The sequence below is a fragment of the Stylophora pistillata genome, chromosome 14 (genome assembly GCF_964205215.1).
Source record: "Stylophora pistillata chromosome 14, jaStyPist1.2, whole genome shotgun sequence".
NCBI classification, from domain to species: domain Eukaryota; kingdom Metazoa; phylum Cnidaria; class Anthozoa; order Scleractinia; family Pocilloporidae; genus Stylophora; species Stylophora pistillata.
Window position 1 is genome coordinate 11147379 of NC_142532.1, and position 65000 is coordinate 11212378.

Sequence of the window (65000 nt, forward strand, 5' to 3'; positions counted from 1 at the left end):
GAATTCCTCAAAAAATCGATTGAAAGAGGAATTATCAGGTGGACGATAGATGACTAAGATCCTGACACTATATAGGCTCCGAAGACGAACATCCATGATTTCAAATGTATCATAATCAACTGTTAATGAAGTGTTGATGTTCAGCACATCCTTAAATAAGATACCGACACCGCCTCCTCTTCCTTGTTTCCTGGGAACATGTAGGAATCTATAACCTGTTGGACACAGTGTTCCAATCTCAACATCATCCATATTGTGTGGTCTCAGCCAGGTCTCAGTGAAAGCTAGTATATCTACATCAAAATCCACCACAAAATCTTTAACCTCCATTGTCTTATTACGCACGGAGCGTGTGTTCAGTAGAGAAAAATTTAAGCAATGCGATAAACCATTTTCACTGTATGGAATTTGCGCAGAATTTTGTGAATGATTTTGTGGTTGTTCCTTCTTTCCCGAGTTGTCACTGTTTCAAGTGTTTGAAGTACTGAATTGTCAACAAGAATAATTTCTCTGGCTATAGTTTTTCTATAGTTATGATATCTGACATTTTAGTTTTGTTTGAAGCTGCTTTGTGATTTGACATAATTGTAGCCTAGACTTGGGTTCACTGTGCATGCATTTTTCTCCCAGTGTGCAAAGAAAATCACAAGCAATTTTCCTCCAATAGTACAAATAATTCTCCCAAAGGAGTAAACATCACCAGAAAATGAAGGGGGACTAGCTCCAGGTATGATCTCTGGAGCAATATGGCCATGTCTCCTTTTATAATGCTCTTGTTCTGCTAGAGAGAGATGTTTTGTGAGATAACTAGTTGCTGCTATAGCTGTACAGTTGCCAAAATCAATCAAGATTGTGCGATACTCGTGGTTAATATATGAAACTAGGACATTATCAGTCTTTATATCTCTGTGAGTAAAGCCTTTACTATGGAGATAGGAAATTGCATTGGCAAGCTGAAGGACTAGGGTCGCCAAATATCCAACGATAGGCCCCAATTGGTATTTTTCAGCAAGGAATGCATTATGTATGACCTATCAGAAACATTGTAAAAAGAAGACACTAGAAGATATGGATTTGAAACAGTACATATTCTAAGGAGAAGAGGGAAATTGAAATGTTTTAGGTGTGACAACTTTTGCCTCCTTTTTTACTTCTCCTACTGTTGCAGAATAAAATGTCTTTACTGCAACAGGAATTCCCTTATAGAACATTTCTTACAGCTTCCAAAGACACCAGAGTGAAGATGAATTGCAACTTGATTGCCACATTCATCTTTTGGGTGCTCCAAAAGGTTACGGTCAATTTCCAGTAAGGAATCACAAGATGGGTTTAAAATCACCTACAATTTAACAGAAAAACTCAAGTAAATTTACTATTAATATCTTAACTTTGACTGACTGTTGTGTATCATGTCAGTAATTTTCTATACATGTAATCACCAAATTACAAAATTGTATACGTATCTTTCTTTGTGCCTTCAAGTGCCTAGAAATTGACCTATCAGTTGTCACAGATGCCTGTTGCTGCCTCATGAGACGATCCTTTTCTTTTTGTAATTCCAGCGCAAGTGTTCTCCCCTTCTGGAGGCTTCTTTGCTGTCGTTTTTGTTTTTTCCTCTCCCCATGCATGTTTCATTTTTCTTCAGTTGTGTTTTCACGATTTTTTTTTCTCATCATGACGATTACACAGATTCCCGCGCTCAATCTAAATATTGGTGGGAGGAAATATTTTATCGAGATCAATATCGTTCCCAGTGCCCGAGTGGCAGACAATCCAGAAAAGGAAACAAGTTATTTAGCCCACACTATCATTTTTGCTTTCTTCAGCGGTATTTCCGAGAAAAGGTTGAACGAGATAAGCATGGATCATTACAGTAATATCTTATTTTAAGACCAGAAACAAGCTTCTTTCAAGGCCAAGAGAAAAGATATTGCTCAAAGTATAAATTTATTACTAATGGCTTGATAAAGCTGCCATAAACCTTGAAAATAATGTTTGTTATTGTTTATTGATGATGCAACCTTAATGACATGAATTATTACTTATCAGACGGTTCAAAACAAGACTTGTGTACATTTCTCAATAATTATTTACAACCCAGGGCATCCATTTTCCATTCATTTAACAGTCCATCCACATAGACAATTTTTTTCTTTAGCTCCTTTGCTGTTGCATCGTTGTTTATATCTTCAGGTAATACCAGCAAACAATTGTGAGTCACAAAGAACTCTTTCTCCCATTCCTCGAATTTTTTCTTGAGTTTGCATTGCTCAGCCAAGACTTTTGATTGCACTAAAGCAAGTTTCGTCTGGTAGTCATTTGCTAGCACTATGTTGTTTGGTTTGCTCTTGTGAAGTCTCCTTGCTTGATCTAGGTTTTGAACCTCGGGTGTGGTGCCAACTACAACTGATACCGCTTTACAAAGCTTGGTCTGAAGTAAGCTGATATCTTTCTCTTTTTCCTGTGTTACAAAGAGGGATAGACAAGAAACAGTAATTTGCAACAGACCACTTATATTAGTTGTTATTACTACTTGATTATCTAAACAGGATTAGTGAAACAGACACGATTTAGAACTTATTATTATTATTGTTATTATAATTACTATTACTGTTCTCTTTTACTACTATTATGATAACCAGTCTTTATTTGTCTATACTGTTACAGTAACATGTATAATGTACCTTTTGATTTCCAGTTAAATCTGTCCTTTTCTTTTGACTGTCAGAACTATCACTTGATATGGCATTTAAGTCCACTCTCTGAAGAGCCCTAATTCTGTTCCCTACAAATAACAAAATGATACATTGTACATGATAAGTGGAACATGGAAAATATTGAGTTGGCACTACTTTACTTGAACATGGTCAACAAAATAGTGATCAATTCTTCAAGTCAGCCAAGTTGTGTTTCATTGTAGTTTCTTTCTTGTAAGTGAGTTATTATGATTATCATTGTGCCTCATAGTCATCCCCTCAGTTTTAAAATCAGTGTAGCAGACTTTTCACATATTATCTACCTGGTACTCTTGTGTCACCGTATATTGTAAAGTTCATTGTTTTTAAATATCCTGATAGTAATAATCCATATTGTCACAATACGTGTAAATGAATATCTTTTATCAGCCTGAGGGTAACAATAGACAATGAATCATCACCTACCTGAGGTTTTGATGACTTCATCATTTGTGACACACTCTCCTTCCAAGAGGGTGTCATCTTCCAAGTCTAGACCTTCCTCTCCTCCGATAAGCCTCAGACATACTGCTTGTCCTTGGTCGCAGTTTGCTTCTTGATGGTCATCATGGTATCATATAGAACTGAGCTTGCATTTTCAGTTGTTGATGAGCTGTCATTAGCTTGCAGGGGCATTTCTTTTTGTTCTGATTGATTCCGTGGTCTTAAAGATGTAAATTCTGTGAACAGAGGGCCATTCAATTAATCAGTGTAAATTCGCTCTAATTTGAATATATCAACAAAGTTGAAATGGTAAATTGGCCACCGTCACGATTATAAAAGCTGATTCAAACAGTTTCTTTAGAAACTATCAGCCTTTATAAATTTGCTCTACATTGCCATCTTGATCTTCAGTGCAAATTAAGTGTGCTGGAATGATTACTTCTGTTTCTACACATTCATGCCAACACTTCCTCTAATATTCTTTTTCATTCTTGAAGTTGGTAGACCTGAAGTGGTGCATCTTGGGACCCTCCTCTTGGAACTCAGGTTCACTGCAGGCATCAAAAAACTCAACAAACTCATCATCTTGACACCACCACACACCTTCTCCTGGCAACAGAAAATCACTAATTCTATCTAAGTGTGCCTGGCATGATTGTGAACGTTTCTTAATGAGTTGCTTTGGAATTCTTGTGTTGCTTTGCAGTGGAAGTGAATGTGCCAGATGAGAAACTTGTGATTCTTGTTTTAATTTCAACACAGTTTTCTGATCTTCCTAATTTTTCTTCAGCCTGTAAGCGAATGAATATGTTGCTGATGATGTGGCCAGGGTGATAGCATGATGTGCTGTTTGTAATTGATTTGACTGAGTTGAATGTTCTCTCTTCTTCTTCAGCATTTGAAGAGCGTCCTGAAATGATTCTTAGTTGCATTGGGGCAGGGGATGTTAGCTCATGTAGGTAAGTGCCATAAAACTTTCGTTTAGTCATTTTCTGAGTGTTAAAGCCGACTATTTCTTGACAAAGAGTGTGGTGGTACCAGCTGGAGTTATGGAAACAGAGAATTAAACGTGGGGATCTGTATTTGTCTTGCTTGTAAAGGATGTCCTGGATGTCAACCATTGTGTCGAGAAGATGTTGCTCTCTAGGGCTGGCTGTTCCTCTCACATAGGAAGTGGTTGTTATTAAAGAACATCGGTAATCCACAGCCCGCTTTGTTTCTTTCTTCCCTGTAGTTAATCCAACTGCTTCTTGTAATTTTTTTTCTACATGACTCATCCTCTATTTGCACTGGTAGCTCTGTCAATTAATTTTCAATGTGACGTGAAATGTCATGCATGGGTTCGCATAGAAGTACCTCATAACTTTCAAGGTTCAAGGATTCGAGGGTGGTATTGGGGTTGTTATAAAGAAGTGCTAGCACTCTGCGCACACCATGGAGACTCTCATCCAAGAGAAGTTGTAACTCCTCAGTCTTCCCCTCATGAATTCCTCTCCCTCCTAGTTCCAATTCCAGTTCTGATTTCTGCAGACTACTAAATGGCTTTGGCTTCAGAGGGAGAGAGTTCCTCTTTCCTATGGGCGCTTTCCTTACAATCTTCTGTCTATCATGCAGTGAGATGGTTTGGCATCTGAAGCTGTGGTCTAACTCATTCACTCTATCTGCACTAACTCCGGAACCAGAGCAGTATTAATGCCCTCCCTTCTGCTGCCCACTTTCAAACTCCCGAGATGGAGAATCACCATGAAAGAATCTTATGATATCTTTTATTTCAATCCCATCTGTGGTCAACAGATTTCTTTGAAGATGTTTTAGACAGCAAAGACATGTCTCTACATAGGCCAGTTGCTCTACATCACAGCTTCTACATCTTGTTACAACATAGACATGAGGTTTCTCAACTTCTTTCTAGACATTGGCAACTTTTCCTGATGCTTTCTTGTATTCTTCATCGTTCATGTAGATGGCAGGATCATAAAAGCAGTTCACTGTGAAAATGATGTGGCAGTGTTTGCAAGTGTGGAGTGGTCATGCCATATCTGAAGGTGTCATGTGGTGGACAATTCTTGTAGTTGTTCCTCATTTTGATGAGTTCATCATCCTGGTTATATTCATTCAATTGCTTTAGCTGTTTGATGACCTCTTTCTTCTCTGGGCATTTCTGAGTAGTGCTGGTTTTGTTTGACTTTCATGTATTTCTCATGCATCTTAAGTGTTTTCCTTCTAATTTCCTCTAAAGGTTGCTTCCTTCCTTGCACAGTGAATTTGATGGTCTGAATGTTGCCTTCTGCTTTGATGATCATTTTTTCATACTAGGAACAACAAAGCAGTTTTATTAATAGAAAAGTTTAATTATAAAATAGCATAATTTTAATGGTATATGTAGCAAATGTGTTGCATTTACTTCATTGGATTTCTCACTGTTTTTATTTACATACATGTTATAAAGGGAGTAAGTGAAAGAATTGTTTTATTTTTAGAAAACTTTCAAAAGACATCTCAAGTAGGCATGGAACATAGACTCAGAAAGTAATTCCTGTTTTCACTGACCATTGACAGTAATTAAATAGTACACAATCTTAATTCCTGGGTTGTGATCCTTTTGTTTGGCACCAGAAATCAAAAGCTCTGGTCAAAACTGTTATGTTGCAGCTTGTAAAAGCTGTTTGATTTCTTCCAGACCCTATATGTTCATAGTGCTGAAAAAAAAAGGATAGCAGCTCTAGGATCAATTATTTCAATATTTGGTTCAACTTGTTTTACCTTTCTAGGAACTATAAGCTCGCCAACTATACATTCTCCCTCCTGAATTTGAAGTTTCAGTTTCTCTTTTAAAGCATCATTTGTTTCTGGTGTGGGGATGGAAATTTCATCACCAAATCCTTTTAATTTCTTTCTTCTGGGCTCTCGTTCAACTTCAGCAGCACATTTAAATCTGTGTAGGTTAACACCTGGGGAAATAAATATTTCTGAGCTATCTGGCCTCCATTTTTTGCAATTTCTCCCTTCCAGTTTGTTATTTTGTACCTTCTGCCAATCTCTGACCAATTAACCTTCACACCATCTGCATACCGTCTGCATACCCTCCTACTTCAAATTTTAGACCATTCTTGTCCCATGTCATAGCGTCAAAATTGCCAGCAGGACGTTTTCTTTTGACAATTGAATCTTCTTCATGTTCTGAACTGGTCTCTTTTCTTTTAGTGTTGGCTTCTCTAGTGTCAAAGGAAGTATCAAGCCGATCCCGTTGCCTTGCAGCATATGATTGCCGCTCCCCAAGACATTTGAAAATTTTTGACAAATTAGAGGCATTTTTAGGACATTTGCAATCTTCTTAGCTTAATAAATATTTAATTGAGCATTTTTGGGCTGTATGAAGTCTTGGTCTTTTCTACCCCATTTTTTATAGGTTGTTGAACTGTTGGTAATGAGAGTTAATGGCAGATTCTTTTGGGTGATGATGCTCTGACTAAGTTAGATGGTTATTTGATATAAACTGCCCACTTGACAGATATATTCCCTACAAACTGCAGACAGTCAGTCACCAACTTCCAAAAAATAGTTACCTCAAAGTTACCTATATGTGGCACTATTTTCTCTCTTGGCTTCAGCTGGGGATTTTCTTTTTTGAAGTTGGAGCTCTGGGAGGTTAGTCAAGGCCTCGCCAAAAGATATACTGCATACTTTTTGAAAGGTGACATCAATTTTATTTTACAAAGATCTTGCAATAGTTTTGACCTCCCCTGCCTTGCATGGCTTGATCTTCAATTCTTTTCCAGTGGTGAAAAATGGATTCTCTTTTGCTATTCCCTTAAACTGATAGGACTTGACTTGGAAGTAAAGCTTGAATTTCGGCATAGCGATGATAGCATCCTTCGCAGTTTGCAAAAGAATGTTCACTCTTTTCCGTGAACACCATATTCTCCCAGTTATTTACACTAAATTTGTTCAAGTATTTTTCTTCTTCATCCTTTTTCCTTGGATTCCAGCTGCTTCCAGCTAGTTGAATGCATCATCTTGTGCTTGTGCCCACATAAAGGGGGTATCTGACTTGGTGAGTTGAGTGAGGGGCCGGATAACGGTGCTGAGGTTGGGGCAATAGGGCGAGAGGTAGTTGGGCATTCCCATGAATCTTTGTACACCTGCTTTATTTCGTGGTGGGCCATTTCCGAGATTGCTGCTATCTTGTCTGGGTCTGCCTGCATTCCTCGATCAGTGATAAGATTACCCATGAACTCGACTTGTAGTTTGAACTGTAGTTTGGTTTGGTTTAGTTTTATGTTCTTTTTGGAGCAGCGCTCCATGAGGGCAACAAAATGGCGGTCATGGTCTTTCTTCTCAGCTTCTTGGTAGGACTTTCCTTTGCCAGAGACAAGTATATCATCTGCTATGCATAGTACTCCGTCGAGGCCCTTTACAGCCGACATGAGGCGCTTTTGAAATTCCTCAGGGGTGCTCGATATAGCAAGTGGGAGGCGGAGCCATCGGTATCTTCCGTAAGACGTGTGCATGGTCGTCATGAAGGATGATTCTTCATCAAGAGGTACGTGTAGGAACCCTTCTCTGACATCAATGAGTGAGAAGCATTTGGCATGGCAGAGTTTGTGGAGTTGTTCGGGCAGTGGTGGCATTTGGTATATTGGTCTGAGAATACCTTTATTGACTGTTTGACTGGGGTCAATGCAGATTCTTGTCTTTTTGGGTCTCTTTGATGACTTCATTGGAGCACCACAAGGTGGCTTGCTCTACTTTTATTATGATACCGGCTGCGGCATATCGGTCAAGGGCTTCCTTTTCTTTGATGCGTTTAGCTATCGGGACTTGATGAATTGGGATCTGTATGGGTGAGATGTCAGCTTTTACTTCGAAGTGAACGGGGGGTCCCAGGCAGCCAAGGCCTTCGAAGTTTTCAGGATACCGTGTCAGTATATCTTACTTTGTGAGTTTCCCAGGTGGGGCCAGCTGTCGTTTCCATGGGATCAGTATGGGTTTGGAGGGTGAGGGTGAGGACATTCCTGGGTCACCGTACGGCCTGTCTTTGTGGGGTTGGTTAGGATGGCAGCCTTCTACTTCCTTGGGAGTGCTGTGGGTTGCAGCTGTTTGGTTGCCTAGGTCGGGGTTGGGTTGTGACAAGCTGGTTTGGTGAGCAGGGGCTCTTTTGCCTGAGAAGTCTTTTACTGCTGGTGTAACGGAGAATATTCCATGGGCCTTGATGATAATAAGCCCCAGGCCCTCACAGCCAGAGCCAGAGAGAAGGGCTCGTTTGTTGATCATGAGATTTCTGGGAAGTATCTGGAATGTGAGTGGTTCATATCTATTGTTTCTTTCGCATAGAAGGTCAATCTGTCCCAGTGGTTTCAGTGGCGGGGAGTCGCCGTAAGGGTGGAGTTGGTAGGGTGACGTTGTGAGCTTCATATTTGGCGTCTGCTTGAGAAGGACATCTTCGGACAAGGTATTGCAGGTGGCGGCGGTGTCTATCAGGAATGTCACTGGGATGAATTTGTTCCCAGTTGTGGACATGGGCAGGGTAACAAAGTTTTTTTTCTTCATGTGGTCTGTATGGACATAAGCTGTTGTTGAGGCTACTCACGCTCCAGTTTCCATAAAAATCCTGAACCATGTAACCAACGCTGCCCTCTAATCAGAGTAAGTCCATTCAGACTCCTGGGTGCATCATCTGCCAGGCTCTCTTTTATTTCTATATATTTCCATAATAATAAGCTGTACCCGATTTGCAACAAACACATGAAAGCGTTGCTGTTCGTTAGCTATATAGCGCAGCACATTGGTGGAGTCCGTATGGTAAGCTAAATCGGGATTGCTGTTTACTTGTCTCCTTAACAATTCTCTGAGTTGGGTGGAGACGGTGGCAGCTGTTAACTCTAGACGTGGCATCGTGACAGGCTTGATTGGAGCAAGTCGTGCTTTGCCCATAAGGAATGAACAGTGAATGCGATTGCTGTCATCACATAGTCATAAGTAAGCAACAGAGCCAGATACAATAGAACTAGCATTGGAGAAAAAGTGTATCTGCTGAGACACCACAGATCCAAACTCTACTGGCTTGACACACCTATTTACCTTGAACTGCTCTTAATGAGGTAGCTCACTTAACCATTTGGCCCATCTAACTTTGTGTTGCTCAGGAATGGTGTCATCCCAACCCATCTCTTCGTGACAGAGATCCTAGAGTATCTTTTTTGCAGGAAGCGTAAATGGGGCAGCAAAGCCTAATGGGTCGTAAATTGAGGAGACTACTGACAATATTCCTCTTCTTGTTGGTGGCTGGTCATTAACAACTATGCGAAACTCAAAAACATCAGACTTCCCACACCATTGTATGTTCAACAGGGCATGTTCAACAGGCAAATGATCACTACCAAGATCAAGGTCTCTGGCTTCTTTAGAATGTTTCTCTGGCGAAACAGTTTCCAAGACAGTGCAGCTGTTGCTTATAAACTTGTTTAAGTTAAACCCTTCGTGTGTGCATGCCTCACCAAGACCTCATATCAATTCAATGGCAGTTTGTTCATCTTCGATGGAATGTCCACGTAGAAATTACGTCGGATAGTTTCGGCTATGAGTGATCCACTTTGGGAATTGGTGTCTTCGGCCATTTGCTTTAGAGCAAAGTTACAACAGCTTGGGGAAGAGAATACCCCAAAAAGGTGTACCCTCATCTGATACTCTTGGATAGACGATTCCAGATTTCCATGTGGCCACGAGAGGAATCTGAGGAAATCACATTGCTTATCAGGGACCTGTACCTGGTGAAACATAGCCTCTATATTGGCTATAAAGGCAACACGATCTTGCGGGAAACGTGTGAGAACCCTGACCTCAGAATTAGTGAGGTCCGGGCCTTGCATCAATTGACTGTTCAAGGATACCTTTGTACTCAGAAATAGCTAATGCACTGAATTATCATTTCGCATCTGTCGGACCTAAACTTGCAAATAGCATACCATTATCCACCAGGGACTTTAAGGATTACCTAGGGAATTCAAATTACACCAATTCTTTCTTCTTTGACGCTGTCACTTCTACTGAAATTGAAATGGAAATTTTGAGTACTCAATCAAAAAAAGCCTACGGACTTTATTCATGTCCAGTTCGTCTTTTGTAGTCCGCACGTCAAGCTTTATCTCATACCCTAGCTGAACTAATGAACATGTCCATTTCAACTGGTATCTATCCCCACAAATTAAAGCATGCTGTAGTAATTCCAATTTATAAAGCGGATGATGAAACTGACCCAAACAATTATCGCCCAATATCGTTACTGTCCGTGTTTAATCGAATATTCGAAAAACTAATGTACAAACGCCTAAAATCTTTTATAAATAAAAATGATATATTTTTCACATCGCAATATGGATTTAGAGAGAACTGCTCAACTCAACATGCAATTCTGGATATTCTAAATACAATTCAAAACAACATTGATAAAAAATTATATTCCTGTGGCATTTTCATTGACTTGAAAAAGGCCTTCGACACAGTTGATCATTCGATTTTGTTGCATAAATTACACCATTATGGAATTAGAGGATTGATTAATGACTGGTTCTCATCATACTTGTCTGTCAGGATGCAATCAACCCAAATCGGTTCTATTGTCTCTAGCAAAGAGAGAATAGTGTGTGGAGTCCCTCAAGGTTCTATACTTGGTCCGCTTCTTTTCTTAATTTATGTCAATGACATGCATCGTTCCTCCAAAAAGTTTGACTTTTACCTATTTGCTGATGATACCAATTTACTATATGCAGAAAAAGATCTAAAGAAACTTGAAGTTGTCGTCAATGAAGAGATATTAAAGTTGTGTGAATGGCTGAATTCAAATAAATTATCTCTTAACGTATCCAAATCTAATTTCGTTATTTTTCATCCTTATCAACACAAACTATACCGAGAAGTAAACCTTAAAATACTTGATAATAACTCGGAGCAATTGGTATCTCTTGAACGTAAGACATATGTTAAATACCTAGGTGTTCTCATTGACGGTAATCTCTCCTGGAAGCATCATATTAACTACATTTCCACGAAAATAAGCAAAGGTATCGGTATTGTTGCAAGGCTAAGACACTTGGTACCGCTCACTACTCTTATAAACATTTACCGCTCGCTCATTGAACCGTATATTTCCTATGGCCTCGTTGCTTGGGGCCAAGCCGCCAATACTCATCTAAACAAAATCGTCATTTTACAAAAGCGGGTTCTTCGTCTATTGCACTTTTCCGATTATACATCTCACAGTGCTCCTCTTTTTAGTCGTTCGGGAATTCTACCGATAAAAATGCTTTACTTCAAATTGGTTGCCTCTCTGTTACATGACATCAAAAATTGCTGTGCTCCTCTCAATATTTCTGAACTTTTTACTCACTCTGAACAGGTTCATTCCTACTCTACTCGTTTCTCAGTAGCTGGAAGCTTTTATATAAAACAGGCGAGAACAAATCATCAGTTGTTTTCCTTTTCTAGAGTTGGTGCGAAAATATGGAATGGCATCCCCCCTGAAATTCGTAAGCTAAAGAAAGCACCTTTTAAACGTGAGCTAACTCACTTGCTTTTGAAAATTCTTGAAATTGAGGAGATGAATGTTGACTTGCGCTACCTTGACCTTTCTAGCTTATATTTGTATTTCAACTGATTAGCTTTCTCTTTGACCTGTTAAAAACTCCCTTGTGTGACTGGCTCAGTTAAAACCTTTAACATGATTTTACTACTATTATTTATTATTTATTTTTATTTGCTCATTTATTTATTTATTTCATTGTTGCGTGTGTGTGTGCGTGCGTGTGTGTGTGTGTGTGTGAGCCTATACAGTGTCTGTTTAGGTAGCCCGCCTAGAATAGCTTTGCTAACTGCGGGCTACAAAAGCCTTTATTTCTATTATTATTTATTTATTACTTTGCGCTACAGTCGAGGACTTGACATATTTTGCAGGCCTTCTTGGGATGGTAGATTCCATGGTGTGGTAGATACCACACCTTTCCATGTCCAGCTTCTAGACGGCCCTCTGGCACCTTTCTTGCATATTCCTTTGATACCATCTCGTTCACAAAATTCACATAATCATTCTTGTAATTCTCATCGCGCAACATCTTTCACTTCCACATCGTTCGTTTCAATGCTTGATCGCGATTGTGCGGCATCTTCGTTTGTGACTTTTTGAATGGCAATGGTATTACATAATGACCATCACGATGTTGGATTTTTTGCTCAATTCCAGTGATGAACCTTTTGTCCTGTCATGAGTAGCCATATTCATCTGGGCCAGACTTGCCGTCGTTAAAATCCAACTCAAACATTTGCTGAAGGGCTTGGGGGGACAACATCTCCTTAACGGACTCCACCTCTTGAACTGTGACTCTGTCATGTGACATTATGGGGGTTTGGAGTGTCTTTTATGTGTAAGGGTCCAGTCAGAGTCCAGCCATAACGCAATCGCATTGCGTAAGGCCCTTTGTCACTTCTTGGTACTACTTCTAAAGGTTCCAGCGCTGCAGGGCAATTGCTGCCAATCAGCAGACCGATCTCTAAGTTCGGTATAAACTTGTGCATCCTTTAAGGGATGCCTCCAAGGCTTTCCCACTGCTTGACCAATTCAGGGGTTGGGATTTGCTGTTCAGTTACAGGTATTTACATAATACAAGAAGATGATAGATGTTGTTCAGGATCATTGAAGGAGAGGTTGGATCTATAACAGGTCTTAGGTTGCAAGCACACTGGACAGGTGATATACTTTCGGCAAGGAAGCTGAGCATTGCAGGGGTAGATAAACAAGGGTCCAAATCTGTTACTAGAGAAGAAATAATGATAATAATAAGGATGATAATAATAGTAATAATGATAACTTCGAAATATCTCACAGTTTCATCACACCCATTTTCTCGTAACCAGAATAATGAAATCTACTCGTGCTTGAAAACCTGATTCCATCTGTTGTTAAACTGGGTATTGTAAGTAAATTAGGCAAGAGTAACATGCTTTGCCTCCCTTCTCTTCATTGTATTAATTCCCAAGCTCAAACGTAGTGTTTCCTGGAGTTGCTGGGCATGCACAGGCACTATGTGGCCAATTGTCCAGGAAGTAGGGATACTTTTAAGAAATAGGGCAGTAGCTCTGAAATAGTTGGAACAAACCTAATTGAAACTTTAAACTTGCTCACTTGACATTGAGACCCTACTAAAAAGAGAGGCTGAATCTCTTAGATTCAAACCTGTGTAGGAAAAAACATGTAACTTGAAAGTGTGAATATTCTGATCTTCATCAGTTTTCAGACTTTCAACAATATACATGAAATTGTGACAAAAAGGACCTGCCTCTTTACCTGTAAATCGATATTTCAAGGGTCTATTCTTTGTTCTGTCATCTGCAAACCCCTTCTGATCTTTTTTGCTAAACGTATTGCTCTCACATTGAATCTAATGGCATGACAATACTTACCAAAACAGCTGTTTGGAGAAACATCTAAAATAGAAGACAGGTGAATTCCCTTGCTCTTGCCTAGATTTTTTCTGTGAGATGAGGGATATTATTTTCTCACGCTTTGTGGCTGATTTCAGCGCTGTTTTACTTACCTCTTCCTTCTTCTTTTCCACAGCAGCTGCCACTCTAATTCTTTGATTATAGTTGCATGGACCCCATTTGTCTTTTTTTTTTTAACCAAAATTTCCTTGAGTATGGGCAATGTCACTTTTGTTGATGTCTGCAAATGGAGAAAAATAAGAGGCAGATATACTTAGTTCTCCTCCCAGAAAAGCCAAATATTTCTTGTCATTGGGTAGCAGTTCAAATTGAAAGGACACAAACTTCTCCTTACCATCAATTTCTACTGAAAACATATTCTCGTCAATTTCAGTCATTTTCCTTTCAAGCAGTGCCACATATCTGTGAACAGGCTCACAGTCTTCAGAGCAATTGGCCCCAAGTAAGAGAAAGTTCTCTGCAGAGCTACACACATGCTGACCACAGTTTAGGAAACTAACTAACCAGGCCAATGCTTGGTCATCCTTTCCACAGGGTGCACCATCACCCCCTATGGCAACTTTAAAAGTTCCGTCTTGCTTCCCAAACCAGTTAAGCTTATCCTTCCTGTAAAATTGTGCCATTTAAGATGAAATTGTGCCATTTTCAGCGTAAAATTGTGCCATTTAAGATGAAATTGTGCCATTTTCAGCGATAGCTTTCAAAGGTCCCTGTGTTTCCCATTAACTATATCCTCTTCCTTGAGCCCTTGGCAAAGTGCTTCCCTTACATCATGTAAATCACCTGTGTCTATTTGATTAATTTTCTAAGTACCTCATTATAAGAAAGAAATCTTGGTACTGGAATGTTGCTCATGAATTCAATATGCTTTCTTTTAACCCCAGCATCATCCAAGCATATTGTTAATGATGTCCTTATTGAATTATACTTCTGCTTGCTTGCAATGCCACCCCTGTACCAAAACATTTACACTTCTAATAAAATTTGTTCGACTTTTCTTAGAAATATTAATCTTCTTTTTTACAATTTTAGGAATAACTTTCTTTGTGAACTTAGCACATTTTATCATTGCATCACTCAATACTGACAATGGAGCACTTTCAATCAACACTGCCATGAGACCTGCATATGCTGGTGTCACATTCTCAGCAGTGGCTCCATGCAACATTTCTGTAGCATTTAATGTCTGCAACCTCCTTCTTCTTGCACTACGGCCAGGGCGAGAGATCTTCCCATCATCTCCCAAAATTGTTGGAGAGCGGGTCCTCCTGTCCACAAGGTTGTCTTTAACAGAGATCTGAAGAAGAGAAAATTTTTACCATGCAAATCTTCAGTTTCACTTCAGTGCATAACTTTGCAGCCAGAGTAAATCATACATCACTCTTTTGATACCTTGTTCGCATGGAATAAAAAAGCTTTCTCCAAGAATATAATTTTCAAAGGAGTAAATAATACATGAGTTGAAGGTACTGACGTTTTCTTTCACATTTTTTTTATCCTCATTCACCAATTTGGCCTAAAACACAATAACAATGTAGGTCGAGTTTAGCGAAAACCAAAGTAAAACAGGACATTTCATAAAAATTTTCGAAAGAATTGCTCATTTTGGCATATTTAGAGGTAAAAGGCACTTTAACTGCTTTCCGATTTATATTTTATTTCTCTTAACTACATTTGAAGATGTCTGCATGCAGGGTAAGGAGAATACAGTATTCAATATTCAGTGTTGTTTACCTTTAACTCGAGTCACTTTAATTTCCTTGCCTTTTTCTTAAACTCTTTATCACAGGCAAATCATCTGCAACTACAAATTTAAAAACGTGTGAGTGCTAGGATGCAGACAGGCAAAACAAAGAATCCCAATACACTCCCTGTTTATGCCGCTAAGAAAAATTAATGCCGCAAAATTATAGTGTTTCTGAACCAAAATAATTTGGAGACTTTATCTCGCACCATAAATCTCTTCTCCCCAACGCCCCTAAAGTTTTAAGAAGTGACCAGATACAAGTTGAATATTCACAGACTTATTATTTTTCCAGGATTCTACTTTCACTTATGAGACCCCCAGAAAATGAACTGTGCACAACTTTGCACAAGAACACCGACAAACTTCATTTGCTAGTTGGTTATGTTAATATTTCAATTTCTTTATGCAGTGGAAAAGTTTGGTTCACTATTTTAAAGGTACTTTTCGCTTTTGGAATCAAAATTAGTTCAAGCTATTTTTCGTAAATGCGGTAATTCATGACATTTCTAAACAAATTGAATAGCGCGTGCATATAGGTATAAAAATCCTTGCTCGCTGGCACTTAGCGTTAACTATAACTACAATAATTTAGAAATACGGCAAAACTTATTCGACATTACAGGCTTACCTCGTCACTCAAAGCTTTTTGTTTTTTCGACGTACTAGCACCCTTATCTTCGCTGGTTCTTTTCTTTCCAGGAGAAACCGGTTGCGGGTCGAAAAGCTCTGCGTTCGTCTCAATGAAAGCCCTTTCCTCTTTATTAAGGTTATCTTCATTATCTAAAAATTTAAAAAATGCTGCATGTAACACTAGAAATGCAACGAGACATCCGTTACATCCGTTATCAATGATCGGGAAAAAGATTGGAAAAGGCGACGCTACTTACCACCTGTCGCAATAACCATAGCTTCCAGCAGCTTGCCTCCACTTTTGACCATAACCAAGTCTCTCACATTTGGTGCAGTCTCCAAAAACAGCTTCCCTGTCTCTTTCGATTGCACCTTTTTTGTTTGAATTATGCACGTACTTTTGTCAACAGCAAAATACAAAAGACACAGTTTTGAAACTTTATTGAGGCTGCGTAAAGCCATTATGAACGTGTAGTTGGCACAAGGCTGTAGGTACGGTGCAACTTTTTTGCTCATGCGAGTCGTTTATGCATGAGAAGTAAATGATTTATATTCTGTCAGTAAGCCAAACAAGATTACTTTTATGGTCTATTGTTTTGTTTTAGCTACTGCAAACAAAAGGGGTAATTAGGGATAAAAAGAGAAAAAAATCTTGCTGGGAGTTTTAATAATAAAAATATGCAATTTGAGTCACTGAATAGTTATGGTAGTGTTATGTTTTACAAATGCATTTAAATATATATTGAATTTTTTCAAACTTAGCACACTACATGTACAATGTAAGGTCTGTTAATGAGCACACGATGTTTTTCAAGCAAAATTAATGAGATCCACATACTGTTTTTAATAATTTTTATTTTCAAAGGATAAAACAGTGGAAGCTGGTAAATATGGAAATGAAAGGGGCATGAAAGATTGTCTGTATTAGGCAGGATGATGTAAGAGAAAATTTGTGTCATCAGGACAAATGAAACTGTCCATAAAAGCAGGTGTCCATATCAAGACGTTTCCTGTAAAGCAGGATTCCACTATATACAAAACCTATAATGCATACTGTATATGACGAGGACAGTTTACACATCATGTACAGTATGTGGGTGAAAGAAGGCTGATCACTTACCTTTTGTGACTGTCTATTAATTAAAATCATGGGTTGTTTAACAACCCTGTGAAGAAATATAATAATATACAGAATTAAAACCTAACATGCATGCTGTTTGGATGGTGACTTTTTCATGATTAGCATCATGACGGCAATCAAGAGAATTATATATTTAAGTTAGAGTTACATGTACATGTATTGGTACATTCAAATCTAGTCTTACAGTCAATACAAAGAGCATGTTTTTATGCACAATTGTTTTGGTCCTTATGGAACATTTCATCTTAATTTAACTCTCTTGAAACAAGGACCTGTTAATATAGACAACAACTACTTTTATGTTTTCCACTAAGTAAATGATATTAAATTGCATCTAAACTGCATTTTCCAAGCTACGTTTACTGGGCAGGGAGACAAAGGAAACAAGCAGAAGTTGTAGTAAAATGGCTGCAGGCCTATACCTGCAGCCATGTTTAATCAAGATACAATAAATTGAATTACAAGAAATTGTTGCAAATTCTGACAAAGGGAACAGTGACTATTGCCCAGTGAAGGTGAGGGCAAATTAATTACCAAAGCAAAATGACAAATGAAATCATTCTGCAGCCCCACCCAAGGAAAATGCAGCAAAGTAAAAACAAATACACCTCCAATAATGATTGAATAAAACATGAGACTGTGGCCCCTGCTAACAGCACATGAACATTACTATTTACAATCACATTGAAATCATTTAAGAATCGTATGCACTCAAATGGAGATCAAATATTAAAATAACAAGGCTGTCACCTTTCCGAACAGCCCATATGCACTAGAACATTGCGGTGAATAATCACCTATAAAACACTCGATAATAATATGTACAAAATCAATAGTATATACGATATTCAATGAGACAAACACGAGACTGTTGCCCCTGCTAACAGCTCACTTATGTAACCAGAACATGTATAATCATCGGAAATTGTTTAAAATTTTTAACGAAATAACAGTAGATACTGATTGCAAAGTACTAAGAGACTAGATAGTAGTGATGTCCCCCCCAAATCAATCCTTAGCATCCTAGTAATTACATTGACGATATAGCTCCAGAGATAGGACTGATCACCTCTGTCGATCAGTCGATAAAGTCTCTAATGTTAATTAATATCATATAAAATGCATTTGAAATATTTAAGATCATGAAGTTAAGTGCTTGCATACCAGAGAGATAAGTGACTGATCACCCCTGTAAATCAGTCAGTTTCCCCTCTATTGATGTATGATTGCCAAATTAAATTAATGTTGATCAGCTAAGTTAGGTAGACAACGAAGGAATCCTGATATATTTACCAAATGCATTGGATTGCCATCGCTCCAGAGTACAAATTTGACAATCAGACAATCCCCTGTCTGCAGCATAAGAGGCGCACCGATTCAAAAACTGTGACCTTTATATCATGCCAAGTCAAGACCGCAAGATTTTACAGCCCACGAAAGCTGTTCAACAAATAAATTATGCGTGATGGGTTTTCCACAATCAATGAAAAGTGGACCCGGTGCAGGACCCCTGTGGTTCAAGTAAAGTAAGACTGACTCAACTGGGCAATGAGATGGCTGGCGGTTGATGACAGTGGAGAAAAGGGGCTTATTATAATTGTGTTTGTAATCATGAAAGTAAGTTTGAGTGACATGATCTTTCCCGTAGAATCGACAAGTGGAGTCAATTGACTTAATTGAACAGGGGGGCATGCTCCCTGAGTGGGTGCAGTCATCTCATCAACTCGCAGGAACGCATAAAAGGCTAATGAGCAGATAGCACGGAACTGAACTTTGGTATAATTTGGGCAAGAAAAACTCTCAGCCGAATCAATAAGTTTATGAAGAATAGGTAATGTAATTGGTAATCTTGTATCAACGCGTTGCCCCTTCTTCCTATATCCTTTCAGCATTTGCATAATGAAAAAACTCTTGGATGGGTCAGGAAAGTTAGAAAGCTTGTGAAAATAGACAAGGGCTGAAACATAGGTGTTCACTGTGGATGGTGCAGTGCATACCCTTTGTCATACAAATATGCTATAAAAATTGCTAACGCAGTGGGTGTGATGGGAAGAGAAAAAGAAGCATGCCCGAAAATGTTGTATGAAAATTGTTGAAATAAACGGCATGACCTTTTATAAGTTGGAAGAGATGACTTTTGCAGACTAGCCGACAATAACTCTAAGATTGGAGGTTAAAGTTCTGAGGCTGCAGACAGAGTGGGATTGGTGTGGGAGAACTGTCCATTTGAGGGGCCATTTGCTTGAAAGCCTGTACCTGTAATCGGGACAAAGCATCTGTTAAGATATTACTGATGCCCGCGATGTGTTTAGCCTTGAAAACAATGTTGTGGCGTAAGCAGGCCAGGACATGCTTTCGAACAAAGGACATTAAGTCCTTGTCCTTGCAAGACCGTGTGTTGATAACATGAACCAGAGCATTGTTAGTATGGGTAATCACATGATTTCGAGTGCAATTTGGAATAAATAAGCACGAGTAAATTTTTTCAAAGACTAACAAAATTGCGCGAGCCCGTAGGGCGAGTGCAATTTGTGGTCTTTGAAACAATTTACAAGTGCTTATTTATTCCAAATTGCGTGAGAAAAATCATGTGATTACGTATTAATAATATATATGAAAAAATTATCATAATTATGCAGAAGTAAAGCGCGCGCGTCACGTGCAAAAATGATTTATTCAAACCCTGCAAGTGACATTGTGTGTGCGGTCAAAACAACCGTGTACGATCAAAACAAAAGATAAAATATGAAATTTTCACATCTTTAAAGCGCAAAAACGTTCAAAGTACGGCCAAACAGTTCAAGGAATTGTTCAGTCTGTGTCCGAATCACTTTCGATGAAATGGAATTGTCGTTTGCAAAGTTTATCAGGCGAGGCCTTGTTGTTGAGGTTGAATGTCACAGTGCAGTTAGTGAAGGAATTCATCAGATTCTGCGCTTGAGAGCTCATCATGTGTAGAATTACTGCATTTGAAGCGGAAGGACCAGATGAACTACCCGCCACTGACGCGGATTTTGGTGTACTATTTCCCTTTGAGATAGCCCACGAAAGCTGTCGCTGTTCGTCTTCGTCGGCTTCATGGTAGTCATCTGAAGACTGGATATTTCTGTGGCCAGTGACTTTTGAATGGACGACCTCTCGATATTTGCTTTCTTCATCTTGCTAACGAGCGTTTTTCGGGCACTGTGATTGGTAAACCGCTTCACGGATGACTGAAGGCTGGTTTGGGAGATGATATTTTTCCTCATGGAGTTGATTTTATTTTCTCCCATGGGCTGGACTTTGTACTAAGTTTCATCGCCAGGTCTGCCGTTGTATTTTATTGAGAGATAAAACGGACCACTCACCCTGAGACTGCGAGGCCTACGGTTGATGGAACAACGCAAGTGGACATCTCTCTCCGCCGGTCTGAAACATTTTGGGCTGAAACTGTCTTGGCTTTGCGTTCAAACCTCCGGGTCTGGTTTTTTTTGGCCCTTCAGCAAACTCAACAAATTCAAGGCCGTTGTCTCCTTTCACGATTCTGAAATCCTCCAGTCTCATTCCATGGTGTTCCTGCCTTCCACAGAGACCAAATTGTTGAGTAAGTAGCCACCACATTCTATGAATTAAGGACTCTGGGGTTTTACCAAGAGTTTTTCGCTCTTCCAGAGAATTTCTTCTTTCTCTTCGGATAGTTGTCGAGCTTTGTTTGGGCGCTTGCCGCGGCCAGCTAAGCGAAGCTGTTTCGCTTTCCCGTCCAGTACTTGTTTGGGGGAACAGAATTCTCTGTCGTGAATAATGGACAGTTTATAGCCTTCGTTCTCGAAGTGTCTATCAAGCGATGTAATCATTACTTTCAGACTTTCTGGTTCATAATCTTCCCCATGTTTGTTTTCAATTTCGGCGTAGAATCGCTCAAGCAAACTGTTAAGCTGCGTCGGCTTGTAGTTTTCGATTTCTGCGGCAATTCCTTTCTTTAAACACCACTTCTTTCAAACCGACAACCAAAAAGCAGTGCTTTTTACTGTGTTTTCGTTGATAGAGCTGTTTTTCGGCTGCTGTATCGTTGTTGCGGTGACGGAAGAAAACCTACTTAAAACACCCGCCATTGTTTCGCTCGCAAATGTTGTGACGTCTAAGGCTCGCATTTGATTGGCTCTCTAAGAGTTTCATTGATTACTGACCAATCAGAATGTCTGGTTTGTTTCTTTGTTTGCACTGAATTAACCCTCTTCTGCACTGAATTAACTCTCTTCTGCACTAAATTAACTGAAAACTGCATTCATCTTAACCCGTTCACCACCAGTCGTTTTTTGCAGAAAACAGCCCTGAACACCAGATGTTTTTGGTACTGTTTGCCGAAATTACGTACATTACTTTAATTGCAATTTTCATGGAGAAGGAAGCATTCTTGCAAAAAAGAACCCCATATGATTTTATTTGTTATAAAATTCTCTTTCAGGTAATTCTATTTACATTTTTAAAGGATGAAAACTGACTGAACATGAACCTCTCAAAGTTGAGATAACCTACGATTTTGAAAAAAAACACATATGGTCCTTCTTGAAATGTGTACAAACCCACCAAAATTTGTCCAACAATATTCTAAAATGAAAAAATGCTTTTCATAGGACAACCTTAGATGAAAAAAGCAATTTATCTTACAACAAAAGTCATATTTTTACACTAAAACTCACCCGACTTCATTTGCAAAAAAGTCATGTTGTCATTGCGCAACATCTTTTGAGTAAAAAAACTTTAAATTTACCCATTGATTTGTGAGTTTTTACTAGCACTTAGAAATAGTTTTTGTCTCTGTAACAAATGAATTCTGAAATAAAACCTGTTCTTCTATTGAGTTACTGATGTAGTGCCTCTCATTTATTGTCCCTAGCTAGCAAAGTTTTCTTTAGTATGGTAGTCATAGAAGCAATTTGATCCTCCTTCTCCAATGCACAGGTAAACATTGCACTGGCTGCACTTGAAAGTTGTCTTGTGTCTTGGAGAAGGGTTGTCAGGATTTGCTTTCTTTGAAGAGAAGTGCTTTCTTTCACAGACCACACAACGATGATTCTTGCCCTCCCCTTTGAAGGGAAAATGGATTCCAACATTACTGAGACGTTCAGGCACTGGTGTGTCTGCACTCCTCTTTCTTTTGTTAGAGGCAGTTGATTTGTGTTGCTGTGGGAAGTTGCCAACCAACTGCACACAAAGGTCTTCCTTGAAAGACAATAGATCCCTTTTCCTTCTTCCTCTTGGAGTTTGTGGGCGCTCGAACCCCTCAAGAATGTAAGCATTGTAAATGCTTAGAAGGACCATCTTCAGGAAAATGCGAAGGTACCACCTCTTCTGTTTCTTTGACTTATTGACTGCTGTCATTTGGTCTGAGAGATCGACTCCTCCCATAAAGTTATTGTAGGACTTGACAATTCCTGGCCTGTAAATCTTCTTGGTAACCCAGCGTCCTCGTTGCTTGACCCTTCTACACACCAGGTCACTTTCATTTCTGACTTCTTCTGATTCAGCCCCAGAGTTGTCATCTTCGACCCAATCTGGTACCACTGGTGGGGAATGTATTGTAGTTAGAAAATAGACATCTTTTTTGTCTTTCCACCTCAAAGCTGTCATTCCTTGTTCCATTGCAGTAAGCCATGCCACTTCTCCTCGTTTCCTGAGAACAGCTCTTTTCAATTGTTCATGCGGGTAGCCCTTGCGAGGTCTTGCTGTCCCAGCAGCAAGAATTCCCCTTGTCCTCAACAAAAGGAAAAGAATTGGGCTGGTGTAAAAATTGTCAACATAAAGGTGATAGTTTGTATTGTGCAAATCTGCAACCAAATCCATGACAATCTTACCGGTCTTTCCGATGTTACCAGCCTCTCTGTCGTCCTTCCCAGCATAGATAGAGAAATTCTTGCAATAGCCAGTCTTGGAATCACAGAGTTGAAAGAATTTCACTCCAAATTTGATTGGCTTATCTGGCATTCTCACCTTTATGGCTAACCTCCCTTTGAAAGGAACCATAGCTTCATCAATGGAGATTTCACGGGAGCAGTTAAAAAGTTCCTTGAATTTCTGAACAATATCATGATAAATACCTCTCACTTTATATAAGGGGTCTTGCTTTTCTTCTTCTGTTTGTTCGTGGTCTGGGTCGCAGAAGAATATGTACGATTTTAACTGGAAGAAACGTTTTCGAGATCGCAAAATGTTTTTCACTCCTGGAATGTGAAATAGCCTTGCTTCTGCAGATGACAGGAAGTAGCGTTCGTCGCGTGGGACAACAATAATGTCATTCGAAATGATCAACATTGCAATAAATGCCTTTAACTCTTCGGATGTGACAGGTTGCCAATTTGGTACTTCTTTCTTCTGAGCATTCTTGTTTGTAAATTCCACAATTTTACCGATGATTTCCTCGGTGAAAAACGAGAAAAAGTCAAAAGCCTTACCAGTATCAGGTAAGTTTATTGTCGGACCAGGTGTTAACGTGAACGGTTGCATGTCTACATCGAAGCGCTGATTCTCCCACTTCATGTTTTCGGGCAAATCGAAATTAAAACCAGCGAAATCCTCTTCCTCTTCATCGCTATCGAACAGCTCTTCAAGGACATCGTCATCTTGCAAAGAATATTCGCTTGAAGATGATAAATCTGATCCAGAATTGTCGCTCTCGTCACCCGAAGACATTTAAAAATGGCGAAGTTCGAATTTTTATCTCGTTGAACTTTCAAAACAAAATATCTCGAAAACTTTGTATGAAACCGCGTGGTGATAAAAACACGATTGCATTACTCAAACCCTCCCTAGGAAAATGGCAATATCTGGGCCCCCCAATTGCTAAAAAAAGCCTGGTTACAGAGCGGTAATGTTTGTAAATTTATTTGGCCGCTAAAGGGGCCACGAGTGTTGCAGTACCTTTTTGTCAGTGGCCTCTAAAGAGGCCACCGGTGGTGAAAGGGTTAACCAATCAGAACTGAGAAATTTTTTCATGTATATTATCAGTGAAAAGCAGCATATGCTTATTACACATAGCATGGCCCCACAGGTAAAGACTTAAAACGATTGGATAGAATTCTAAGATGACAATGTTACTATAAGCCCAATCACTGGGCCACTTCCCATAACACCAGTGACTACTGAATACTGCACCAAAACCATGAGCTCCCGAACTATCTGCGTACAAATTAAGTTTGCTAGAGGAAAGCCAATTGTCATCTAAAAAGAAAGATTTGCCATTGAAATCTTTCAAGAAGCTCAGCCAAAGAACAAGTTCTTTTTTAACCTCTTGATGGAGTCATATTTTGAGAGAAGGCCATTTGATGCCAATGGTCAAATCAATAAGGCAACGCAAAAAGGCTCGACCTGGCTGTACAACTGATCATGCAAAGTTTAAAAGCCCAATAAGTGATTGCAACTCGTGCTGAAATTCTAAGATATCGTAACTTCCAGCCGTTTACCCATGGGTAATCTGTTTATTTGGCCTTAAACACGCGCCACTGTGGGTAATAGGAAGGTGCGGGTTATATGACAATTTTGAAGTCTACTGGCAGTTGAATTTAAGAAAATTCTCACCCACCTGCGTTTCCACCTCTCAGATGAATTTTATTGTCTTAAGAGTGCCACAAAGTGACACAAAAATATGATGCTGACTCGAGTTTATTTCACGGTCAATTAGTTGTGCGACAAACAAATTACTGTTGGCACACATGTAAACAAAACCTTGATAGAGACAAAAATAAACCGAGGATAACTGGCACATCAGTAACAAATTTCCAGTTCACACCAGCTTCAGCTGGAGAGTATTTTTCCATTTTCATGGAGTTGTTAGGTCTAGTAGAACCAGCGATATCGATTTGTTTGAGAAATCAATGTGGTGCCAAATGATCGTTCGCACAAAATGTGGCCATGAATTTGCATTCTCTCAAGTATGCAATGTTGTGAATTCTAGAGCACATTTGTACAAATTTCCTTTGTTTTTAAGGTGCGGGTTATCCACCAGTGCTGGTAATCTGTCGACATTTTTTTTTCGTTGCATGCAATAATCGGCCGGTGCGGGTAATCGGCTGTGCGGGTAAACGGCCGGAAATTACAGTAGTAGTAACACACTTATCAAGTTTATCTCTTGGCAACCTTGCCTCCATCAAAACAGTATCGAATTTCATACCAACAAAAGAAAGGGTTGTTGCTGGGCCACAAGTCTTTTCTGGTGCTATGGGAACTCCCAAATATGAACAGAATTCCAGAAAAATGTTTAAGTTTTGTTGACAAAGGCACTCTGATCGAGCAATGATTAAAAAATCGTCTAATAAATGCAACACATGTTATATCTTTAACTTGGTTCTGGCAATCCACTCCAAGGCAGAACTGAATGTCTCAAACATTTTGCAAGAGCTGAAACAACCCATGGGCATGCAATGGTCATAGTAATACTTATCCTCCCATTTCATTCCCAACAGGCCATAGTCAATGGGGTTTATAGGTAAAATACGGAAAGCACTTTCTATATCTGTCTTAGCCAAATAAGCACCTGTTCCTACGGTTTTAATGTGGTTGATGGCGTCCCCTATGGTTGCATAGCACACCCGGGAGTGTTCAAGAGGTATGCCATCATTAACTGAAGACCCCTTGGGAAAGGACAAGTGATGGATTAGTCTAAATTCACCCAAATTCTTTTTTGGTACAACATCTAAAGGTGAAACACAAGCCTTGGGATCATGCAAGATGGGATCCACAAAATGCTGTACTGTTAGAGGAGGGGAACCTGGCAGTATGTCTGGTGGGTGAAGGCAGATGGGGGAGTTGGGCGACGAAAAGTATACGAGCTCACCCTGTGATTGCCTTCACATTTAAAGCAATTGTGGCTGTATGCACAACCGTCACAATGCCCGCCTTTGTGAAATTTGAAACAGTAACCAGCAGGGACTCTTAACTTCTGCTTTACTGAAAAATTTTTAACTGGCTTGCAATTATTAGCAAAACTAGATTGTGCGCGTAGCCACAGTTCCCCATGTATTGTTCCCCATGGCACAGAGGAAGATTGTGATTGACATAAGAATCTGAAATTTTCATCATAAAATCTCCAGTCATGTCCCTGGGGTGCTAGATCCCTTATTATTTCACAATTATTCCCTGCCACACCCCTCTAGCAACACACAAACAAACAAGACAGAGAATCTGAATAATTTGGATATATCAACAAAGTTGAAATGGTAAATTGGCCACCGTAATGATTACAAAAGCTGACGTTTCGAGCGTTAGCCCTTCGTCGGAGCGAATAGAGGAATTGTAGGTTGTGTGTGCTTTTAAAGGCAGAAAATGGAGCTACGTTATTGGTGGGTGCATGGCAACGAGAAAAAACATGAATAAATTAGTGAAATGAAAAGCGTTCATTGATCCCTGTGGGATTTAGACTGCCGGTTTGAAAGATGAGCTTTTGTTCAAGATTTTTACGGCTTGAACAAAAGCTCATCTTTCAAACCGGCAGTCTAAATCCCACAGGGATCAATGAACGCTTTTCATTCCACTAATGTATTCATGTTTTTTCTCGTTGCCATGCACCCACCAATAACGTAGCTCCATTTTCTGCCTTTAAAAGCACACACAACCCACAATTCCTCTATTCGCTCCGACGAAGGGCTAACGCTCGAAACGTCAGCTTTTGTAATCATTACGGTGGCCAATTTACCATTTCAACTTTGTTGATATATCCAAATTATTTCGTTCCTCCCACCGACGCAGCCCCAAACAGTTTCTTTCGAAACTATCAGCCTTAAGACAGAGAATCTGTTTGGGCATCTTTAATGAAAAATGAGAGGCCTCCAGGGCCCAAGGAGACTCCAAGGAGGGGGGGGGGGGTGGAAGGGTGAACAAAAGAACTTGAACGAGCGAAACAAAATGATCATATGACACTGACGTGCCCAGCTAGGATCTGCATGAGAACGAGTCTGTCTGCTAAAGGCAATGATAAATACAACATGTAAGTGTCAGATCGCCAGTCTCCTTGAAGCTTAATAACCTCTGCTGAGATACCGCACTTAACGGTGAATGTAGCGCCGCCTCGACGAAGACTGTGTCCAGAAAATTCCAGTGGATCCAGAGAGTTAAGGGATACTAAATCTTAATACCACCGTTAAGAGACTTCGCCGTAATACAGGTGAGTTGGTTTGACGTGGAAGTGAAAGTGAAGAGAGGACATGCATCAGGGGCAGCAACCATCCTGAGTAATAATTTTAGGACGGTTGTGGGGCAGAGAGGCGATCCGGGAATCTGCGGAACTGGAACAACAAGGGCCGTATCACCTGCTTGCCGAGTTTTGGTCCTGGTGACTGTGAGAAAGGCGCCGGAATCGGTGAAGTTGATGCTGCCTCTAGATAATGATTGTTGTGGAGAGAAACTGTCGAACGTCTGAGGAACGAGATTGGCGGTGCGAAAAAAGGTGAAGAAACCAACCAGAAGGGCGGACCACAAAGCTAAATGGGCAGAGTTGAACAGATTAAGATGGGCATGGAATTTGTAACAAAATCAATGGCGTGAGAGGTGCTTTGCGGTGGGGAATGTGAATCATGGACTTCTGTAGACCTTTCTGTGTCAGTTTGAGATGAATATTGTCGAAGGCTGAAGCATCCAAGTGGCAGAAAACGTGAAGCCTCAGGGTGCTGAGATAATTGTTGATGGTATGGTGGGATTTGACGGAGAAGCTGACTAGAGTGACGAAAGCGGCGATTGTAGATGGGGAAGCGGGGAAGAGTTGAAGATTGTAGAAATCACAGAACTTAAGGTAGGTGTTCCAGACAAAGTGATAGTTCCCCTTGGTGGCTGCTGACAGGGCAAAATCTTAGATTTGACGAACATGATGTTGTAAATCGTATAGGTGGTAAACTGAAATACGAAAGAAAGAAGAGGTGATTACCACTGAAAGTCAAAATGAAACAGATCAAAAGAGGAGACATATTCTGTTAAGGTGTGGTAATGAAGGTGAGCTGCCTCATAAAAGGTGCCATGAAATCTGGGATCACTGTCCCAGTGACTCAGAGTATCAGCAATGGTGTTCTGGTGACCCGGGATATGAAGGGCACGAAGCTCGAAATCAAAACGGGAAGCGTAAAACCAAAGTTCGTGCCAAAGCGATTGAACAAAAGGGACGCGTGAGCATCGGCTGTTGACTGCAAGTTCAGTGTTTTGATTGTTGGTACAGACGAAAAGCCGCTGGCTGTGCAGTTCTTCAGACCACAGTTTGAGACTGACGATGACAGGCAACGTTTCGAGAGAAGCGATAGGCAGCAAAGCTGTGTCGATGAAAGGTGGATAAGAGGAGTGGACAGAATGGCCGTCAAAGAAGCCGCCAATGCCGGAAATGCAGGCGTTGGTGGAGAAACAAACAGTCTTATCAACCCACGGAAAGGAACGTAGTAGAGAGACTCCAATTTAAACAGGAAGAAACTCGTTCCACCAGCGCAGATCGGCAAGTAGAGCGGAACTGGGCATGAAGTGGGAAGATTTGTGGGGGAGCCAACAGAGTTTGTAAAGCATTCGCTGCATGAAGATTTTTCCGTGGCTGATACAGGTGCAGATGTAGGAAAGTTTGCTGTTGAGTGACTGTAAATCAGATTTTGTGACTCGTGGGGAACTAAGCCAATGACGATTAAGTTCGGAGGCGCATTACAACTTGTCTTCAGGAACTTCCAGAGTCATATTAACAGTGTCGTAAATGAGGCAAAGGAAAACCATCCTAGTTGAAGGAGGAGAATCCTTTTCCGGGGATGATTCTAGGAGGGTCTGAATGGGGGGGTCAAAATGTCGGTTGTGGGTTAAAATTTCATTACTTTGTCGGTTGTCAGTTAAGATTTTTGACCTTTGTTGGTTGTCAGTAAATCTCAGTTAATAAAAATACACGTTAATTATTCACATTTATTATGCAATTTGCCCAGATTTAAGACTTTAAACTCTAGACGAAGTGTAATACTTGTAATAATTCACTATTTGTTTTCACTTAAACCTCGTTAAGGCTGTTTCTTAATTTAGCAATGTGCTCATCTACCCCACTTTTGTTTGCAAATCTAGTATACTGATAAAATTCACCAAAGCTTTTATTATAGATGTGAATTTGTTTCCTGTCGACAACGGGGCATCGAAGTAAATCAAGAGAGGTAAATTCTACAAAGAATGAAACACCCACTCTAGCCCCTGGGATACCTAATTTTAATTTGTAAGCTACGGAAGTCTTTTTTCCGAGACGTCCACAAAAACTCAGTACACTTATTATTCAATGGCTCTCGCGGCTTTTCTGTGAGGTTTCTTTTTTTTCTCTTTTTTTTTTTTGCCAAAAATTTGGTTGTCATACGTATCAATCTGCACTGTTAAATGGATTTTTTAACTGTTAGTACCTCTTACATGTCGAGACGCACAAATGCACGAACAGCCCTGCTGTATCGGGTAACACACGCTCTGTGGAGAACCTCTGGATGTTCTTCAAAATCTGATTCCTCCTCATCCGAATCTGTCTCATACTCATCGATTTGAACTTCTCTGTGATCCTCAAACACCTCAGTAACATCCCCTTCGTCCACAAATTGTATGCTGACAACGCGTTGTGCATTTGCTGACGATACAGTGTTTTCTTCAGGATATTGAAGCCTCTCTTCAGACTCGTCGGTGTGGTGAACAGCGTAGACAGCTGGCGGCAAGGCCCCAGCCTCATCTTTTGTGGTCTCACTCCTAACCGTCCTTTGGTGTACTGGTCTGTAACTCTCTAGCCACTCTTTGATCTGTCCTTCCATCCCTGGTGTTATGTCCTCACTTGGCAAAGGTGTCATCGTAGTTATAGCAGAAAGAGGCATGGCGGATTGAGGTACCGGATAGTAGGATTTGTCATGCATGTAGTACTTTGCTGCCCATCTAGATGTGCGCTTCAGAGATTCCTTGCAAAATGTTCCAAAATCCTTGGCATATGTAAGTACCGTAAATGTCTCGTGTTTAAGGTGCGAAAAAGCGTGCAAATTTTCCACTACTGTTGTGAGCAACGTTTCGAGCAGCAGATCATCTACAAATTGGGGGTTTATGTCCATCACATTCTTGTATAGCCTTCCTATGCCCTTTTTAAGCAAAGACACAGATACTTGTGTTTTCTGTGATACAGTTCCCAGTGGACCATTGGTTGCAGACGTCTCGCTCAACTGGTAGCGTTCTTTCACCTTACTCACAGTGTCTTTTACATAGCTGTCAATCTTTGTCACGTTCTCTTTTGCTTGTTTCAAGGACACTCCGTCTGGTTTCATACCCTTAGAATGAATTCCAAAGGTATCGTAAAGGGAGCCAAGAATCCCCAGAAAAGATACCGTTTCTGAGAGGCTCGTCACTATCTTCAGTTTTCCAGTGGAAACATCTGTAACAAACAAGTTCTTGTCTACAGAGCATATCCCTTCGATTTGTTTGAATGAGCATGAGTCTTGTTTCTCATCGGAAGAACTGTTGTGGCCACTTCCTACCAAAGTCCTAACCGATTTATCATCATGGTTGTATTGCATAACTTTTCCCGCCTTTGTATCCATGTAAACTACCCTCCTGTTCAGGGTGCATACTTGGTTTACCTCAGAGCAAGGAAGAGTCAAGTTGCATACAGCTTTGGTCACTGTCTTTGTGCTAAGTTCACATTTATAAAGCCCACCTTGGCTCGAGGCTCCTGAGAAGAATGCGCATTGGTCAAGTAGAGTAATAGACAAAAGATTTATGATGCTGGATGGATAGGCAGTGAATTTCGTAGCATCAAATGTCTCCATCAAATGTCAATGTTATCTGATAGACATATTGACTCTCGTCATCACTACAAGATAACAAATCATTGCTTGCAGCATAGACAGCAGAAGGCTTACCAAGACGATTAGGATGCATCTGGACGTGTTCTGCACAGTCCGTGTTCTTAGAAATGGCACCCAAGTGGTCCTTAAGTCTTTCGTGCAAAACGGGAACCGTTGCATTCATTGGGAGAGATAGTGCCTCTAAGTGCCTTAGAAGTTCAGCTCGTTGCTTGAGTGACTTTGTACTTATCTTCACTTTTCCCTCGAAGTCAACAAAAGAAATTGTAGATTTTCCCCTTTCGCACAAGAATGCAATCCCATCGATGAAGCACAAGTTCCTAGCATCCTTTAGTCTATCTTGCACAACAGAGACATCTGTTGGCTGGTGCAATCCTATTGTTAGGAGTCTTGATAAACATGTCTCAAAGTTGTAATCAAGTGCAAGGATCGTGCCTGTTGGGCCTTCAGAAACTGCGATCGGGTGAGGGCATACACCACGTTGGTTACTTTTCCAAAACCTGTATTGTTCTGGTAGGATGGTATGCACAACGAACTTAACGTCCTCCAGCACTTTGAGAACTTCTGGTCGTGTTAAACGAATAATGGGTTCGACAGCCATTCTGTCTTTATTCCTAACACATTCAAGTGAAAGGAACTTTTGAAGCTTCTTTTTGATAAATGTGTCCGCATTGTCATGTAAGCTTCGAAGCAACACGAGATTGCTAAATTTACCGTCTAAGTTGATAAACCAATTCGACCGGGTACACTTAAAGCTTTTTCCAATATGAACGACATCTGGCAAGGGAACTACCAATTCTAATTCTGGTGGCAGTTCTTTGCCATCTGCCATGTCACTTAAGCAAACAAGTGCCTTCTTGTTGCACTCCTCGCAGTTGGTTGCTACTGCCAAAACAATTAGCTTTTGGCACGTCCCGTTTCTATCTGAGCAAGAATCACATGCCCTTAACTCGTTGGTGACTGCCCTAAAAATGACCATTTTTGACCCCTTTTAGTTAAGAAAGGCTAGCTCCAGTTACATTCAACCAATTTTGTCCTACTATATGTCATTTTAAAGCTAAATAAATGGACTTCAAGACAGTGTTGTTAATTGTTCATTATTACTTTTAATTAATTAATTTATGCTAATTTATGCAAATATTTTTGTCACGCAACACAAATTTTTGGAGTAAATACTCAATAACTTTCTTCCTTTATATCACATTAAAAACTGTTAAAAGAAAAGTTTTTCCCTATTATATAATGCATCTTTCCTGAAAATTTGATTGAAATTGAATAAGAATTTAAAAAGTTATGGTTACATCTTTCGGGTGCCCTCTTGAGGCCTTTTTTGGGTTAACTATATACATAAGCATGTGACTTATACAAGTGCATATTGAGCATTCAAATTAAACAAAAATTAAAAATCACTCATTCAAAATGATTTCCATGCAAAAATGACAGCCATTAACAAAATAATAAATCTGCATGCATCACAGCCGGACACGCAAACCCCTAAAAACCACCTGGTGGAAAACGGGGATCGTGTAACCCCAACCAGTGCTATGACGCTACCTTTGGGGTCACAAGGGGCCTTAACCTAACGAAAATACAGTTAAATCAAACAGAAATGTCATAATAAAGTCAATGATTGAGATGATAGTTCCTGCTGTGCCATATTTCAAAGCAGTTTTTATCTGGTAAGCAGTGCAGAAAAACTTGGCATTGAGGTGCATCACAGTAAGACTTGACTTTCAGCTCCTTCTTTGTAGCTGCATAGCAAACTTTGCAGTTTCTCTTTTTGTCAGAAAACTTTATAATGTGAGCTGTTTCATACTCTCCAGGATCCCTTTTTGGGGGTTTGAACACTGGAGGAGGACCATATTCTTCCAAGCCTGCTAGCTGTCTCACAAGTTCCTCACGATACTCAGCAATTGCGAATTTTTTAGGGCGCTTGAGTGCTTCTTCATCAGGGTGTTCTGCTCGATGAAGTTGAAACAAGATAAAACTGTTGACAATAGCTATGTCAATCATGTGGAAAAATAATGTCTTCCACCACCTCATACACTTTCTTAGAGCACAGTTCTTTGCAAGAATTTGATCAGACCGATCTACTGCATTCATGTAGTTATTATACTGGTCAATTGCCTTAGGCTGCTTTACATCAAGTTCTCTCCAAACATTGCCTACTTTTTCTTTTCTAGAAACCATTACAAAATCATTTGCATTTGCAATTGAAGTCAGAATTGTTACTGGTCGGTTGTCCTTCCATTGTTGAGCCAGGCAAACTCCATCTCTCACCCATCTCATGCTTCCCCTGTCTTTACGTCGTGCCCATTCCTGTCCTTTTTTCATTGACTCAGGAAAGCCCCTTCTGTTTTCAGCAGCTGTACCTGTGGCTGGAATCAAAACTCGAAACAAATCTTTTACAAGCTTTACAGATGTATAAAAGTTGTCAAAGTATAAATGATATCCCTGGTTCATCAAAGGGGTGACAAGTCTCATAACCACATCATATCCTAACCCATTTTCGCTTACCTCATGTCCTGCATGTCTCCCAATGTACACATCAAAGTCACAGGTGTAACCATTCAAACTATCTGCCAACACCCACAGCTTTATTCCCCACTTCGTTGGTTTATTTTTTATGTACTGACGAATTCCAGACCGATGTTTTGATTTCACCATTCTCTCGTCAACAGCAACACGTTGAAAGGGTTGGTACAAAGCTTTACATTTATCCTTGAAAAATTCCAAGAAGCTACTAACCTTTCTTAGTTTGTCTTCCTCATCTTCATCATCGGGGTCAACAATATGGAGCATTGCCATCAGAGCCTTGAATCGGTCTCGTGACATTATACTTCGTGCCCACAACCCATGGTACAAAGTCTTTGTGCTCCAATACCGATGGAATGAACTAACAGTTACCAGGCCACAATACAAAATAAGGGCAATCAATTTTTCTATTTCTTGAGGAGAAGTTTCAATCCAGGCACCATCCTTGTCACCATAGTAGGATTTGTTACCAATAGCCCCCCACGCATAGCTATTTGTATGGGTGCTGATGTTTCTAACAAGCTCTGCTGTGAAGAAAAGCTTGAAAAAATCAACAGCCCTGGTCATTGCACCTCTTAGAACTGGCAAATTCAGATGCAATCCAGGTTGCCGTCTGGGGTTAAAAGGCGGGATCTGGTTTGGTGTATCAGGATCATCATAACTTTTTTCCCTAGGAGCAGCTGCAGCTCCTCCAGGAGGGGGCGGTGGGAGGGCACCCCTACCTCTACCCCTACCCCTACCCCTACCCCTACCTCTTCCTGGCCTCTGTCGGCGTTGTCCCCTACCTCTTGCTCTTCCTCTTGGTCTTGCTGGTTGCTCTGGAGGAGGATCAGGATTACTTACCTCATCTTCAGACTGTTCATTGAAGTCATTCCCAGAAATTTCAACATTGTCAGTTGAATCCGAGATGCTGCAAAAATATAGAAATATATTTATCTTCTGAATTTTTATAAACTTGATCAAGGCAAAAACTGCATTACCAGCATAAACTGGATTCTGTTTATTTGAATGAACCAGTTCTAAACTAATTCTGAAGGGCTCAAGAAACAAAAAACTTTCACTTCACATGTTGTCATGTTATCTGATCAAAGGTCACGGAAAGGTAAGATTTCCCTGATGATAAATAAATCTAATAAAAGCTGACTTTCTCAAGACCATTTTATACAGGGTATTTTGCCTAAGTATTCAATAAAACAGTTGTTTGTATACTACTTCCAGCAAAGTAAAAGCCTGGAATTCAATGAATAACTCATGCAGAAAATTTCCCGCTATTTATGCAACACACTGTGTTCATTGTTATAATATTGCAAATGAAACGAGTACAAAGAATGTTTAGTGTAAATAAAACATCCTCACTCCATAAAAATCGCTTACAAAAGGGTTCTCAAAAAAGAAAAGGTAAGATATACATTATATTACAGCAAAAGAAGGGAAAATAATGGCCAAATAACCAAGAAATATCTTTTTGAGTATTTTCTCGCAAACACATGTTTGGCATCTCGCATTACACATTGCGGGAAAGAAATCATCTGATTCAATGGTAGTAAAAAATGTTAGAAAAAATGGTTAAAACAGCGTAAAATCCTTCTATTTCTTTACTTCTACTTTAGAAAAAGTCATGGAAATGTATTTTTCATGTAAAGAGGGCGAAAGAAAGTACAAAATGGGCAAAATAGTGACTAAATTCCAACACGCGTGCATTTCATCATGTTGTTTACACAATCCCTTACCTCAACTCTTCCTCTGAATCACTGTTTCCTTCGATTTCTTGGTTTAATTCGTACTCTTCTCCGCTGGAAATTCCCCCAGTCTGACTATCAATATCACTTTCAGGGTCACTATCGCCTCGAGCACAAATTTCAGCTACTTCTTCAGCCGTGAAACACACACGCGGTCGCTTGCTTGAAGACGCCATTTTGAAAATGCCCTTTCGTGTCACGCCACTTTTCCTCAAGGTGAATTTCGACTAACCAATCAGGTATATGGGTGGCAAAATGCTTTTCATTTGATTGGCTACATTCACTGACTATTTTTAGCGAAAAATTGGTTAGGTAACGCAAAAAACCATTGTTCTAGAGACGAAAACGTCATCGTTCCTCGGGTTTCGATATTTACGAGGTCCGTCACCAAAGGGTTAAAGAAGGGTGGTGAGAAACTTGTCCCATGTTCTTGCAGCTTGCACAGAGCGATTTTGCTTTTAGGCACTCTTTGCATTTGCTCATTGCTAAACAATTTGAGGCCTCACTCGTCACAATGTGTTTAACACCTCACTGAGCTTTCAAGCAATTTTGACAGGTTTGTACGGTTCTAATACTATCTTCCATGCAAGAAAATATTTCCTCTCCAGTCACAGATTTGGGTCGGAAGTTAACTGCGAAGGGCATCGCAGCACCGTTATCAAGCGAGGTCGCAATTGTTACGTCTGTGTTGGTGATTAGATTGGTCTTTATCTTTTCAGGGTCTGGAAGAGGATGCTTTTTCACGAATTTATCGTCCACTTTATGTGTAAGACCAATTACTTGTTTTTGACGTGAGTCGTATTCTAGGCCTGGCTTCAGAGCCGTGCCGTCACTTGCTAAAGCTACTGGGATGGCGCGAACCTTCTCGTTATCAACAATCGCATGTAGATCTGCTTTTGGATGTTGACACAGGGAATGGAGTGACTGCAAATGGGGCTTAATCATTCCACTTTCTGTTGTGTAGCCTGATTGGCATCGTTTTGTCGCGTTTAAGGAGGGGCCACACAAGTTAAAATCCGTGAACGATTTGAATTCCTTTTCTCTGCGTCTCCCTGTTCCGAAGAAGCCTGGCCCTCGGACGAACTTTCTTGATCTCTCACCTCCAAGGTATTTGATGGTCGAGAAAAATTCACATACCTCGTCATCCCATTTAAAGCCAGATGCAGTTTTGGGATCAGTCAATGCAAACGACATTGTATCATTGAGGAACTTGTAATAAATGCAACTTTCAGGTATCTTCCCATCTTCAACGAGCTTGTTGAGTTTCATAACCAGTGGATGAGCATCATTTAGAGAGCTGGTAGATAGGGAGAGTGAAGGCTGACCAGACGGCAACATGGAAATGAATGGCACTTCCGACGAAGTTAACAGAGGAAGTGGATAGTCTGGGGACAATGGAGTTAGGTCAGGAGGATTCGGAGAGTGGGCTAGTCAATCAGACGGAGGAGGCGTGGAACGGTTTGAGGGAGGTGGTGATCAAGTAGGACAAGATGCGATGGTATGATCTGAGAGTTTGCAATAAATGCAGGTATCCTCCACTCCCAGCTGGTGGCTGGTGTTATTACAAGCGCCATTGTGATTCCATTCGCGGCAAAAGGAGTGTGAGCGGTTATTGGGACTGGGGGTTGTGGCGATACATGCGGATGGTGTTGTGGTGGGAAGTCGCTGTGATTCGGTGATGTTAAATTGTTCTATCTCGCTGAAGTCGTCACCCCAGTTGGCAAGGCTGGCCTCGATGCAATCTAATGCGGCAGCAGGAAAGAAAAGAACAGCGGGCCAATTATACTTTGAAGCAAGTCGCATTAAAGAAAGCAAATGTCGCATCATGACGGCTTGTTTCTCAGGTGGTTCAGAATTAACAATGTCTAAAGAACCGTAAACGAATTCAGAAGTAGTCAGATCTTTGAACTTTTTCTTTGCAAGACCGAATGGAACATGCAAATGAGGCCGTTCTTGCGGATCAGTGATATGTGTGTTGTGGTCAAGTTGTCCGGAACGCACAGTGTCAAGCAAAGGAATCGCTGCCAGTTTACCACTGCTAGGAGACGAGAGCGATCGCGCCTTAGCTTGGGCTTCCAGTTCCAAGACTAGGATTTCTAGACGCTGCTTCTCTATTTGAAGCTTGAGGAGCTCCAAATTCTGGGAATTTTCGGGCATGGAGGTCGGCGAGACACGTGGTGGAGTGAGATTGACTTGAAGCGAAGTTGTGATGCTTGGAGCGCTGTGAAGCGGCCGATTTAGTGAAGGTAGGTTGTAAACAAAACCCGTCGGTAAAGAAGGTGCCTTGACTTGGCGTTTACTGGTGGCAGAAGCCATGCAGAAAAAGGTACAAACAGGATCGATACTAAATGAAGAAAACAACTCGAACGGCCGAATGAGCGAAAAAAAATGATCATATGACACCGACGTGTCATTCAATGACAAGCCAGTAATTTTAAGCCGGTAATGGCGTGGAGTCCTGGGGCTAATTAAGTTATTCCCTGGGAATATTAACCATACTTCATCAAACTTGGTGCTTCTGAAGGAGATTTACTGGTATAAACACGGAAAAACAAGAACCCCATTGATCAATGGTAAAAATTTTACGTGGTTTAGATGCTGACTCTAAACATGAAGAAGGTGCACCACGACTATCAACCGCTTGAACAGCAATTTTAAACTTGTTTTCAAAATTTGGGTTTGGAAGCAAAACCCCAAAATGAGTAAACTCATTGGCCCAGATCTTGGCCTGCACTTTATCAGAAACTTAAGTCAATTGGTAAACTGCAGGAGTGGAAAATTCTCCCTGGGACAGGGTTTTGCTCACCTGCCAAGGACTGGCTGACTTGAAACACTGAGTGCTCCACCAATGACTTGGTTTTGTCTTGGGGGTCAGCAACTTCCTGGGCTGGTTCATGTCTGGGAGGCTACTCCTCACAGCAGAGGCCCGGCAATTGTTCTGTATAAATGCTGATAGTTTCGAAAGAAACTGTTTGGGGCTGCATTGGTGGGAGTAACAAAATTGTTCTGTAGTCTGTGGTTGGAGATGGCGAGTCACCTCGTCTGCCACTCTGCTGACAAGGGTTTCAATTAAAGCAGGGGGGATCGTCACTGCTGGGCCAGCTGGGGTGTGATCATTTTCCACGTTCAACCTTTCAGAAACACGCCGCTTCTCCTCTGACACTTTATTGGTCTCAGCTGGCCGCTTGGGAGGCATGGTTCTATAGAAAAACAAAACACTGCAGAATCAAGTGTTCACTGACAATACTGGGGCAGACCCTGTCAAGACAATAAACTGCTGACGCAGAAACTTGATAAATAAAAGGTAGGTACGAAACCGTTACCCTATTATAAACACACATCTCAATTAGGAACCTCAAAATGTTAATCCCAATTGTAAGCAACAAGAATATGGGGACAAAAATGTGACACTAGTTATAAACAGTTAAATAGGGGAACAAAACAGTTAACCCCAGTTGTCAACAACAAGAAGATGGGGACAAAACTGTTAACCCCAGTTATAAGAAATCAAATAGGGGAATGAAACTGTTAAATCCGATTGTCAACAACAGGTAGGTGGGGACAAAACTGTTAACCCCAGTTACAAATATTCGAATAGGGGAACAAAACTGTCAACCCCAGTTGTTGATTTGTTCCGAGTGCAATCCACAAATAAATCGATCGCGTAAACTTTCATTCAGTTGCTCATTTGTGAATTCGCACGTCCTTGCGAGTTTTTTTAAAGTTCGCACATACTCAGAGATTGACTGACTTGGTTTTTGACAAGCTGAGTGGAACCGATATCTTTCTGCTACCGTCAAACGCGTAGGCCTAAAATGTGCACAAAGGAGTGTCGTCAGTTCATCAAATGTTTTCATGTTGGGGGCATCCGGGAACGCTAAATCTTTCAATACTCTGTACGAAGTGCTCCCAATCGACGTCAGTAAGATCGCCCTGCGTTTGGCTGGGTTATCCTCATCATCATTGATGTCATAAGCCGTGAAGTACTCTTGAAGACGCTCCAAATAACTCTCGATGTCTTCGGTTTCAGCATCGAACTCGTTGAAAGGAGGTCTGCCTGCCATTCTCCCGACACTTTCTTCAGTGAAATGTAGTCGTTTGGACTTCTCGAACGTATTTCCGAATAGCTCTACGCTGGACAGAGTTGCCTTTAAAGCCCACGCGTGGGTTTTGGGAATCCTCGTCGCCACTGAAGCGTATTCAACGAGGGAAAAGGTTTCAATATATTTACAACTTACGAGCACATGGCAATGCTTGACAACCTCACACAAAGATAGGGGGAGACTGGAACCAATACTACTCAGTCTCTACAAATACACCACAGTTATGATTCGAAATTTGTTGATTGAGGATTGAAACGATTTCGTCTCCGATGAGATTTAATATTTGAGCCCAATACTGTTCACATTGTTTAATAGTCTTTTTTGATTTTGAAGTTTTTATTTCATTGGGTGTTAAATTCATCATATGAATTAGTTTCCCAATGATAAACTTTAATGATATCATTCTTTTTCTTGAACTGTTTATTTGTGGTTGAACTTGTTCAATGAGATCAAAGACTTTTATAATTTTGTCTATGTGGTTTTTATTTATTTGAACGCGGGTTTTATCACAAATATCATAAATTATATTTTCTACACAGTATTTTCTGTTATAGACTGATTTTCTGCTAAATTTGAACCAATTTTTATAGAAATCAATGAATTTGGTAGGATCTTTGAAATATTGGCTATGAATGCAGTAAATGGTTTGAACCCGGGGGTAACATGTGAAGGTGTAGTCTGATTGTCCGGGTGAGTGTAGTCCTGAGAAGGACTGTTGTCGGTGGCAGTGACTGACGTTTCGACAACCTGTGCGGAAGTGATCATCAGAGTCAAGTGAGTGATTGTTGTCAGTAGAATGTTCTTATTCCGGTTCGTGTGAAATGATCGGTTGGTTTTGCCGTGATGTTATTGGCTGTAAGACTCAAGTGACGTAAGTCGTTCGTGATTGGTCTGTTTTGGTCTGTCGGTAAAGCTAGGTTGTTCTTTTTCGGTCGTTTGTGATGTTTATGTCGTGAATGAGTCGTTTGTATGGGGCGGGTAGTTGTTGACATCTGTTTAGGGGAGTCTGTTCTAAGTTAGTAAACCAGCTTTCCAGAGTCAGTCGTTGAAAATAGTCAGTGCTGTAGGTTAGGCATTGCGCAGACTCCCAGTCAATGTTGTGGTTGGTAAGTCGAAAAAAAAGAACAACCTAGCTTTACCGACAGACCGAAACAGACCAATCACGAACGACTTACGTCACTTGAGTCTTACAGCCAATAACATCACGGCAAAACCAACCGATCATTTCACACGAACTGGAATAAGAACATTCTACTGACAACAATCACTCACTTGACTCTGATGATGACTTCCGCACAGGTTGTCGAAACGTCAGTCACTGCCACCGACAACAGTCCTTCTCAGGACTACACTCACCCGGACGATCAGACTACACCTTCACATTGGCTATGAACTTGTCCACAACTAATACAAACGAAGAAACCATTATCTAAACGAATACTTTGATTCACACAACATTTTTCTTCAATGGGTTCATTATTTTTCCACATAACTTTATCACAGAAAGGACAGCAATATGTTTCCACTTTTATTAAAACATCATGAATTTCTTTATTACATTCCATATTTTGTATAACTGATTTTTCTTTAAATGTTTTTTTTTTTATCAAACTTGTGAATAATGAGGGTTAATAATGATATAAATCGGTTTGTAATGAATGAACCAGAAGTCATAATTAGTTCCATAGAGAGTGAAAATTAAGTCGTCCTAAGCTTATTAAAAAAATTGTTAAAAATTCGTTGAAAAAATTATAAAAAATGTTTTGGCAGAGCTTCATTTTTTCACTATTTTTGGTTTTATAGAGGGTGAAAATCAAGTCGTCCTGAGCCTATCGAAAATGAATCGCTGCGAATCGGTTGAAGAATGATATAAATTGCTTTGGTAAAGCTTGATTTTTTACCATTTTTGGCGTTTTGGTCTGGCAGCCCCAAGTCCTATACTACTTTCTGCGCAATAATTGAAACGCTGGAACAGCTTAGAACTGAACCAACGGGATCAGCAGCGGATGGTCTCCTGAAAAGAATGAAGAAGGTGAAATTCATCGGCACCATTTACATCCTCCACGATGTCTTGCCAGTATTATCGCTATTAAGCAAGCGTTTTCAACGAGGAAACGTAACCTTTTCACACCTGCTTCTAAGAATTTGAAAAGAAGAAGAAGAGGAAAAGAAAATGAAGCCTGCAAAATTACTCGCACAGAAACTTTTATCGCGAAACTTTACGTTCCAAGAGGCGGTGGACACTGCTATTGCACAAGAAGCTGCACACAAGGACGTTCGTAATCTTGGAGGTTCACACAGAGAAGAATCCGACGAACGTGTCAACAAAGTCCAGCGTGACAAGTTTCTGTCACGCAATCTCGGGGCAAGACCAAGTGGACATCGCGGTGCAAACGCCCAAGGCGGAACAAAACCGAAAAGGTGTAATCGTTGCGGTCTAATGAACCACACGCATGAGCATTGTAGATACAAAACCGCAGAGTGTTTTAAATGTCATAAAATGGGTCACTTACAATCGGAATGTCGTAGCATGAGGCCTTCTTACAGAAAAGGGGTAGAAAATCAGCACGTCCGCCACACAGATCAGGATCCAGAGGGATCTGAAGATGAGTTCCTCGGTTCTATTTTCGGCGTAAATGAATCGTCCCAGGCTAAAATACAGGGCTCAGAGATCTCAACCCCCGCTATTAAGGTCCCAATCAGGATTGAGGATGTGGAAGTTCTCATGGAAGTGGATACTGGGGCAGGAGCGTCTGTTATGAGTTACGCGGATTACGAGCGGAACTTCAAATACCTAGCACTACGACCAGTCAATCGCTCATTCCATGCCTACACCGGCACACCTCTAGACGTTGCAGGGCAAGTCCTAGTTGACGTGGCCTATAATGGCCAGCAGATGACTCTTCCGTCACTCATTGTTCGGGGTAAGTGGCACGCCCCTCCACTGTTTGGTAGGGCATGGATGACGAAGATCCACTTAGACTGGCACAACTTGTTTTCGCCCTCGCATGGCCAACTAGTGGTGGGGCAGGAAAATGACGAGCGAATTGAGCACCTAAAGGAGCAATATGCAGAAATATTTAAGGTAGAACTTGGTACGGTAAAAGGGGTAACAGCCACCTTGCATTTGAAAGAAAATGTGAAACCAGTGTTTCAGAGAGCCTGCCCAGTTCCCTACACAATACGGCCCGCAGTGGAGAAAGAATGTTCACCAAGATCGATCTGAGAAGCGCCTGTCAACAATTGGTGTTGGATAAGGCCTCTCAACAGCTATGCAGGATCAATACGCACAAGGGCCTATTTCGATATACGCGTCTGCCATTTGGCATTTCATCCAGTCCTGCTATCTGGCAACGTTTTATTGAGCAAGTGCTTGCAGGTCTGGAGGGAACTTGTGTGATTATGGATGATCTTTTGGTAGGAGGGGTCAACGATGAGGAACACCTTCGTAATTTAGAAAATGTCTTGAAGCAGTTTCAGAAGTACGGGCTAAGAGTCAAGCTTCCCAAATGTGTTTTTGGCACCTTCTGTGGTATACTTTGGTCTACGCTTTTCTGAAGGGGGGCTTCAGCTGACGGACGAAAAGGTTAAAGCTATCAGGGAGGCCCCCTCACCAAGTAACGTGACAGAATTATGTTCCTTCCTGGGAATGCTAGCAGCACTTAGCAACTTTATTCCGAGGCTATCAACTATGGCGCACCCTCTGTATGAATTGTTGGGCAATAGATCGTGGAACTGGACGTCAAGTTGTGAACAAGCATTCGGCAAGGTGAAACAAGCGCTTACATCAGAAACTACCTTGACGCATTACAACCCAGAACTCCCCGTAGAACTATCCGTCGACGCCTCGCCTTATGGTCTAGGCGCGGTTATAATGCACGTCTATTCCAATGGCATATGTCGTCCCATCACTTACGCATCGCGAACGCTTAACGAACACGAACTACGGTACGGTCAGATTGATAAAGAGGCTCTGGCAATTGTATTTGGATTAAAGCGGTTCCATCTATACCTTTATGGTCGACATTTTACGATCCTTACCGACCACAAGCCTTTAGAGCGGATTTTCTGGCCAAAAACGGCAATTCCATCCCTGGCGGCTATGCAGCTACAACGTTGGGTAATAATGCTTGCAGCCTTTGATTACGACATTAGATTTGTTCCATCCAAACAGAATGCGGTCGCCGACGCCTTATCACGCCTACCTTTGTCGTCAACAGCAGGAGGCGAACACGCAGTGTTTAGAGTTGAAGAGCGTTTGATTGATTCATTGCCCGTCACGCAGAAGGAAATCAGTCATGCGACACGGGTAGACCCTGTGCTGTCCAAGGTGCTGGGACTTGTGAGACATGGTTGGCCTCAGCACACTGACGACTTGCGCCTAAATTCTTTATTTAATCGTCGCTTCGAATTGTCTATCGAGCAGGATTGTTTGCTGTGGGGAGTACGGGTTATCATTCCTACACGGTACCAGAATGATTTGTTGGAGGAAGTACATACAGGGCACCCAGGCATCGTCCGTATGAAAGAGTTAGCTCGTAGCTATATATGGTGGCCTAACATTGATCTGGAAATTGAGCAGACGGTGAGAAGCTGTGGTAGTTGCCAGCGGGTTCGGAAATCACCCGCTGTGGCTCCACTTGTGCCATGGTTGTGGCCTAGCAACCCCTGGCACCGTATTCACATTGACTTTGCTGAGTACGAAAAGAAACATTATCTCATTGTTGTTGACGCGCATTCCCGTTGGCCCGAGATTTTCTACATGCCTCAAAACACGACAGCAACAGCGACAATCGCGATCTTACAGGAACTATTTGCCAGATACGGAATACCAATTCACTGCGTTAGCGATAACGGGCCGCAGTTTTGCAGTGAAGAATTTGCTCATTTCCTAAAAGTGAATGGTGTGAAACACGTACGGGTAGCACCTTATCACGCAGCGAGCAATGGGTTAGCGGAGCGTATGGTGCAATAATTCAAGAACCACCTAAAGGCTTGCAAGGGCAGCAAACTTTCCATTCAGCAACGTATTGCAAACTTCCTCTTATCGTATCGGTCATCAAGACACCCCACGACTGGCAGAACGCCCACTAGCCTGTTCCTGGGTCGCGAACTACGAACGCGGCTAACTCTTCTCCGCCCAAACTTAGAAGAGAAGGTCATGGATTCCCAAGCAAAGCAGAAGGCCACGCACGACGAACATACCAAGTTCAGAGAATTTTACCCCGGGGACAGAGTTTCAGTGAAAGACCTCAGAAAAGAGGACACCTGGTGGCAAGGTTCGATAGCTGAGCGAAGTGGACCCAAGTTGTACATAATAGTATTAAATGACGTCAGAGTGTGGAAACGTCACGTCGATGACGTGAGACGGGACGGCATGGGCAGGTCGGCATCAGAACCAGGTGGAGAGAGAGAGTATCAGGACCAGTCCTTGAAGGTTCCATGGGCTATTCTGGTCAGGTCGGATATTTCCGGACAACCCCAGGTACAACCTGATGCCCAAGAAGGTGTATCAGTTGAAACAGATTCAGCTCAGGATCAAAAGCAGGACGTAACACCGGCAGTAACAGTGGAGGCACCAGCGACGGCTCCTACCCAGTCCGTGGAAGCGGCCCCCACCCCGTTTCGCCGATCTTCCAGGGGGCGAAGAGCTCCGGATAGACTAATAGAGTCTATCTGAAGTAATGCTGGGACCTTCGTACATTTAACTGTTGTCATCAGACATTCTTAGTTAATGTTGGAGTTTTTACATGGACTGTTTGAACTATGTTCTCGGACTCCGTTCCTTGTTGTTATTTCCGGATCCCGTTCTTTGTTGTTATATCCGTTGTAGTTCGGTCCAAGAAAGGGGGAGATGTGGTGTATTTGTAGAGACTGAGTAGTATTGGTTCCAGTCTCCCCCTATCTTTGTGTGGGGTTGTCAAGCAATGCCATGTGCTCATAAGTTGTAAATATATTGAAACCTTTTCCCTCATTGAATACGCTTTAATAACTCAATAATAATTTATCTGCATCAGGGGCTAGATCGGTAACTACACCATCGACGTATCTCATCATTTGTGGAATTCACCACTTCTCAATGTATTTTTGAAACTTATTAACAAGTGTTGATAACTTTGGTAAGCATAGGTGCAATTCTGAATATTTAAATCTAGGTTTTTATGAGCCATAAATCCTTGGATAAGAACAGAGATTGTTGATATTGCAATTATTGAAATACGTCCTGTCGCTGCAGCAGAAGCAATACTTCCTGTTGCAAATATGACAGATAGAGAGGTACCAATTAGTTTGAATTTCTTGGATCTTTTCATAAACTTTTTATAAGCCCAACATTTACGATGGTAAACCTTATAATAAGTTTTTAACTCTACAATTTGGTCTTCAGTCAGTTTTCTTGATATGTGATTCCAATTGAATATTTCCTTTTTCTTCACAGTCATATAAATATTAGATATATTAATCTTGTTTTGGTAACATGATGTAACTGTTGTTTGTTCCATCGAAAAGTGTATTACTATTATCAGCCTGTATTTTAAGTGATGTATTTGCTTGGAAATATAACATTACTGTGTTGGCTATTGTCACCCAAGAACCTTTAGTGTTTTGACGTTGAATATTAATGTCACCGCTAGTAGTCATGAATGGTTTATCTAGAATGAACTTGAGATGTGACAAATGTGCACTTTTCACACCATCGATGAATGTGACAAGATACAAACCAGCATTATTGATAATCAGTTTTGAGGTATCGCTTGAATTCACTGTGAAATCAGTATTACTGCTTTGAGACATGTTGGTGCTATGATCTGATGTTCCATTCACATAAAATATACTCTCGAATTGTTATCATGTGATAGTTTGCCTCTATACCAATTTTTTTTTTGTTGCATTTAATGCTGTTTTTCTTGCTTTAGTGTCAATGTTTGTTTGCAAAGATGTTTGAACATTGTCAACATATTTCTTGGTTGTTGGGTTCCTAACCTTCATTGGTTCTTTATTCAAAACTGCTTCTGGATAAATGTACAGTTTGCTATTGTACAATGAATACCACTTATCATAAACTTCAACTGGTATGTCGTTATGATATCCCTTCGAATCATAGATTACAACCCATATATCTAATTTTTGATCATATGCCTGGCCTTGTTTAAATTTAACTACAATATCCCACATCAAATAATTTGGTGTTGTATTGCTCCATTTAGTCATATGAACAAGGCTTCTAATATGATTTGAAAATCGATTTGATCGTTGTCTTGTAATTGTCTCAACAGAACTTACAGCAGCCAGAGTTACTGAATTATATTCAATTTTACTGGATTCCCACCATATTTTACAAACAACTGTGTATTCTGATTTTGCTGCACTGTACATATTGACTCCAAATCTGCTTGAATAATAACCTTTTGATGAATCGAGTTTTAGTTCAAATGGTTTTACCATTTTATTGAAGTGATGAAAGTCTTTGTTAATCGTTAATTTCCCAGTGATATCGTCTTCATCACTAAATTCGTTGCCTATAATACCATTCATGATATAATCCAGATCATTTTTTAAATTGTTACTAATACTATGAGATAATTGGTCGTTCACAGATGTGTCTACATATGTTTTATTACAAAGATCACTTCCAGTTGTTGGTGATGCTGAATTGATTGCTTTATTGTTTCCAAGGTTAAGATTACCAGTCATAGATTGAGAACCATTTCTTAACATAACAGCATTGAATCTGGTTTTTTTGCTATATTTGTGTTAAATGTTATATCAAGGTTTGCACTCAACCCATTCATCACAACACCCACATCAGCCTTTTTATTGAGTTCAGTGTTGAACTTATTTAAATTAATAACACTGGTTCCATTAGCTGGTTGATCTGAAATGCCTGTTATTTGTCTGTCGAAACCACTGACACTTGTGAAATTTAAAGCCTTTTCAATATTACCACCTTTCGTGTTATCAAGATAATTACTTAAATCAACACTTCCAACATCATGTTTCTTAGCTATTTCAGTGTCAACTTACGTTTTATTACATAAATCAGTTCCAGTTGTGGGTGCAGCTGAGTTAATTACTCGTTTATTTCCAACATTGAGGTTACCAGTCATTGTTTGAGAACCATTTAATAGCATGACAGTAGACGAATCAGGTTTTTTCACTATCTCATTGTTGAATGTTGTAGTGTCTAACTTTTTATTAAGTTCAGATATGACATAATATTGATTCACAGCTGATGAAGTTTGAGATGGTGTATTACTTAGACCATTTATTTGCCTGTCAGTGCCACTAACACTTGTGAAATTTAAAGCCTTTTCAATATTACCACCTTTCGTTTTATCAAGATAATTACTTAAATCAACACTTCCAACATCATGTTTCTTAGCTAATTCAGTGTCAACATACGTTTTATTACATAAATCAGTTCCAGTTGTGGGTGCAGCTGAGTTAATTACTCGTTTATTTCCAACATTAAGGTTACCAGTCATTGTTTGAGAACCATTTAATAGCGTGACAGTAGACGAATCAGGTTTTTTCACTATCTCATTGTTGAATGTTGTGGTGTCTAACTTTTTATTAAGTTCAGATGTGACATAATATTGATTCACAGCTGATGAAGTTTGAGATGGTGTATTGCTTAGACCATTTATTTGCCTGTCAGTACCACTAACACTTGTGAAATTTAAAGCATTTTCGATATTACCACCTTTCGTTTTATCAAGATAATTACTTAAATCAACACTTCCAATATCATGTTTCTTGGCTAATTCAGTGTCAACGTACAATTTATTACATAGATCAGTTCTAGCTGTTGGTGCTGCTGAATTAATTACTTTTTTATTTCCAACGTTAAGGTTACCAGTCATTGCTTGAGAACCATCTAAAAGTAATACATCAGTTTTATTAGCTTTATTTGCAACAACAGAATTGAGTTTTTGTAAATTGACTACATCTTTGTTATTTGTTGGATCAGCCACATTAATAATCTTGTTGTTTTGCATATCAAGATTACCTGACATGGGTCGTGTTCCATCAGTATGAAGATGATCGTCAGTATAAGCTTTTGTACAAGCATCTTGATTATCGGTTGGATTTTTCAAGTTCTTAAGTTGTTTGTTTTCCATGTCATAATCACCAGAAGCAGTCAATTTAAACCCTACACCTGGTAATCCTCATTGACCTCTTGAAGTACCACTACTAGATGATTTATAATTTAATAATCCATTTGAATAACTCATTATATATATATATATTAATTACATTATACTTTTTCATCAAAGTTCTTTGAAGTAAATTTTTTTATCTTATCAAGATATACGAATGAATAAGGCTCTTGTGTTGCTTTTTGATAACTATCTTTTGGAATTCCAGTTTCTCTACATATCATATTTCTTTCATTTTTGCTTGGAAAATCATAAATACAAAAATGACTGCAGTTCAGTCTTATATCCTTTGGTGTCCTATAGAAACTCTGACTTAAGTAAATGGCCGTTTTTATACTAGAGGACGCATTATCCGTCCAGATGGATAATGCGTCTCTTGTGGTATGCGTCTAGTGTAAAGACGGGACGAATAACAAGACGAACTACGAAAGACGAACGAGATATTCCGCGCGGCGAAAAAAAAAAGAATGGGCACTAGTGTGCCTTGTTTGGCGGTAGAATTTAAAGATGGCGGCCGCGCTTGAACTTCTCAAATTTTTTTCCCGTAAGAGAAAGGCAGAACAAGAGTTTTTAGGTGACCAATATAGGTTAAAGGAAGAAATGGCAAAGAAACGTTTTCGTAGGGAGATGGAGTTCGAAACTGAAGCTTCACAGCCCGCTGTTATGTCAGCAATCGTGATTACAAAAAGCGACAGAAACGAGCGTGGTCATGATAAGTTGAGGGACGGAAAGTGGTGGACAAACGGATATCAAAACTGGGATGAAGAATCTTTCAAGAAAAGGTTAAGGGTGTCTCGAGACACTTTTGAATTTATTCTAAACGAAATTAAAGACCTTATCGTGAAGGAGCCCACTCGCATGAAGCCTCACCCTACTCCGCCTGCTACCCAGTTGGCTTTATGTCTATACAGACTAGCACACGGGTGCACGTTTTTGACCGTTGGAGACCTCTTTGGGGTTGCAGAATCAACTGCTCACATCATTTTCCAAGACGTTTGTAAGGCCATTGTGGGATGTTTGTATGACAGATTCGTTTACCTGCCAAGAAATCTACAAGAGTGGAGTCAAGAACTGGAAAATTTTCTGGGAAATTGGGAGTTTCCTTGTGTTGGGGCGTGGGATGGGTTTCATGTTTACGTAAGCACTAAACTTAAGAACTTTTACAGTTACAAGAAGAGGTATTCAGTTACAAACATGGGATTCATTGGTTATAACAAGCGTTTTATGTGGGCTGCAGTGGGCGCCCCAGGATCCACACATGACTCTAGGCTTTTAAGAAGTTGTGGTATTTATTCTGACATCGAATCTGGTCACGTGCTTCCTAACAGGTCTTTGAATCTTGACCCTCATGGGGAGATTCCATTTACCACTGTGGGTGATTCAGCCTTTCCCAACCATTCCTGGCTTCTAAAACCATACAAAGATGGGACAAGGGTACCTAAGCAAAGGTATTTTAACAGGAGACTTTGCTCTGCAAGGGTAGTTTCTGAACATGCTTATGGAATGTTAAAGGGGCGGTGGAGAATTCTCTACAAAAAGACAGAATGTCATTTAGACAACATTTCCCTCATCATCATGACCTGCATTGCTCTCCATAATCTTTGCATCCACCGAAGTGATCCCTGTAACCCCAGGTGGAGACTTCAGGTCAATGAACTTAATCTGATTCGAAATGGAGATGCCCAAGCTGATGATGGAAATACAACAAGAGAAGCCGTTGCCAATTGGTTGTGGGATATCAGAGAGGAAAGAAATGCAGCCCCTTGATTCTGTATTCAAATTAATAACAAAGGCAAAAACTGAGAAACTGAACTTTACTTGATCCTTAGCAGATTTGATGGAAAACAGGTTTTGTTACATGTAAATAGATTCAAATTTGATATTTAAAATATTTTTCAAACATTTTCCCTTCACAATAGATATAGCAAATAATATTTGTTGATACATTAAGTATGAACCAGAAGTTTTGCTTTCCTTTCATCCATTAGTGTAAAAATTACTGCTATTTCAAGTTATTTTAAGTAATCTGGAAGTAAAATACTCTTTGCTATAGCAACCAAACAACTAGATAAACTGGTAAAAAGGGGGGAGTAGGACAAAATCATAGGGAGGGGGGTCAGGTTTATTTTTTTATATGAAAGGAGATGGAATATTCTTGAAGGCAGTATAAAATGACATGTATTAAGGCAAAAATAGGAGGACAAACAACAACAACAAAAATGAACATGAAGTTCTTATATCAACTAAACAAAAACAGCACAAAAGAAATACTTAATTGTCATTCTCAAAAACCGAGGTTGGTTAAAAGCTTGAGACTGCTTAACAGTCTGATATGAATTATTGGCTTGAAATATTATGATGAAAGACTTGAACTGGTATTTTTACCTACTTGACATAAGTTTTTACATAATTTCAAGTCTTTCAATGGTATTTCCAACCAATTCATGACAGTCCAAAGCAAAACAGCCTTGGTTTCAAAGAATAACAAGTATTTTTGCTGCTGTTTTCTTGTTTATTTGTTGTTGGAACTTCTTGTTAACCTCATCCTCATAGAGGGCATACTGGGGCGGGGGGGGGGGGGGGAGTCATAGCCTAAAAAATAACATTTATTTGAGGGGTGAGTCAAACAGTAAATGAAAAATTTTCAGGGGTGGGTCAAGAATAAAACTTATTGCTTAAAAAAAATTCCCTCCCCCACCCTTTACATAAATAATGACCAGTCCCTAACCAATACATCCAATTCTATAGAAGTGTTATAAAGTTGTAGTTCCGTTAAACTTTGTAACAATGGTTTGTTTCAATTACAGAACAGTAATGATGTTAGTGTCTGGATTACTGGTTACATTTTGGTACCTTTATCACAACTGACAATAAATGGATTACAAGTAAACACAACTGCCTGTAATAACATGTCTGAGGTTTCAATACGCAAGAGGGAAGCTCATGCCCCCTTAAATTCACAGTATTGCTCAATAAAGATAAGTGTGATAGAGGACCCTGTCTATAGAAAAGAAAAGTCCCCCACCAACTCCTCCATAAACATGAGTCCCCCACCCTTAATGGAACTCTTGCTAATACCAACGCATGGATCTTTGATCATTCTGGCTATCCATGTCTAAAATGTGGCTATCTTGGCTATCACTTGCCACTTGATTGGTTGGAGGGGTATGGCTATATGGCATTGGATTGTAATAAGGTACAAGAGGCTGCACAGGTATTGTTTGTTGTTGGAGATGCTGCTGTGCTCCTTTGGGTGGAGGATTTGAATATTTCATGATGATTTGAAGCATCTTTAGCTCATGCTGCCTATTCAATTCCGCTTGCTCTTTCTGAAAAGCAAGAAATTCAGCATGCCTTTCTTTGTCTGCTTCCATCATCTTTTCACAACGCTTTTGCTGTGATTCTCCAAGTGCGTGAAAACTCTTTGCAATCTCATTTATGGCCTGGGACTGACTTCTTACTCGTTTGTTACGACCTAATGGTTTTACGTCCAATGAATTTTTTAAAACTTTCCTTTTAACACCTTCGGTTCCACTCTCACTTGCGGAGGTTAACTCTTCCTCACCATCATCTTCCTGATAACTGCTATGACTTGTTTCTGCCTGCTCTTCGTCACTGTCTGTGTCTGAATTCTCATGAGACAAAACATCTCTTGCTTTGGAAGCAATTTCCAGGTTACCATGGGTGTCCGAAAAAATTGGATTTATGATTTTGTACCACTCAGGCTCTTTTATTGGTGACTTACCACTACCTTTCTTGATGCGATCCGTGTATTTACGCCATTGATCTTTTATCCACTTAAATTTCACTCGAAGCTTTTCAACATCAATTCTAAGATGAGTTAAAGCCTTTTTCGATTTAGACTGACGATGTTCTCTGTCATTTTCTTCTTTAAATTCTTCGGAGGATATGCGCTCCTCAAAGGCTTTCTTTATATCCTCGAAGACAGGTTTGTTTGCAGTCTTCTTCAACGCAAGCGTGTCCAGTTTGTAAGCAAATTTGTTTGTTTCGTCTGCCAGAACAAGGGCGAAGTACTTGAGCTCTGTTTCTGTCCATGGTCGACTTCGCTCTTTTGCACTTGACTCCGCCATGTTGTTTTCTTGGGCGGATAACCGCTGGCTTTTTTCCGACACGGTCTCATTTCTTAACGTTATTCGTCCGTTGCCCGTCTTTACACACAAAGACGCATTATGCGTCCAGACGAACTACCTTTCGAAGTGCGTCGTTCAAGACGCACTTCAAATGAAAGTTCGTCTAGACGTATAATGCGTCTTATGCCCATCTTTACACGAGAGACGAACTACCAGACGAACTACAAATGTTTGCCCAAGTTCGTCCAGACGGATAATGCGTCTCTAGTATAAAAACGGCCAATAACTGAATAGTTCTTATGTCTTCCTCTGATGAAATATTCAATCAGTGGATTTTGGTTCTTTTCACTCACAAAGTCATCAAATATAACAATTTTTCTGTGATTCATTATCCATTTCAGTGACAGGAATAATTTCATCATTGCTTACTTCAAGAATTGGGTAACCCACCTCTTCTGAAATAGTCTCAAATGTTTGCATCATATGTTGATATTTTGTTTGTTCAAGGTTTTTAGCATAAAGATATATTTTATCGAAATACAAAAGTCTATAGATCATATCAAGAAGCAAATTAGTTTTACCAGAACCACTTGGACCACAAATAAGCATTGGAAAACATCTATCTGGCATTAATTTATGTTCCTGCTTGAAGTTAACATTATTGTTATCTTCAACATTGTGATTAAGTATTCTCATTATAATATAAACTTATATTATATATGAGTCTTAAAAAATGGCAAAAGTTAGCGAAAAGTAAAACTAATCTTGGAAACTGTTTCAACATGTAAGAAGCGATTGAGAGTGTAGAAGTGTATTTATTTAAATCACCAAATAAGGTAATGCCCAAATACAGCAAGTAGCACATGGCGTGTCACACAACATCGTAACATCTCCCTTTCTTTGTCAAACAAAGCTGAACATGGCCACAAACTAAATTTCAAAAAATAAATAATAGAAATGCAAAACGAACTTAACCCGACACAACGAGGAAACGAAGTAAAAAAAATTCAAAAGGTTCACTGAAACTAATGTCTCTGTACAGTCCTAAGCCTAAGTTGCACTTTAAGATCCAAAGACCTAAGTTGAGTAGTCACTTAGCCTAGCGGGAGGTTTTATTATTCTGGTCCTTGTTCTCTTGACTGCTGGTGATATTGGCTTGGGTCCAGGGACCATCGCTGGCGGTGAGCTGTGCTTTGAAGGCTGACTTGTGCTGAGATCAACTATCTTAGATGAGGGAGTCGGCGCAGCTGGTTTCTCAGCTGGTTTTAGGAAAGCACGGTTTCGACGGACCAGGTGGTTGTTAGCCTCCGTCTTCACTACATAGGACCTGTCGGAGAGTTTCTCAACACAGGTACCTCTCTTCCATACGTCGTTCTTCTGTAGAGGGGCCACCCTGACGTCCTGTCCTATTTCAATTTCGGGTAAGGGACGGGAGGAACGATCATGATAGAACTTGGCTCTCTGTCTTTTTAGCCGGAGTAGTTGATCCACATTTCCTGGTACTTTCGGGTACAGGAGGTTAGTGGCAGTTGGAAGTAGAGTTCTTGTGCGTCGGGACATAAGTCTCTGTACTGGACTTGAACCTATTGACTCTGTAGGGGTATTTCTTTGATCAAGCAGTGCTAGCCAGGGGTCTTTGTGGTCCTTAAGGGCTTTTTTTAGTAAAGACTTGGTCACTTTCACGGCTGCTTCTACCTTACCATTCGACTTGTGATGGTGTGGCGAAGAGGAAACATGGACAACTTCCCAACTGTGTGCGAACTGCCTGAATTCCTGACTTGTAAATTGGGAACCGTTGTCAGTGATCAAAGTGTCTGGTATCCCATGTCTGCTAAACTGCTCTTTTAGAAACTCAACCACAGCACTTGATGCGTTCTCTTGCAACATCTTCACTTCGATAAAATCCGAATAGAAGTCTACGAGGACTATGTAATCTTTTCCATTCAGCTTGAACTGATCCGCCGCAACTCTACTCCAAGGGCGGTCCGGAATCTGATGACTTTGCATTGGTTCTTTTGGATTTTGGGATTGCCATTCACTGCAGATGGAACACTGTGAGACTTGGTCACGTACATCTCCAGTCATGTTTGGCCAAAACACGGAGTCTCTTGCTTTGCGAAGGCAGGCTTCTATGCCCAAGTGACTTGAATGTATCTTGGACATAACTTCAGGCCGCAAGACACGTGGAATTATTACTCTTGAACCCTTGAAGAGAACTCCATTGTGTATTGACAGCTCATCACGATAGTTCCAATATTCTCTGATGTTAACAGGTGCTTGATCTTTCTGAGCTGGCCAGCCACTGAGAATGGTGGTCTTTAGAACTTGCAAAGACTCATCCTGTCCAGTGCAGCGCTGTAGCTGTTCCAGTCGTTCAGGGGATATCTTCAAGGCTTGCATCGGGTTACTTTTCTCCAAATCCACTGAAAACACTTGAAAGGTATCTTCGGGCACTGTGTTTTCATGTTGTGCTGCTCTTGACAAGTGATCTGCTAGTAACATCTGACTCCCAGGTTTGTAGCTGACTGCCAGATTGTATTTCTGTAGTCGTAACAACATTCTCTGTAGACGGCACGGTGCTGCGAGCAGAGACTTCTTGAAGATGGACTCAAGGGGTTTATGATCCGTTTCTATGTAAATCTTCTCTCTGCGAGCCAGATACTGATTGAACCTCTCACATCCAAACACAATTGCAAGGCACTCTTTTTCGATGGTGGCATATCTTTGTTCTGTCTTAGAGAGAGTTCTGGATGCAAACGCTACGGGCTGTCCGTTTTGTAGGAGAACTGCTCCTAAGCCTTTGTCACTGGCCTCTGTCTGAATAGTTGCCTCTTCTTCATTGTAAAATTTCAGAACTGGGTGCTGGATGACTAGCTGCTGTATGGTGGTGAAAGCTTTATCATGTTGTCTGGCCCATGTAAACTTGGCTGGACTGATGGTAAGTTCTCTCAAAGGTGCCGACACATCCGAGAGTTTGGGTAAGAATTTAGACAAATAATTGACAAAACCAAGTAGGGTCTGAACTTCACTCGTGGATGTTGGCTTTGGCATGTTCTTTATGGCTGTGACCTTGTCTGGATCAGGTTTTAGTCCCTCTTTAGAGATTACATGACCCATAAATTTGACCTCGGCTTTTCTCAGCTTGACTTTGGACTTGTTAAGCTTTAGGCTTATTCGTCTTGCTCGCTCCATTAGGCGTGCGACATTTCGATCATGATCAATTTGAGCTTCTGCATCTGTTGCTCCGTATCCTACCACCAGGATATCATCTCTGATCACTTTGACTCCATGAAGATCAGCTAGACATTCTTGAAGTTTGCTTTCAAATATTTCAGGAGCAGGACTTATCCCAAAGGGCATTCTGAGGAAACGGTATCTTCCAAGAGGCGTCCAAAAAGTTGTTAATTTACTGCTTTCCTCATCTAAGCTCACTTGGTAAAAACCATCTTTTGCGTCAAAGGAGCTAAAGACTCTAGCTTTACTTAGATCAGGCAAAAGTTCCTCTAAGGTTGGCATTTGGAACTTTGGACGCTGTATAGCCTTGTTTAAATCTTTGGGATCTAGACAGATTCGGATCTTATTCGGTTTAGCTACTACCACCATGCTACTTATCCACTCTGATGGTTCCTCAGCTTTCTTAATGATCCCTTTTTCCTGAAGCTCGGCAATCTTCTTCTTCACATCTTTTCGAAGGGCTACCGGAACACGACGAGGAGAATGCTGTACCGGTGTAACATTCTTGTCAACCACTATTTTTGCATTTCCAATGTGTCCCAGGCCAGTGAATACGTCCTGATACTTGCTAAACAGGCCTTCTTCTGACAGCGGCTTCTCTGCACTGTTAACTTGGTGCACTGTCTGGGTGAGGGAAGAATTGAGCTTGATGAGTTGCAACTTCTCACAGGTTTCGGCTGACAGCAGAGGTCTACACTTGCCTTGAACCACTTGAAACTTGAGTGTCTGCCTGGTACTATGGTGCTTCACATACAAGTCACATTCCCCGATGGGCTTCAGTGTTGACCCCCCAAATAGCCTGAGCTTGACCGTTGACCTTTCAACTGGAGGATCTCCTAGCTGGGTTATGGCTGACAGGTCATCTAGGCAGAGTACATTGCATGTGGCTCCAGTGTCCAGTTGACATGTGATTGATGTGGTGAAGTCATCTTTTGGAGATTTGAAGAACTGTATTTCTGTAAACCATTGTCTGGCCTTCGTATCAACTAGCGATATAGTTTCCAAGGTTAGGCACATTTCGTCGTCACTTGACGTTACAATATCTTCAAACTGATTTACTTTCTTCCTTGCGAGACACACTGACGCGAAGTGGCCTTTTTTGTTACAGTTGCTGCATGTTTTTCCGGACGCCGGACACTCCGTTCTCTTTACATGACGTTCTGGGCGACCACAATATTTGCATTTGAAACCAGGGCGTTCTTCTACGCCCGAATTCTTCGGTTTATCATCGGATTTCTGCTGTTTCTCTGGAGCTTTCTTGAAGTGACGTCTTCTTGGAACCTTCTTTCTTTCAACAAGCTTCTTAACCTCCTCGGTTTTGTCCTCTGTGTTCTGAATTTTCTTCATTTGCTGCGCGGCTACTTCGCTCGTAGTGCACATTTGAATGGCTTTTTTAAGATCCAGATTCTTTTCTCTCAATAATCGTACTTTGTCACCATTATTCTTCAGTCCTATGACTAGCCTGTCCCTGATAAGATCGTCAGTCAGCTCTCCGTATTCGCAGGATGCGGCTAACTTTCGCAGTCTTGTTACATAACTTTGAGTTGACTCGTCATTGCCTTGCATGCATGTGTTGAAAACGTACCTTTCGTAAACTACATTTCTTGTGGGCTTGAAATACTGATCTAGCGCTTCTAGACATCTATCGATATTCTGTTTGTCGTCTTCTGATAGGTTCAGGTTTAGGAAAATTTGGAGGCATTCTCGGCCCATTGCAGATCTCAAGGTCGCTAGGCGAATGGTATTTTCACGGTGAATGAGGCCCGTGGCGATTTCGTAATCGCTCCATTGATGTTTGAAGAACTCCCAGTTTCCAGCGACGTCTCCACGGCAATGCATTGCGTTTGGCAGCGGAAAATTGTGCGGTATTGCTTGTGGTATATATGCCGGCGCTAAAGGTTGAATACTGCTTGCGCTGGGTGTCTCCTCGTGGGCACTTTCTGTCGACATCTTCTTTCGCTTGCAAGGAGCGAGCTGATTCAGAATTGTGATCAGGCGAAGGGAACAGAATTTGCGGGTAGCTTCCACTGGTTTTTCACTCAGACGCGAGCGAAATTTAGGCAAGTAAAGCGGAGTTTACTCCTGACACCATGTTTCAACATGTAAGAAGCGATTGAGAGTGTAGAAGTGTATTTATTTAAATCACCAAATAAGGTAATGCCCAAATACGGCAAGTAGCACATGGCGTGTCACACAACATCGTAACAGAAACCAAATCAATAGAGTTCATGATGCTATTAAGAAAACTAACATCAACCAACAAACAAACCAGACATTATTTAAACAAATGTTTGAACCAGTGACTGGTAAATTAGATGAAGTTATTCAAAGTAATTTGAATACACCTCCAATTAGAAAAAAATCAAAGAAAAAAGGTATAACTCCACACATTGATTATTACCCAGAAGTGGATCCATTTGAAGATATGGATGTAGAGGGTCTTTTAGATGATGATCGTGGATATGAACCATATGATGAAAAACAAATTCCAATATCACCACCACCTTATGCTTATAAGGAACCACCAGCAGTGGTGCGAAAAGTTAACCCTTATGATGGTGATCAATCATTCGGTGAAATTTTGGATTCATTTGAAGAACCACCAAAGTATGACTATGATGAAGACATTGATTATGGCCTACAAGATTCAGATGCCGCAAACATGATTTTAGATGATCTCAATGTAATTAATTATGATGATCTTGATAAAAGTTTATCAGAAATACCTAGTGAAAGAGGTAAAAGAACAAAATTAACCGGAATCATTAAATATGCTGAATCTCGAAGGAATCAATTAAAAGGATATAAAAGTGATGTTACCAAAAGATATAATAGTGATATTACCAAAAGATATAATAAAGGTGAAATAAATGATGCAGAAAAGCAATTAGAAAATAGAAAAATTGATATAAGACGCTCTGTGTTAAAAAAATATATCTCAGATAATAAGAAAAAGTTAAAGACTATTCAAGGTTCAGGTGTTCATTTTTACAATAATCCCAAACAGCTTGTCAAACAACTCGAACTCATCATTGGTGAAATGATAGCCAGCAATAATAGTATTAAAATGAGAAACACAGGTCAAGCCATTCTTGATACTCTCTTGAAGACATCAACCATAAACAAGAAACAATACACAAAAATGTTCAGTAATTACTTCAAAATATAATGTAACCATATCATATAATGGAAAGAGAAATTGTTTTGACAAGTTATAACAATAAATCTGGAAAAAACAAACCATCAGATTTTACAACTCGTTTTGTTCAACGTATAACTCTTGGCAAAAATCGTCAGTATGTTATTGGTCTTAACAGAATTATAAACATGAGTTTCACATGGTTCAATGTCAACAGTTCACTCAATAACCAGAAGCTTAAATATAGTAAAGATAACAGTACATCTTTCACTGAAATCGATCTACCAGCCGGTGTATGGAGTTATGAAGATTTCAACAATTACATTAAATCTCTAACAAAAGACAATAACACTTATCCCATAACATTAGAATTTGATAAAACAATTTTTAGAGTTCAAATAACACTGGCTAATAATTATCAACTTGATCTTCGAGAGAGTAACTTTAATGAGCTTATTGGATTCATTAAAGCAATACTTACATCTGGAACCCATGTTGGTGCAAAAGTTCCCAATTTATCACAAGATACTGATCTTCTAAACATTCATTGTGATCTCATTAATGAAAGCATGGTTGATGGTCAAGAAACAGACATAATCTACAGCTTCAGTACAAGTGTAATCCAACCATCATATAGTTTCACTCTTGAACCACAGAGAGTCACTTTTAGTCCAGTAAACAAAAGCAGAATATCAACCATTCGTATTTATATCACTGATGGAAAACGAAGAATTATTGATTTGAATGGACAAGACACAGCTTTTTCACTATTGTTAAAACCACTCAATTAATATAACTATTTAATACTATGAGATTGATTGAGTACAAAAACATTTATCATCCAAAATTGGGTCATTTTGTCTATAAACACAAGGGTTCTGGTATCATTATTGATAATTTATTTAAACCAATAAAAGCCATATTCAAATCAGTTGTTAAACCATTTGCAAAAAAAACTCTTGATGCAGGTGTTTCACATGCTGGAGAACGTCTTGGAAAAGCTGTTTCTCAAAAATCTGGTGATTATATAATGAAAAAATTACATTCAATATGAAACACAAAACCAACAGAACCAAAACAAAAGAGTTCTGTTACAAAACCAAAACAAAAAGAATCAACAGACATGATTCTAAATCGACTGATAAGTGGTGATGGAGTAAGACGTAAAAAAAAATAATCTAACATATAAATGTAATGTTTAGAACAATTGAATATTTACAGCAAAACGAATTAACTCGAATACAACTTGATAATGTTATTAGCAGCCATGCTAATAATAATGCACAATCTAAAGTTGATTACAAATTCACCGTCAACGATCGTAGTTTTTTTGATTGGTATAATGCTTACTTTGAGGTCCAGTTTCAATTTCAAAAGCTTGCTGATGGTGCTGCTTTCGGAGCAGATCGAGTGTCAGTAATCAACGGTGCTCATTCACTTATTCAACATATGACTATTAACAGTGGACGTAAAATCGTTTACGATACGGATAATCTTCATAAAGTAGTCAACTTGAAAAATTTGATTGAATACAGTGATGATTTCTCAAGAAGCGTTGCCAAAAACAGTCTGTGGTACCTTGATACAGATTACAGAATTGCTAATGCAAATCAAAACAGTGGATTTGAAGCTCGACGATTGTTAACAACTGGAAACAATGATGTAAACGTAATCATTCCTCTCAACCGTTATTCATTTTTCGAAGAGCTTGAAGATCATATGTTACCACCAATGCAATTACAATTTACTTTAACTTTGTTAAGTGATGCAAATCTCGTCCAAAAACTGGCCGCTGTTGATGATGCTTGTGTGGTTATTGATTGATTTTATTTATGGGTTCCAAGATTGATTCCAAAAGATAGTCTTTATCAACAGTTTCTATCAAACTATATGAAAGTTAATAAGTGGACTTATAATCAAGAAATGTTCCAACAATCAGCTGGTAGTAGATCATCAGGCTTTTTTCAATCAGTCCATCCATCGATAATGTAAAACATGTATTTTGTCTATTTACAGAGAAATAAAGACAATAATCATGAATTGAATCCATATGAATATGACACTTTTAACATTAACGCTGATCGTGGAAATGGTTCTTACCTTACAACTTGTCGTTTAGAATATGGCAATGGTGTATTTTATCCTGAAGTGGAATACGATAGTGAATCCAAAGTAAGAATATTCAATGATTTGATGAGTTATGCAATGTGTAAGAACGATTATAATTCAGGTACACAACTCAATCTAAGCAATTTCAATTCTCTTTTTGGAGTCATTTATTTCGATCTCACTTTTCAAACTGAAAAGGTTACAAGAGATCCCAAACAGCTTGTTTTCAGATACAAACTGAATGCACAAGCAGCTGCTGGTAGTGTTTTTACAGTTAATGATTTTGTACTCTATGAACAAGAAGTTATAATAAACAAAGTTGGAAATGAATTGTTGATTGTCTAAGACCACAATTGAATAGACCTCCCAGCTAAATGACCTGACACCATTAATTAAATATGTTTTATAATATGAATTGTGTAACATATAATTATAATGGTACAGTTATTTGAAATCAATGTAAAACTATCACCAAATCAAAAAAAGAATTTAGGTAAAGCATATCATAACAAACAGTCAATAACATTGAGATTATCCTGAAACTCATTAAGTGGAAATGATAAACTCTTAGTTCCAAAAACAGTTATGAACAGATTACAAAAAACTAAACAAATGAATAAAGGTATGGATATAAAATTATCAAAAACAAACATTAGAAACCAAATTGGAGGCAGCCTTTTAACATCAATACTCACGATGGGAAAAAGTCTTTTGCCAACCATTGGAAAGACATTAGGTCTTTCTGCTTTGGCTGGATTGGCTTCAGAAGGTGCTTCTCAAGTTGTTAAATCAATTTCTGGATCAGGTTTTCTCATACCACAGAATAAAATAGATCAACTCATTAAATACAAACATTTATTAAGTGAAAAACAGAAAAAGGACATTCTCAATGCTTTACAAAGTGGACAAGGTGTTTATGACATACCAACAAAGGCTCAACATGGAGGAGCTATTGGGACTATCCTTGCTTCAATTGGTATTCCATTAGCTATTGACTTTGTTAAGAATTTATTTTCTGGTGGATCAGCTCCTAGATTAGGCCCACCACCTCCATTTATTGGTAATTGGCCAAATGGTAGAACTTATGGCAGAGGTGAAAAAAAAAAAAATTCCATACAATAATCCCTTTAACAAACTTTGATCTACTTGAATGGTGTAAATATCTGAAAATTCCAATCAACAATGTTCTAAGCAGAGATGAAAAGGTTCCTCACAATCACAAACAAGCACTTTTCATTTACTATCTCGAACCATCTTACATGTCAGGATCACATTGGGTAACAACTTTTCTTAAGGATAATGTCATCAATTACTTCGATTCATTTGGAATGCCACCGTTTCAAGAAATGGTTAATCATGCTAAAAAGAAGAATATCACTCTATTACATCAAAACAATCAAATTCAAAACATTAAAACATCAACTTGTGGATACTTTTGTTTGTATTTCTCAAATGAGATGAACAAAGGTAAATCATATTTCGATCTTCTACAAGTGTTTGATATACATGACACTATGAAAAATGAAAGATTCATTGCAAAGTATTTTAATTTAATATAAGTTATTTATATATGAAGTCTTATTGTGTAAAACAGAAAAAAGTTACTGAATGTGTCCCAGGAAGTGAAAGATATGAACCAACAAAAAATGGTAGATTGATGTTGAAATGTATTTGTTCAGACTGTGGTAAAACTAAAACAAAGTTTGTGGGTGGATCATTGTTTAATGTAGGAAACAGTCATTCAATAGGTGAAATGGTTTTCAAAGGATTAGCCAACAGTGGTGCTTATCTTGCTTGAAAAGGTGCTGCAAAAGCTATCAAATCAGATTATGCCAAGAGTAAAATCAAACAAACAGCCAACAAATATCTCAATCAAGCTCTTGACAGTTTCACTAATGATTTGAGTAAAAAGATAAGTGGAGGAAACATTGGTTATTTACAATGGTTTCCAATGGAAATGTATTCACCTCAAGGTGTTCATGATCAAACTAATCCACTTTACAAAGGAGGTGCTGTTGATATTCATGAACTCATCGGTAAATTACCTAAACCAAAAAGTGGTTGGACTCTTCCAGGTCATAAATACACAGGACCTTATAACGATCTTAACAAACAAGTCAAATATAATCCCACAACCGGTGAAATATTAGAAATATATGATAAACCCACTGGAAAGACTGATGCAATTGCTATGCAGCATGATGTTGATTACAGTGTTTGTAAAGGTGATAAAAAATGCAAAAATATAGCTGATCGTAAAATGGTTAAAGCATTAGACGCAGTACCATGGAATGAGCGTCAATGGGGTCATTGGCTAGCTAGAAATGTCATCAATACAAAACAGAAATTAGGTCTTGGTGTGAAACAAAAAAACATGAAAAGCCGTCGAGTGAAATAAATTGGCAAGTCAAATTAGCAAATGAATTACACAAGCCCATCAAACGTAAATTCACTCGGCGGCGTATAATTGTAAACCACATCGATGAAATATGGACAGCAGATTTGGTTGAAATGCAGAAATTCAGCAAATGGAACAAAGGCTATCGATATCTTCTCATGGTTATTGATGTATTCAGTAAATACGGGTGGATTGAACCTTTGAAAGACAAGAAGGGTGAATCAAACACTGAAGCGTTTAAAAGAATATTCAAAGAAGGAAGAAAGTCAAAGTTCCTATGGACTGACAAGGGTAAAGAATTTTATAATAAACATGTTGAAGAATTGTTGGATAAAAATAGTGTTAAATTGTATCCAACCGAAAATGAAAAGAAATCGTCTGTTGTCGAACGATGGAATAGAACGATTAAAAACAAGATGTGGAAACAGTTTACTATCCAAGACAATACTCAATATCTCGACATTTTACCAAAAATTCTAAGTCAGTACAATAACACCAAACATAAATCAATAAAAATGACACCAACAGAAGCGTCTAATAAAAAGAACGAAGGAATAGTTTATTTTAATCTCTATGGTGATGACAATATCTTAACATCAAAACAACGTATACCGAAATATGAAATCGGTGATAAGGTTCGAATATCAAAGTATAAAAGACAAGTATTCGATGAAGGCTACACTCCAAATTGGACAGAAGAGATATTTATTATCGACAAGATACAGTACACGAATCCAATCACTTATCGACTGCGAGATTTGAACAACGAAGAAATCAAAGGAAGCTTCTATGAACCTGAATTATTGAAAGCCAAACAAGAAATATTTCGAATTGATAAAGTAATAAAGAGAGATTATAAAAATAAATGAGCTTTGGTTAAATGGAAGGGATATAATAATGATTTCAACAGTTGGGTTTCTTTCAAGGATTTACAAGCTATCTAGGTTGCGTGCAATTTTCAGACATTTTTTCAACGGTCAATATGGTTACCATAGTTGCAAGGTCATCACAATTCCCTCCAAATAACCTCGTCTTCAGCACATATAATTTCAATTTTTTGTAAGTGCTTTTTGAAAAAACTAATAGGCAGTTTACACTGCAACAAGCATGGATAATTGTGAACCAATCTATAAAATCGCATTAGAAAGGCAGCATACGACCTTGAGATGTCAATGTTATTTCGCAGAAGAGTTGTAAAAGCATTTGAGGACACCTCTTTTAGTTTGGTCAACAAATCTCCTTGTAAAGGTGAATACAGTAAAATATCTTTGTGCGAACTTGTGATTGCTCTTGATAAAATGTTGATAGACTGAATGATGTCTTTCGGTGTTTCTCTTTTCACATTATGTTCGACACCAAAGTAGTCCTTTCTTCTTTCTTGGTCATAAGACGATGTTAAAGCAAGCTTGACAACAGCTAGACTTTGTTGATCATGCTGTGGCTGCTGTTGAGGTGGTTGCTGCTAAGTTGAGAGCTCTGGAAATCTTTCCAACATCGCTCTCTTTTCATT

General features: G+C 39.7%; 3 protein-coding genes and 4 pseudogenes across 3 annotated transcripts in view; 1 reads left to right on the forward strand and 6 right to left on the reverse strand.

Moving 5' to 3' along the window:
* Window positions 1-14223: 14223 nt before the first annotated feature.
* On the reverse strand, window positions 14224-16512 carry LOC148716519 (uncharacterized; annotated as a pseudogene).
* A 1959-nt stretch (window positions 16513-18471) lies between these two features.
* Window positions 18472-25595, reverse strand: LOC148716520 (uncharacterized; annotated as a pseudogene).
* Window positions 25596-27071: 1476 nt separating this feature from the next.
* Window positions 27072-28975, reverse strand: LOC148716521 (uncharacterized; annotated as a pseudogene).
* A 489-nt stretch (window positions 28976-29464) lies between these two features.
* On the reverse strand, window positions 29465-30893 carry LOC148716522 (uncharacterized). Its single transcript, XM_088745737.1, has one exon. The coding sequence runs from the start codon at window positions 30718-30720 to the stop codon at window positions 29560-29562; it is 1161 nt and encodes a 386-aa protein (XP_088601863.1). The 5' UTR covers window positions 30721-30893; the 3' UTR covers window positions 29465-29559.
* Window positions 30894-32065: 1172 nt separating this feature from the next.
* LOC111343259 (piggyBac transposable element-derived protein 4) lies at window positions 32066-35628 on the reverse strand. The gene is made up of 2 exons (XM_022950416.2): window positions 35250-35628; window positions 32066-34429 (listed from the first exon to the last, which is right to left on the reverse strand). Exons 1-2 carry the CDS (start codon window positions 35432-35434, stop codon window positions 32608-32610), a joined length of 2007 nt encoding a protein of 668 aa, XP_022806151.2. The 5' UTR covers window positions 35435-35628; the 3' UTR covers window positions 32066-32607.
* A 23984-nt stretch (window positions 35629-59612) lies between these two features.
* LOC148716523 (uncharacterized) lies at window positions 59613-63625 on the forward strand (annotated as a pseudogene).
* Window positions 63626-64025: 400 nt separating this feature from the next.
* The window catches only part of LOC148716524 (uncharacterized), a 7524-nt gene continuing 6549 nt past the window's right edge, over window positions 64026-65000 (reverse strand). Inside the window, exon 2 of the mRNA XM_088745675.1 lies at window positions 64026-65000. This exon is cut by the window's right edge and continues 1882 nt beyond it. The gene's annotated coding sequence lies outside the window, so the exon portion shown is untranslated.

Excerpts from the sequence above, each read along its gene's own strand:
- LOC148716522 (XM_088745737.1), bottom strand. The coding sequence starts at position 30,720 with ATGGATACAAAGGCGGGAAAAGTTATGCAATACAACCATGATGATAAA.
- LOC111343259 (XM_022950416.2), bottom strand. The coding sequence starts at position 35,434 with ATGGCGTCTTCAAGCAAGCGACCGCGTGTGTGTTTCACGGCTGAAGAA. Across the intron at positions 34,430-35,249 it reads GATTCAGAGGAAGAGTTGAG|CATCTCGGATTCAACTGACA; the intron begins GTAAGGGATTGT and ends ATATTTTTGCAG.